Source organism: Trichoplax adhaerens, genomic scaffold (genome assembly GCF_000150275.1).
Source record: "Trichoplax adhaerens TRIADscaffold_5 genomic scaffold, whole genome shotgun sequence".
Taxonomy (NCBI): domain Eukaryota; kingdom Metazoa; phylum Placozoa; class Uniplacotomia; order Trichoplacea; family Trichoplacidae; genus Trichoplax; species Trichoplax adhaerens.
Genome location: NW_002060947.1, coordinates 7,708,964 through 7,776,026, shown reverse-complemented (window position 1 = coordinate 7,776,026; position 67,063 = coordinate 7,708,964). Strand labels below are relative to the sequence as shown.

Here is a 67,063-nt window from a genome sequence, read left to right as displayed (position 1 = left end):
TAAGCTCGTACACTGATCAATAGAATGACATGATTCTCGTAGTACGGTAGGAGCTATGAACAACAGAATCCAAATGGATATGATGTTCTTTTGAAATTCGTTCGATAATGATCATTGGTAATAACTATTAATGTCCTTGCTCGTATTTCATTTGGACGCTAACACGACAGTATCGTATAGAATGATATCATCATCTATATGCACGTATACAATTGTAATGAATGAAATTGTCGCCTTCTGAGCTTTTGAATCAGAAGACGAGCGAGATACGACAGTAGAGTAGGTTCTATAGGATTACAGTATTATTTATCTGTTCTCATAACGAAATTGTCCTTTTGGAATGAGAATGTCTACAATGCAACCCAGATGTACAGTATAGCATAGTTGGATATACTGTTGTAGGGATTACAAATTTAATTATTACTGTACTCGTATGAGCGATTAGATTTAATTGCCTCCTTGGACAGCGATCTAGTTGAATACGAGCAATCTAGCAATGTCTTATGCTGTATTGCCTACATATTATTGTATTAGCATCATAGGCAAGATTAGCTACAGTAAAATTGTGCGTGCTAAAATTATAAATACCGTCGTACCGTAAATGGTAGGCATTTAACATTTATCCCTTTACTTTACTGTACGCGCATTGTAACTCTAGGAGCAGAAGAGATCTGATCTCAGTATTGACTGCACTCCATAATATAAGTACAGTACAGTAGTATTGCAAAGTGTAAATGGTAATTATTGATGCTCTCATCCCGTCGATTTAATTACAATTTTAGGGCAAATTGTTAGATTTGCCTTATTTGCAATAGATGACAAATTAGTAATTAGTAGCGACATGAATGCAGCGATTCTAAATTGTCCCTAATTAAAAATAAAATTATCATATAACATAGCTTATGTCCTGTTAGAATGTTCCCACACTTTTTAGAAATTTATTTTTGAAGCACTGTTGTAGCTTAAAAACTAGATTAATAATCGTATTTATTGCACTGATTATTCCAACCCAGTTAATATTATTAACTTACAGTACATTGCTTTAAAGCTTTTAATACATTACGGTATCGAGATAGAGTTACTTGACTTGAAAGTAATCATTACATAAACATTGCCAAAGTTATGATACCGTGCACTAATGACTTCTCGCTAGATAATATAAAGTGATGTATTGATTGTTTTACTGTGATAATTAATCGTTTAAGCTCTTAATAAATTGCGTAGTGCACTTTGTTTGAATCCATGTAGGTCCTATGTAGCAAATGTAGTTATTTGGAATTAGCTTACTTTTGATAGAATCTTTGATGTAGAAAATTAAAATGAAATACTAACAGCGTTCTGATAGCTTAATAATAGTTTTAACTTCGGCTCCATTATAGGCTTTTCAATCAATTGATAAATATTATGAAAGGCTTGATTTATATCGATCTCGGTGTTGGACGTGTTCCGTTACTGGGAAGAATAAATTAACATACGAAGAGGTGAGGACTCAATATATCTCAGGAATCCTGTTTCTATCGTACTACTACAGTAGTGAGATTTTTTAAAATTTAAAGTTGTAATTACGAAATTGGATAATTCTAGTATGAAATGCGAAAAGCACAAATACCCATACCAAATCTTCTGGTTTTATTTAAAACATATTGAAATATGCTCACGCTCTTTTAAATACTTACCGTATAAGGATATGTGTAGCACTTTCCTTGTTTTGACTACGATAGTGGTAGTCATCCCAAACTACCTTGCAAAAAGAATAATCTGGCAAGGTACAGCTATCGGACTCTCTCTAAGATCACTTCCCTATGATATATACCGACTCTATGATTCATAGCGACCGCTTGTTTGCTTAAGCCCATCGTGTGCCCATATATTTATTATAAGTAGCCTTTATTAATTATATCGTTGACTGCACGCCTCTAGTGCTTACTGCAAGTATGAAAGTCGCATTCTTGCTTCGGTATCTTCATTGCTAGAAAATTTTGTCTTACCGAATCGACAAATATGCACTCTACAAAAATTCCACTATTGGTAGCGGTACTTTAATCATGGTTTAATTCTTAATGCTCGTTGCCGTTTGCAATATGCAAACCTACACTTCAGTAAGGTAATCTGTGAAGGTCATCAAAGATAGGTCGAATTGGTTAAATTTCGAGTATAGGCCTGCGAGCAAACTTAAGCCCACTATTGGTATTCCACGAATTTTTGCTTATTTGAGATCCCGAATAACACATTGTAAGGTTTAATATTTTTTAAAATATTAAGCACAAAACGTGCAATCCGATGTAATTTAGAGCTTCTAATTTTGTAGATAGGTATGATTAAAGCGTCATGTAGCAACAGCGTTGCTTGCTGTTTACCCTATAGTCAAGGACTTTCTAGAACTTTACAATTATGTCTTGATGCAAAAGATTAATATTATTTTGCACAGGCTCACTTCATCTCATGCTCTTAATATAAAATAGTGGCAAAGATATTATGCATAAGATTATTGCATGCTTTGAAAGAGACCTTTCTACTATTAACTCTGGTTATACCTGGCTGCATCGTAACAAAATTTTAATAATCTATGTTCATATAAAGTGAATTTTGTGATGGTGCGATAAACATGTGATATGAAATGATTGAAACAAAAGTTTTAACTGTGATGATTTCGCTAGGCACTTTTATCGGAGAAAATGGGGAAATCACGGGTAGGTTTTTGTTGTAGACGATACGGTGCAACCTACGACTATAGAAATATCTTAATTTTGGTAATATGTCAGTAAGGATGATATTCAATTGCTAAACTGTGAATTTTATACCTTAACTATCGTTTAGAAACGAATATCAAAGCAAACCCCAAAGAAGAAGGTAAGCAATTCCTGTGCATCTGTATTAATTCTTAGATCTTTAAGTAAAGATGATATGTACATAAAAAATATTTTACGTTGTGGTAACAACAATTTCGATCATGATCATAGCGGGAATTAGGAGTCAAGCCATTATCTAGATCTAATTCGCTCAACCTTCCTAAAGAATTTGCTGTACCAGTATTAACTAAAGTTCAATTTAGGTACAAATTTCAAAGCGTTGCTTACCAGTGCAAATGCCGTATTGCTATATATTTGTGACCATTACACTCTTTTGATATTAGCATTTGATATTGTCTATACCTGCCAAAGTACCTCACTTTAATCTTGACTTATACCCATTTCAGTGCATGCTTAAAGTTAATAGTTCTTATTGCAGATTCAGGAATTAAGTGATACTGTAAATCCACAATAATTTCTTGCTTGGATGAAAAAATGACATGGTTCTTACGATGTCATTCATACTCATAATTAATATAATAGGCAAATTTATCTGTCTAGCCATAACGTATCATTAGTAGTTTCTTAGAAGTTTTGCTCTGCTTTTAGCGACTTAGAAGATTAGATAACCTTTACAAAGTAGTAAAGACTGTAATTGTAATTTTTTTTGGCTAATAGCACCAAGAACTTAAAAGAAATTATCGATGATTTAAGAGACTATCTAATAAAGAAAGCAAAGTCTAACAGGTATTTAAAATTCGTATAATCTAACATAAAAGTAAACTGATGGTTGATAATTAGCTCGTATAGTAACCTTAATGAAGCTTCGTGCAATGGCTTTAGTACGTTTTTTACTTGATCAGTTATGGAGTACAACTAAAATACACACCTAATACAAGAGTTTTATTGTACGTTTGTAACGTATGGAGTAAACAAGATCAATAATCATGTTCATGATATATAATAATTGAGAGCAGTTAATTACCAGCGGATTTTTCTTATAAAAAAACTGCATTGCTAATCTTGAATGACTAGAAGATATCTTCCTAAAATGATTATAATCAACTAAGCTGCCGTACTTCAGGCTTTCGCCTTCACAAATAATGTTACTTACGTATGTCTTGATTTGCAGAGTAAATGGATTACCCAGTAAAGCAACGCTAAAGTCATTTATATGTAAAACTACTAAGCGATATCGATATCGCAATAGGTAAATTGTAATATTGTACAGCCTACATGCTATGCTGTATTTAAGATTTTATTACTGACGTCGCGTGCTTTTAGAAATTGTAAAGTAATTTGCTAATGATAGACCTCATCACTCAGACTATAATTTATTTCAGCCCTTTTATAGTTAAGAAGGCATATATTAAGAAATTTAATTTGACTGTGAAGGTAACTTCGGTTGATATTTACTTGATATGCAAATTTCATTGAATACATAAAATGAATTAATCCTATGACGGGATATTGTGAAGGAAATGCCAAAAAAGTTAGTGTCTGCTCATCAAGACTATTTACGAAAGCAAAGAAAATCTATTAACGATTCAGCAAAGGTAAACACCTAGCAAATTCATAATTAGTTAGCCTTTAGTTGACCGATTTACTGGCCGTTTATCAGTTATCTTAAAAATTACTGTATATTTACTTAACTGATCTTTGGCAGCGGTTTCTACTAGTATTCCTAATAAAGTTTTGTTTCAATAGTCGCGAATTATTTGGTAGAACTAAAATCTCTTCATTATTTCTGCTTAGAGAAAAGCTAATTCAGAACCTGGTAAAAAATCTAAAAAGATTAAAACTAAGAATGCCACGAAATCGCGCAGTAAACAAATGTCAGGAAGTAATAAAAACAAGAGGAAAGATGATAAGGCAAAGAAAATAAAACGGTTGAAGTCTGGTAAGGATGACGCAAAAAGTAAAGTCAAAAAAAAAAAGTCCAATGGGAACAAGGAAAAGAAAGAAAAAAATAAAAGAGATAAAAGTAAATCAAAAATTAAAGAGAAGAAAGGTATATCGCTTAATTGGTTATGTTAAGTTGTAAACGCTTTACTGGTAGAAATCATGTCGGAATTAAATGAGTCTATGTGAAGTGCTAAAGGAGGAAATTTTCTCTATAACAGTAGTAATAGTAGATTGGCCGATTCCGTCTAGAGATAGTGATCCATTACCTCAAATACTGGGGGACCTACTGATGTCATGGAAATTTCTGAATACATTTAGGTATTGGCAATTTTTAAGGTAGTTGGGTTATAGTTTACTAATGACACCTCATATATCATAATAGTAAATGTATCAAGTTATACCCATTCCCATTCGATCATCTCCAGTTAGCCTTTGCTCAAACAGGTTAGCAATTAGCAATGACTTTGTAATTTTCTGTAAATTCTTGTGTAGGTGTCATACGGTAAGGTAATTGATGCTAACATTCGTTGTATCAATTTACGTCTTAGATTTAACGAATGGTTCACCTTTGTGCGATTTGATAGTACATTGTAAGTTCATCATTAGAGCTATTATGGAAATGCCTGTAGCACTGAAATTTTTAATGTACTCGTATTCTATGTAGCGTTTAGCTGTCTACTGTCAATTCTTTTCGATGAAGTGCCGGACAATTTTCAATCAAAAGAAGTATGATTTGATCGCTGTTTTCAGGGATAATTCAAACTTAATTTTTATTAAAATTTGATTACAATTGCTTGAAGAATTTAAGAAATTATCGCGTAATAAATAACCATAATTGGGAACGAGCTGTCGTTGTCTATTTACAAGGAATGCGTGAAAGTGGTAATACGTAATATCTGCGAGCCTGTTGTTTTTCATTGATTTAAGTATCTGTAAATCTAAAGTTATAAGAATTACCTTGAAACTTGAAGTGACATCGTTCGTCAATTGATTTTATTAGGCATTACTGTCGATATTCCTGAATCCATTCAATACTTGGTAAATAATAATTGCAATAGATTTTCGTTTTCATTTTCTGCCTTCGAAGCGCGTGTTCAGCTATTGAGGTAACGTGCTCTGCTAATTATTCCCTATTTTCAATATCAAGTTATGGGTCTTGTGCTTACTTCACTAATTTGTAACTTATTAAATTTATATATAACAGAGTATTGATAGACTTAGTTTTGGAATCTGTTACCATTCGTCAATGCTTGGAAGACGCAGTTGGCGATTTGCATGACTTAAAGAGATCGTGGCGAGTAGAAAAAGCTGACGTAATGAAAAAGTAATTAAAGAAAATTTATTGCTTGAGTTGTCAAAAGCCGTTGTTCCACCAAAAATAACAAATCTAAGATTAGTAATAAATATACATCATCTTGAACAGGATAAAGGAGAACAAATCTGTTAACAATCTTGCTGATTCGACTGAAAGTCAAATGAATGAGTCAGTTTCTAAGCTTCAAACCTATTAGTAATCAATCTTGGTGTCGTAGATTTAGTTACCGATGAAATATAACTTTAGCTTTATTCATCTTCACAACTGTAGAAGTAGTACTCCTGAGTCCACCGACGATAAAGAAAATCAGATGACAGAAAATGAGAGTAAGCCTGTTTCGGTAGTGGTACGTACAGTTAATGAATAGCCCGTGAATTTTAATTTTTGAGCATATTTAGGTCGCATGAATTTATTTATAGCATTGAGAAGACTGCTGTTGTTATATCGACTATGTTGTTTTATTAATTTATTTTATAAGGATCGCGCATTTGAAGAACAACAACTGAAAAGAAAAGTGAGTAACTCTTCCATTAATCATAACTTTAATTAACCATCTTGATTAGTAACTAATTTATCACATCCTAGTTTCATACTTGACGCTTAATAGGTGTAATGAACTGATTTTGAAAAATTTATCATCATTGCAGGAAACTCGGTTTCTCAATGCTACATCAATTCAAGTATCTTTTCTTCGTCACCCCTTTATTGGGCGAGACAGCAGTAATAGAAGATACTGGGGTTTTGATGGTAGCTTTCCGATCGGTAAGCTGTATGTCGAAGACGAGAATGGTCAATGGATGTACTACTGCACGCCTAAAGAGGTAAGCTGTAGCGAATGATCGTATTTTACTTAGATTCATTGGTAACCTTACCTTTTACTGGATTGGGCAACTATTTTAGTTGGAAACGTTAATAATGCACCTAAAAAGTAAAGGTCTAAAGAATGAAAATGAAAAGGAATTGTATAATAATTTAATTCGTGATAAAGATAATCTATCAGCAATTATGCAGAAGCAAATTGACGTAAGATTGCTATTTATTTTCAGCTTATATCGTCTAACGTAATATGGATTCTTAGAAATAATAAAATACATGATTTTTATGGATGTCCTTAGGATATCAGAAAGTTAACGGAATGCAGACATAGCGCTCGATTACAATCTATTCTTCGCGAGAAGCCTTACTTGGGCTATGAAAACAAATATGCAAATCAATAAAGACAGATCTATAGATCATACACAAGAACCAGTATTTTTTTTAGCACTTACTTAATTTATAATTATACTGTTAACCAATAGTGTATATTTCCGTTCAGGATTGAGCTTGATTGTGTAAATAACGTAAACTTGTCAGTCATATCTTACAGTCAATTTGAAAATCTAACTCTTTGTACAGTGCACGTATATAAATGATGTGTTATAGAGTATGATATTATTCTGATTTTCTGGAAATATTTCTGTCTTGTTTGTAGTGATTTGTTGGTATTCATGAACGAGCTGAAACTGATAAATCATCAGAAATGAGATGGCTTCGAGAATATTCTCAGCCGTTACGATTTTGATTTGTTAGCGATATGTTTTTGTACGATCATGGAAAATGTGACAATTGGCGAATGGTAGAAAAGAAATTAAAATTTCCATGTGTATATACACTGGTGTACATGATTGATGAGTTATACGTTTGATGTTTTGTGCATGTTATCACAGCGGATGACTTAGTATCTATGAATGTGCATTAAAACCTGATACATGCTAATTTTTTGTCTTTAAATTGAAATTACTATACTCTTCGTCGTAATTGTGTCTATAATTATATGATTGAAGATTCCATGCTATGCTAAGCTATCGAAGGATAAAGACTTAAAAGTGTAGTACATTCTACAGAAAGTTATTGGAAAGTAGGGAATGAGACGTCAATAATACCCAATAGCTTCTTACCAATATCTACATAGCCATATACGAGAACAAAGCTAATGTTCAAGGTGTGTGGTACTCGTATATCAAGGCATCGGTTTAAGAACGAGTTACGCAGTCATTTCCAGCAAGTTTCACTTTATTTTAATGTTAAATAAAGTAACGAACATATAAAGCTATGAGGGAACCGAATATTACATTTCAAATTTGTACAACATTCACAACAATTAGGAAATCCTGCAGATGGCGAACGAATAACTTCATATCTATAGTTTCACAGTTAACAATATTAAATGGACGTTATATCGTAGTCTTCAATTGAACACAGTTGCACATAACAAAGTGGCCATATATTGCTAAATTATAATCGAAATTTTGCTAGTTTCATTCTATAGTTAGATTAATATCAACAAGAGAAATAATTTGTGGATTGTTACCAATCCTTAAGAAATCATTGCAGTTAAATTGATAAATTAGCTAAATATGTACGTCTAAAAATCATAGCGTAAGAGTTCTACTAAGAAGGCTGCAAAGAACATTCACAACAAAACTAATTGCTCTCGAATGGTTAGACTAAATTATTCAGTGCTATCAATTTGAAAGTACAGTAGGAGTATCTACTAAATACGTTGTCACTAGTAACAGTAGCACCAAAGGTTATAAACGTACAGTGTTATATGGTACAAGATCAATAGAACTGCAACTCTATTTCGATTAACCTTGTACATTTAATTCACAATTACTTTACAGATACGCAGTTTCTGACTGTTAAAATTTCTATGATGTGGTACATGGATAAAGTTATCAGCTATAGTTGATTATATCTCTATTCTTTGCAAATAATTACAGATAATTAAACTTGTCATTAATTAGTTGTTAAATAAAGTATGTAAATGAAGGCCAAAACACATCATGTACATATATAATTATATAATATCATCAAGTAATTTACGAAGTTTCAAATATCTTTATACAATGACTTTGAGTTTGAAAGATTCTGTAGCATTAACGTGTATTAAGGATTATCATCAATACTATACAGAAAGCCATAGACAGTTAATTTAGAATAACTTAAAATAATTATTGCAATATCATTTTGACAAATAGAAGAGTTATTTTAATACGTGTAGAAGCTCAAAGATTTATAAATGTCAATTTCTTTTCCGTAATGAAGTCATTAGGAAATTTGTATTATCTTCTATATATAGTAATAAATTCTGTAAGGTTAAAAGCAAGATAAAAGATTGAAGATTTTATACTCAACTCTGGGATGCATATACATTATGTCAGAAAAGTAAGAGAGAAGTATTCGGAAATGATCAATCTACAGTAAACAAGTATACTACAGATTTCATTCGTGGTAAGTCAGCATAGGTGAAAGGTAAAAGTGTAAGCTTTAAATGATACTTTGAATTAAAATAGAATAAATTGTCCTACTTTTGTGTTTTCTAATACCAAAGGGAAAAATAATAATTACATGATTGTTAAATTAGCAGTTATGGTGTATTATTGTCATCTGTCGTTGAACTGTTGTCGTAATACGCTTTATGTCGAAGATGCCAAGCGATGCTGGTGCAAGCTGATACTGTCTTGAATTGATGGATAACGTTGCGAGGTATGAAATAGATATCGTTATCACATAATTGAATACGAGCATATCGAACTCCTTCACGAAGAAGCTGATTTAATTTACCATCTTCAACCCATTGAACGCACTAGAAGAAATGAAAAATATTCAGCTATCAGTTGACGAGAAAATGTGTATACAGATGGGGGTCATTGGTTAAAGGAAAATGTAGTTAATTAGCGGACATGCCATCGTGCAAATACAGAAGTATAGTCCATATTTCAAACATGAACATTTTACGTCAATTAAGCAGATTAAATTATAGTAATTTTGTATTATATAATCAAATAGCCTAACTGTTGATGACGATTGAATATTTACCTGTGAGGCAGGAGGCTCGTACAAATCTAACTGCAATTTTGTGGCAACACTTTCAAAGTCATCTGGATGAAAGGCAACAACATCTTTAACTATCCTATTTGTGGAATAGCTATAAAGGAAAAGTGGAAATAGGATATTTAAAATCGTCTCCAAGGACCTTTGCTACTTTTTACAACTATAAAAGTGTAGACTCAAGCTTTATCCATTAGGAAAAACAGCAGGAAAATTGCAAAGATGGTAATTTTATCCCCATTTATTTTTAATATTGTCGAACTTTACCTAGCACCACAATGAACAGCTTTCAATAATCCTACAGCTGCAGTAGTGTTTCGATCGAGGCCATGTCCAACATGATCCGCATGGCAATAAGTCCTATCTTCGAGTAAACTTTCTCGTGGAGCATTGACACGCGTAAGCGAGTATAAATTGCGAAGTTCATTATTACCCGTCCTAATCAAGTGGAAAGAAAATAGATGAAAATAAATGATTCTGACTGTGTCCTGTTCATAAGCTAGAGCAATTTTATAAATAATTCATGTCTAATGACTAGAAGAGAAGGGCTTGAATCAATATCCTCCTTACTATACTCTCTTAATCCTAATGCCGTATCATGGTCTACCGTATAGATAAAATATAGATATTGTATCTAAATTGAATTGACTAAACATGCCGTTTTTATGATAACAATAATAATACTTATAAAAAAAAAAAGTGGAAATAATCAATATTGCCAGCGATTATCTCTATGCAATCCAGCCTCAGTGTCTAATTACGCGGAAGGTAAAAAAAATGGCTAGGAAGACTAATTTCAAAATCAACTATGGTTCACTGTCCGCCATCAACGAGACGTTTGGTTGTTCAATATATGTTTTCTAGTTACTGAGTGTTGATGCAATCGCGAGTCCAATTGAACTCAAGATGCCCACTGTCATGATGATTGATGGAGAGTGAATAGGTACGCGTTAGTAAATTAACTTTAACCATTTCAATTTATGAAAGGAAAGCATTGCAACTAGTCTATGCGTAAACAGCAGCATAACGTTAGGTAACCTTACTTGCGCTTCTTGTGAGGAGACTTGGCCAGATCGGTAGCGGGAACAATTTGTTCACCAGGACGTACCCATAAAATGGGACCATCATCACTATCACATCTTGAGTTTAACTTTAAATTGGACAACTTTCCCCATGGCATAACAGGCGCTAAAACAGGTGAACGCTGCAATAGATTGAGAAATTCCGGCATATAACCACCAATTTCTTCTTGGACTGTACCCACTAAACTTAATTGTAATAGCGGACCGGCTCGATAAGTACCATTGATATAAGTGTCATGGACTCGTTGATGGAATTGACTAGTCGTAATAGAATCGACATCTTTACGGCCAAATAACTGATATCGAACAGTCATTTGTGGATAATGTTGAGCTAAATAATCAATTGGATCTGGCAAATAAGAGGCTGCATTGTGGATAATACCCATGACATAATGAGTATGGCCGAAGAATAATTCGTTGAAGAAATCTTGCATAAATTCTTCAACAATATCATCACATCGCGTGGGTTGAAATGTATAAGCGTGTAAAACCGATGCTCCTCCATTACTGGAGGTTTCAACATACATTTTATTGGCTTGATACATGGTTGGAGTGGTATCTAATTCGATAAAGGAGATCAATGAGAACCATGATTATATGAGAGAGAGAGAGAAAAAAAAAATCCTGATTCTAAAATTATGATGAAGAGTTTGAGCTGTAATTATAATTAAAAAGCAATCCTATCTTCCACTTTCAATCGGCATGATTAGTCCAAGTTAAAAGAAATGCAAGTAGAACTAATGATACAGATTTAATTTAAATGACTTTATTCTTACAGTAATATTCATAAATCCCTGTAAGAAAAGAATAAAATAAAATTTCGGACAGGATTCTACTGTCATGATGGATAGGATCGATCATTGATAAGAGGATGAAAAGGAAAATCATATAATGTGTATACTATATATCATCCCTCCTCCCCCATGAATGTAAAAGAAAGAAAAAAAAAATTCCAATTGAATCATGCAATACATGGACTCCTTATATAGTATAGTAGGCAAATCCAACAGATGATACTGTTGCAAGAGGTCAAGAATTGAGTCATATCACCAATTTTATCCAATTTAAAGTGGAGAAGAGAGCAGCTCAACTTACAAAGAGGAAGAGAAGACACCGTGGTTGCGCCACCATTTTTAATGCTCGTGTTATGATCTTGTTTGACTGGATGGATATCATTCATGATGGCAATTTCTTAGCTGTCAGTGAATCATCCAAAGTATAGCAGGCAAAAGATGTGGTCGTAGTATGAGTGATTGCTTGGATCGATTGGCTTCAAGAGTCCATCGTCGATTAATTTCCCATCCAATTAGCGTTTTAATCGATATAGTAGTAGGGAAAATCGCCCAGCAATGGAGCTTGTCGAGTAATTAAATTTGAAAAGTGGAGGCAGCGTTAAGTCCACGGCACGTCCGATACAAACAGGCAGTTTCTAAGGGCCCCAAGTTTTCCTACACTATTCTATTGTATGACTTGGTCATGACGCCGCTGCATAGAGTATAGTATGGCGGCCGGTTACGAATGGATAGCTCCACCTCCTGGTTTTGTCCGCTACCGTACGTCTGTACGTCTGTACGCCAGTGCCATACGATGGACTAGTCCTATGCTGTAAAAAAAGAAACTGATGTCACCTAACGTGGATCATAGACGCCTATTGTAGAATGTAATCGAGGCATCATCGGGGTGACATTATTTTTGCACATACTAGGATTGATGAAACAGTGTGCAGTGTCTTAGCAGTACCGTTTGCATACAGTACTGCACACTCTGCTGTACAGTCTTGTACTGTAGTCTATACACTGTACACTCTAGCCGACAGGATCGTCCATGGTTTAATACTAGTACTGCAAGCATAATTCCTAAGTGCAGCCGACATTGCAAAATATCATAACAAGCGATTTCAAAACTAAATAAATAACATTTATTTCAGGAAATAGTCGCAGCATTGCTATATCCAAGCTGCTAGGCTTTAATGAAGCTAAATAACATTGTTAAACTGTTCATGATTGCTCCATGCATTGATACAACATGTGCACCACCACATTCAACTTTGGCAAAATATCACAACAAGCGATTTCAACTATAAATAAATAACATTTATTTCATGAAATAGTCACAGGATTGTTATATCCAAGCTGCTAGGCTTTAATGAAGCTAAATAACATTACTAAAATGTTCATGATTGCTCCATGCATTGATACAACATGTGCACCACCACATTAAACATAGACAAAAATATCACAACAAGCGATTTCAAAAATAAATAAATAATATTTACTTATAAAATAGTCAAAGGATTACTATATCCAGGCTGTAGAAGTTTATATCGATGCAGCGCAGTAAAGTATATTAGGATCTAGGCTGAATGACATTTTTAAAATGTTCATTGTTGCGACATGCATTGATACAACATATACACCACATTAAACATTGGCAAAAATATCACAACAAGCGATTTCAAAAATAAATAAATAATATTTACTTATAAAATAGTCATAGGATTTCTATATCTAGGCTGTAGAAGTGTACATCGATCCAGGACAGTATTAGGTATATTAGGATTAAGGCTGAATGACATTTCTAAAATGTTCATTATTGCGACATGCATTGATACAACATATACACCACGTTAAGCATTGAGAAAAATATCATAACATAAAATAAATAAAAATATATAAGTAGCATTTATTTATAAAGTAGTCACAAGATCGTTATACCTATATTGTATATCGATTCAGGACAGTAAAGTATATTTGGGTTTACTTAGGTTTAGGCTGAATAATATTTCTCAAATGGTCATTATGATGGCTACACGCATTGATGCAATGTGATAAACACATAACATCTTGAAAAAATATCATAAGAGATTTTAAAAATAAAGAAATAATATTTATTTATAAAATAGTCACAGGGTTGTCATATTCATACTGTATATAGATTCAGGACCGTATAAAGTATGTTAGGGTTTAGACTGAATGATATTTCTAAAATACTCATTTTTGCTACATGCGTTGATACAATGTGTAAAACACATTATATGTTAAACAACGTGTAAAACATATTATATGTTGAAATAATATTGCAATAGATTTCAAAATAAATAAATGACATTTATTTATAAAATAGTCACAGGATTGTTATATCCATACTGTATATCGATTCAGCACAGTGAAATGCATTAGGCTTTAAGCTAAATAACATTGCTAAAATGTTCATTATTGCTACGTGCATTGATACAACATGTACATTAATCATTGAAAAACGTCCTACAAGAGATTAATAAGTGACATTTATGAAAAGTTTATTATAATTGTATTCACAGTACACGTATTGACATGCTGTATGCTCATTAAACACAGAATTAAAAATATCCTAACCAGAGATTTTAAAATGACATTTAGAAAATAGCGGTATTGCTAAATAGCAAATACTAATCGAAAACCGTGTCCAGCTTTAAGTTAAACTAGATTTAAAACAGCTTAAAGCCTTGAACTCAAATGGCCGTCGAGTTAACGGTAAAACACTGCACAATACTGTATTATGAAACTGTTTTAGAATACTTTCATCCCTTAAATCATTTGTTCAATGTCACCATTGGCCTGCTTCATCGCAGTCACCAAATGAAAACATAAACTCATGCAATTGAGTAATCTATCCGTCTCTTGATGGTATTTTGTACCGTGGCAATATCACAAGAGTCATGGAAATAAATTGATTAATAGAACACGTTTTCTATATCTTGTTGAACTTCACTTTTTTATTACATAAGCCTAAATCGATACTTTTACCGAGGACTACCCTGTCCTATCTCTCTATTTCTGCCATATATATATTAAGTGCTTCTATTTATACACCGAAAACATTATGGCAAAAAGGCATGCAAGTAAAATACTGCAATATATCTTTTAGACTATATTCATTCATTCATCTTCTAACTAAAACTAATTTTGGGGCTGCTTTACCGTTTGGCATAGCATCGAACTACGGCTGTCGACTGTATTAAGTTGCTTCCGGCATTGCAAATAATAATGTACAACAGTAGTTGGTAGGAATTGACTATAATGTATGGCTTTATAGTGTCGACTAACAGTCGTTGGAGAAATCGCTGATTAAACTACAAGTTATCTTTTCCAATACGCGGTAATGCCTTAAATAATGTAGTGAAAAGTCTAAACTATCATTAAACGTTCTTGTAAGATATACAATACACTCAGTAGTCAACACAGTCATGAACAGCGCTCATCTGTTATTTTCTCAATTGGGCGGTGTAAATTTGGCTTGGAGATGTTGATCACTGAGACTCGTACTATTATATGCCGATCAATCCCTTTCTAAATAAGTCGTAATTCCTTCCATGACTATATTCTCAATGTAGCTCTACCAATTTGATTAACGCAATGCCATAATAGATCCACCTGGACCATTGGAAGCAAATGCTCCACTACTGGAGACTACTGTGGCTTCTTTTCATCATTTTAATATGGAGCTACAAACTATGGCATTATCGTTGCATCCATCTTGAAGTCGTCTGTACCAGTTTATGATCATTAAGGCAGAATAAGGGAGAAAGATTCCCTGATTACTGTAGATCAATGGAACAGCGAGTAGAACAGCAGATCTGATGAATTCCAATTTAATCCCATCTTGAAGTTGAGAACTTTTCATGGTGTTCAAGTCGAATGCAGTAGATATACCCAAACAGTACTGCATACATGAGTATATTATATCAAATAGAGCTAGTCGATCGTGGATCCCATCTCTAGCTTGAAGGTATATCGATTTATTACAACCTGTTGCTTATGAAGCCATACCATACTCATCATTTGGATTTAGAATTCATTTTAACCATCTAGTTAACGATTAGAAAGTAGAGAGAGAGAATAACTTATTCAACCATACAAGCTTACACGATCGATATTGACCGACACCATTGGGTTTTCCAATATCATTGTCAGAGTTTGTATAGCAGACAATCCATAATAACAATCTATGATCTCAAATGAGCAGGCCCTGCCCACCCTATGTTGAGAAATAAACTCGCTACTGTCTGGACTTGTAACAGTAATTTGTATGCGAGCCGAGAGCACCGTTGCCATTGCAACTCTCTACTACGGTCTCATTAACATCACGATTTCAGGAGTAAAGTAATGTTTCTCATCCATGACGGAAGTTGTCTAAAAACTTTTAATTTACTCCTAATAATTAACGTTTGCGTATTATCCAATTTCCAGTAATTGATTGCATACATAAATTGTTGAAGAAATCTTATACGTATGAAGGTTTGAAGATTGATAACTTCTTATAAACGGAACAAATTAAAGACAGGTTGATTTGAAGAATATTGGATTATCATCGTCATGACATTGAAAAATCAACAAGCGATAGGTAACTATAGCCTCCATTAAATAGTAGACTAAGTAGTGGAATGGGATCATCCTTGCTCCAAATTAGATGATTTATAAGCAGTAGACTAACAATAATGAATCAATTATTCACGATTACAATTCGTTAATCCGGTGCTAGAGATAGAGCCATTTCAGAGCCATTTCCCGTACAAGATTAGACTTATCTGCATAAATAATTTAATATAGGCAAATGATGATCAATAAATAAATTGGGCAACATATCATAAATAATAGTATGAATACTTCGTCTGACATGAAAATATATGTATGGTAAAGGAAATGAATTGTTTCTTCATAAGTAGCGAAATACATCAAGATTGATTTATAAGTCTAGCATTACTGTGCGCTACGGTACAGGATTATAAAACATTCCCGCTTGTAGCTATTTCATCTGATAAGATAAAATAAATGGACATTACATTGCTCCAAATGGAATCATACCCTCATAGATACCTATAGCGTAAATCTTAAACCCTTGATGATGGATAAGTTTATGTTTTGTAAAGTACAAGGTCGAGGTAAAATATATTAGGTGACCAGAATCGTTTAAACTCATACGTTTAATCGCTAGTCATCGGTGTCAATTATAGAAGATAAATGAAGCATTATCTAATTTTTATACGATGAACTAAGGTATTTTCGTTTCATTCATTAGCTATTCATCCTTTCGATGGATCTAAAATTTTACATGGAATTAATATCGACATTGGTGATCGCATTATCATCGAATCGGAGTATCAAGGTAAAAGTGTGATGATTACGGTCATACTGATAATGACTAATTATTATGGATAGTTTATATCTGTATTATCAAGTATAAAAATCAGATTAATAACGGCATAAACAGCAAATTAAATCACTTAGTAATTATCTGTTAGAGTAATATGAAACGAAACATCTTATTTCATGTGTATCTTTATTATTGGCAGGATGGATATTTGGTGAGGTAGTCAATCATGATCATATTCGGGTAAGGTCGAAGTAATCAATAGATAATACTTTCGGTAGATACAGCTTAAGGCCATAGCTATAGTCTTCTTTATACTATTTTTTTCTTTTGACTCCATATGAGAATTTTATATCGTAACGAAAATCACACTTAGACGACATAGTAAATTAGGATTTTTGCAGGAAAGCATTACATCCTGTCCAACTACTCTATTTTTCGTAATTTTGTTTAAATTTGTCATATCTCTTGTTCCTATCATATCATCTATCCTATACAGTAATATTCCACATAAAATCATTTTATGACACATTCAATCATCAAAAGAAATACAAAAAACAATATCGAAAGTAATTATTTTTCAATTCTAAATGCCTTAATATAATACTCTCCTAGCATTTAATGAGTCTGTAACAAAATTACAACGAATACATCCAACGTAGCATATAGTATATGGCAATATAATTTTTTGAGGTCGATCGTGAGTTTTCAGCGTAATCCTCAACATCTTGCAGTAGCTTACAAGTTATGTAGGATGAAGACTTGAACTTTTTGTCTTTTTAGTAATGCCTAATGACTATTAAAAAATTTAAAAATATAAAAATTAAAAGAATTTAAGCTAAACCCTGCACAATAAGTGATAATCACTTCAACTGCTTTAAGTCAGACAATCTTAGATAGTGTTATTTTTCGTAATTTCAATTAATTTTACAATGTTAAATCTATCAAACGTAGTTTTTATTAGATATATAAATTTGGAGTAAAGATGACTAAAACTGATTAGTATTGTATGACATTTCATATTTGCTAGGGTATATTTCCTAAATCTCATGTAGAAATAATTGATGAAAGCTTAAACTTGTAAGTGTACGATACATATATATCGGTTGAATTAAATTCATGACCTGTCGAAAATTTACAAATACCAATGTAATACGCTAATTTCGAAAAGTCTTTAAAAACGTTAATGCATTTAATATTATCAAGGCGCTTTAATGGAACTAACACTGTAGCTGATGAAATTGTTGATACTATTCGAGACTGGTCAGATTCATGGGATAGCCGATTTAAGGTATTTCCGATGAATTTTTTGTAAACAGTTTATAATTTGATTCTGTGCCGCTTAAATTACTGTAATCTAGTGCATAGAGTATTATAAACTTGAAATTATTTGGACTGTCATATTTGATTGTTTCAAGAATTGAGGGCCTAATTAATTAATTATTAACTAACGTTTTAATCGCATTATTATTAATGGAATTATAGAATCTTGAAAATCGTTACATTATTCATACTATTGGCCAAAAATCAGATCAACTTATAAAATTACGTGACAAAATTTTGGATTATCGTTATTATTCACAGGTACTTAACCTATTCTAACATTTTATCTAAATCTCTATGTAGCACGATGTTATTATACCCAATTTTATTGCAATTAATTTCATATACTGATAGTATCAAGTGGAAGCTTTGAAGAAAGAAGCTATCCAAATCATTGATGATACCAATAAGTAAGGCTCAATAGTGATATTTCTGTTCGATTTCATCACTTAAAATAATGATAACAGGATTTCAAATATAGCTAAAGCCTAATAGCCATTTCACTGGCAATTAATAGTGATACTATACCTGTACTTATAAACTAAATCGTCTTTTATATTTAACGATGCGATGATGTTTGCCTGTTGTGATTTATAAGATAGTAGACTCAATCATGATTACATTTAGTACTCAAATTTCATCAGTTGACCTTGGTAATATTACAACAATCTAATATGCACAGTCCGAGCTCGATAAATTGCTGTAATTCATTGGTTATAATGAACGTTTTTGTCTAATTGCTTTGATAATTTCACTAAAATTATTTTATAGGAATCTTAATTTTGATGTCATTCCTCGCAAAAATAATTTACCAGTAAAGGCGGACAACTTAAATTTGGCACAATTATATACACTGGTAATTCCACAGATTAGATGATCATCTTAACTTGATATGTGTATGCATAGATTTAGTGATAACGTTACCTCAAATATAAAATTGAATTTTCTCTATTTCTATCATTACAGTACCGTGAAGGTTCCGAAAAGGAAAAGCATGAAAAGGTATGAAACAGCTCAGAAATCGTATTTTATTAATTATGAATTATAAGTGTCAAATGCCATTTCTAGTATTAAATCCAATACCATAAAAGACAGAAACTGAAGATTTACTAGCATAATCGTCCGTATATTTTACCATGCATTCTTCAATTTATAATTATAGAAGGCCTATGTAATGGGAGATTCGCTCCATATACTGATTAAGTTAGAGACTTTCCAGTGGACGTTAAGCGATACATCTGAGGTTATTGTAAGATTATATGATGCCGAGTATAATCGCTTTACTAGGTAAATTTATTTTATATTAAGCAGTTATTAACTATAAAATGTGAAAGATGCGACTTAAGGCGTAAAAATTTGAGTGAGAAACGTTCCGATATTTAATGATTTAGTGATAGCTACGTTATCAGCTTAACGGAAGATGCACAGCCGACAGATCCAACAAAAATTGGTAATATCAAATTCATTTTTACGGTAATTTTAGCATAATTACTATGATTTTAAGCGCTTTAATATACTGTATGTAATCTAAATTTAGTAGCGAATTATAAAATTTATATTTAAATGCTTACAGGAAATCCTTTATGAAGCTTCTGTCAAGAACTTATACGTTGTTTTTCGTGTTATAAAAAAGGGTAAGATCCATCACAGTAACTGAGTAGCTTTGCAAATAACAAGACTTTGACTATTAATTATAATCAGTTGATATAAAACTGCAAATATTGCAAAATATTAAGATACTATCTTTCTTAAAATGTTTATCTCTAATTCAATTTCAGCTCCCATATCTAAAAGCAGTGCACCAACTGTTCGTTCGAAATTTTTATATAGGCAGCCTTATGGCTGCGCAGGTACAACAAAATCGTTAATTCAACAATATATAGCATGATGCGCTACCAAATTCAGTTATATAGCTAGTAGCAAAATCCTGACCTTGATATATATAGTTCAGGATACAATCTTTAAACTAAAAGCAATAATTTTCTTCATGATTTTTAGTCTGTAGTGTTGCTCAGATGGTAGCCAACAACAATTCTGATCAATTGGATTTGACTGGCTACACGTAAGTTGGCAATAATTTATCATCCTCTCATGTTCTTAGTTTTTGTTAAAGGGTTAAATATATGTATTTATGCGTATCGATTGAAATCTTGCCTAATGTGTAGATATGAAAATAAAGATCGCGATCACTTCGCCAATTATCATGAAATGCTTATCGAAAAATTGACCAAAGACAGTTCATTTACAGCAGAAATATTCAGTAGGCAACGTTTAAAACTTAATCTTAATTCACATATAGCTCGACTATTTTCATTTACTATCATGGAAATTTATCTACATCAGTCTGCTGTTTATCATTTAGTTACATTTTGCCATATTTTAACTTATGCTTTCGCCTTTACTTAGAAATAAAAGGAACTAAAATGATTCTGCCAGGAGACTTTCATGAGGTATTATCAAAATAGCTGAAGAGCCTCAAAGATAAATACGTTGCTAATTTGTTTGATATATTGACAAATGAAACATAATACCATGATATTATTGGTGTCTATAATAGCTTAAGAAGCATCATCGTCTCGAGTTTAGTGAAGCAAGCATAATACCAAACGTAGGGTACCTTGATTGGAAAAGGCCAGGTATAGATTACATTTGAAGTTTTAATACAGCTTTGCTTTCGAATTCCTTTGTGCTTGATGGCGTAAAATTAATATTGATCGACGTCTACAAAATTTAGTCAGTATTAATGTAACGATGCTATCCTCACATTTATGCTGTGATTCATAGGATTGCCTGTTAATGAGCTATTTGTTACGGTGATTAAAACTGAAATAGGAAGTAAGCATCGTTTTTTAACTAGTAATCTTTGTTCTATAAGTCATTCAATAAATTTTTATACTCTGAAATTCGTTCATTCGTTCTAAAACGAAAAGGAGATCGATCCAGTGAAAGCAATATTGAAATGATCGTTAGCCTTATTTCTAAAACCACAAAGCGGCCGTTACCAGTAAGTTTTTTATTGTATTATCTATTTGATCAATTCCGAGGAAAAGGATTACTATAGCTTACAATCATAGCCTAAGCGATTTCTTTATTGTGTATATCGTTCAGGGGTGTTTCTCTCAAGGTGCTAATAGTGAACGATTTACATCACTTTCAACTTACGTTATTTATCATGATAACGATCCGCAATGGAAGGAGACTTTTAAGGTAATTTCTACCTTTGTAGTCACTATTATATTACAAATTATTCATCGGTGTTACAATAATGGGATATAAAACTTAGCGAATCGAAAAGTTTTCATGTAATTTATTATATTGCATCCTACTAGATCACAATTCCAAATGAAACCTTAGATAACTATTACCTCAAATTCGAGGTACAGCATCGCTCATCGAGAGGTAATCAATTATTTTTAAAACATAATAAAATCAATCTATTAAATCTAAATTATTTTAATGTCACTTAACTCTAATAATTCCGTCGTTAAGTTATATCAACAATATTTTAAAGTTTCAAAATACTAACAATGACAAAATTAATGCACTTGTACAGTATTAATGTTAAGTTATTTAATTAGGTAGCTATGACTGATTCTATGATGTAAATCTATCTAAATCATACTAGTTCATAGCTTGCCATATTATATCAGACGTCATTGTAAAATTGACGTAGATAAGTATCTAAAATTGCTGAATAGTATTGCTGACGAAATGACACCGAACTAAAATATTTCACACGACCTGATTATTTAAAACTTTTTCATTTCATTGACGTGTAAGAATTAATAATGTACTGTTAGATGTAAACTGCGATCAGGAATAGCGAATTTATTTTATCAATTTGCGTTTATTCCCTTATATAACAGACAGAGATCGGGCAATAGGGATATCTTACTTGAAACTTTTAAAGCCTAATGGAACTGTCTTAAATGACGGCGTCTATATGTTAAAAGTGCACAAGGTAGTTCTATTAATTTTTTAAATACCCTTTTTAAAAAGAACTTTCTATTGCAATTAAGATTGTTAACAAAATTTTTATCACTTATTGTACAAAATTAGGTAAACAACGATTATTTTCTATTTTTTAAATCCTACTTTAAGAATATCAACTACTTTTTAAAGATATTACTATTAATTCGCCGCTATAAACTAATCTTTTGCATAAGTAGCATGAAATTAGTTAAATATCTACCAGTTTCTAGTTTTGCACCCTATTTTAAGAGTATTAATTACCAGCAAGAAGATATAAATCAGCGATATTACCCCAAAAGATGTTGATATCTTTCTATGACAATTAGTATTGGTATTCTAATCTATTGGATTACTTAAACTAGGATAAAGGAGAAATTGTATCAGACGAAGTCACACCAGCTCCTAAGACTCGTCGAGCTTCGTTTGCATCTAAAGATGAGACTATGACGGTATCAATACAATTTCGTTCTACTCAGCTAACGCAAGATGGTAAATATTCTAATTATTTATATCTCAAATTGATGAGATTTAATTGGGAATAGAATTGATTAAGTTGCTTGTGATTTAGCAAGTTTACCTTACCTAAAAAATTTCTGTTGAATATGATAGTCAATTTCTTACGAATATTTAATTGGCGTAATGAAAGTACCGCTTTGGCCATTACTCTTGAAACGTTTAGTAGATTGAAAGAGGGCGATCTCCTAAAGGTATAAGCAAATAGTTGTAGTTGATAATCTTAATTGCTGTTTTCATTACATTGAATGTAATTCGTCGTGCGAACATTGTTCAGTTTGCAACAAGGACCTTGAACTCTCTTCTCGAACTAATAAGTGAAAGTAAGAGCGAGCACTACGCTGCAAAAGCCATGGAATGTTTGGTAATACTATTAAGCAATACTGATGAAGCTGATTTAGATCAAGTTTCAGCAGCTACGCTATCATTTATCATTAGAGACAGTATGCTGTGTTGATAATAGATTGCTGGGTGTAATTTTAACGGTATCATTTCGACATCTTAGATCAGCATCATTCGCGTAATCGAAAAACATGATGCAAACACATCTCCCAAATTTTTGGATACCTATACAAATAGACACATCACTACTAGTAATGTATATAGGTAATTATGCATCGTAGATCTTTTAAGAACTGTAATTGAGTGTTAGTTTTATTTCCAAATATTAACGTACGGACTAGGAATTTTTCTTGAGATATATTGTGTTTTTACATAGCCAACAAAATATCATATTTGGCTTACGGAATTCTTCAGTTTTTTAACAATTTTTTTGTTGGATGCAGGTATATTTTCAACTATATCATGAGACGATTAGATCTGATAGTTGCTGGCGATCTTTCATCAGATAGCAGTAATGATTTCAAGGTACAAACAGTCGTTGTGATGGCATCGCCATAAGTAATTTGATATGACTCCAATACGGTATAGGAAGAGCTGTTAGTCTAATTAGATAGTATAATTAAGACAGTAGCACAATCTATAAATGACCACTAATTTATCCGAGTATAATTTCTTATGATACTGCTATTATATGGCATGCTCGTATACTTGTACAATCACAGTTAATGATATCGATGTTAAGTACATGATAAAGGCAGTTAGAATCTACCTTATATCGCATTTTAGTGGTAGGCTTATATTCTGGGAATAAAATGAGCCTGTAGTTAAATTTAATTGTAATGTCCTAGAACTAACCGCTAATACTAATAAAGAAATAATGAGTACAACTTTTCCCTGAGAGGGCTATTTGATATAACGAGTGTGCCCATCAATCGCGCTTCTAATCCATTCTTAATGAATAATTCAAACTTCTTTACTTTTAACCAATTGCAGATGATTCCATCATTACTCAAAATTATGGTATCGTCCTATTTTAAAATAAATGCTGATCCACTGTAAGTTTTAAATTGATATGTAACGTTTATCTAACGTTCTACTTGAACTTGCACTCTGTTTAATCCAATTTTAAGTCAAGAGTAATAAGAATAATACCTGTCATCTCAGATCTTTGAAAATTATCCACGAATAGATATGCTTATTTGAGTAATTAGAAGAAGTATTTTCACAACTTTATAACATATCTAATACAATTCGTATTAATAGGAAAGTTGAAAAAGCAACCATTAACAAATATTGTTCCGGGATATTAAAAAATTTACTTAAGCTGTACGAAATAGATGGTGATCACCTAAATGATATAAAGGTTAAATGATATAGAAAAGTTATATAGTCATGATTTCAATCTTTTCAGTAGGCTTGCATTGTAATAGTACTTAATATCTTCAGATAACCTTTATCTTAAAATTTCATTCGACCTCTTATTGTACTTATTAGGCTTTCATCTTATCTCACTATATGGAAATTTACCACACTTGTAAAAAAGCCTATGGTGATGAAACTGAGATAATTTCTAGTTTATTAGCTAAGATGCATAATAATAAGCATCGGATTGGTGAAATAACGCAAGAGAAGTTAAACCTGATAGCAGCGATATTAAATGACAAGGAATTATTGAGATATGGTAATTCTATTAACATTTCTAGTAAATACTTCACTTAATACCTAAAGGATGCAAAAAGGTGTAGTTGTCTTAACACAAGTTATACTTAATATTGACTACCTGAACAGTATGTGCAAATTTACTCATATTGTTGAGGAAGTATAAACTGATTAATTTGTACATCAAACAGGCTATGAGACTAGAATTGTTCCTGATTGCCTTGGACTAATTCATGATCATATTCGATTGTCCCTACAAGAAGAAAAGAATGATGTATTGGATATTCCGATTCATCTGCTTGAATTAACATCATTTGTAAGTCCCTTTACGTTTAATTGAACTAGAGCCCAAGTATGGTAATAAAGAGGCTCTGAAGCATGAGTTTACCTAATTTATAGTTTGGATTAAAAATCATTGAGAGAAGCCTTAACTACTGAATATTATTTTGCACTATAATTACCAGATTAATGTACCAAATGAAGGCCACCATTACCACATCTTCAACCAGTTGCAACAATCTATTACTACAGCGGTAATTGCAACGTCTAATTTCGGAACTAAAACTTACGTAAGTTAAATTAGACCCTTTACTTCTATACCCTATAGTGTATTAATGCCCGTAGGAAATGATCATGTACTTAATTAAAATGCATCCATGAAAATTATCGATAGATAATACCATCTTGCAATTTGATACTTAAACAGTTACGCTTCAATTTTTTAGACTAAAGCAATCGTCGTCTTTCTTGGTACTTTGCAGTTGAGTCGCAATGATGATATATTTTTTTATTTAAGCTTCCAAAAACGGGAAGAAATTAAGGTAATATAATTATCTATTTTGTGTCCTAAACCAGTTTATAATCGGAATCAATGGCTAATAGATTACATTATGTCTTGCCAGTTAAAAAGTATATTCATGGATTTAAATTGCTCTAACTGCAATAAAATGAAAGAAATAAAGAATCGATCTTCATTTTATATACTGTACATTTGTATTAAAATAGGAACGGATAGCTTTGATGTTTTTGGTGTTCAAATCAATACTTGAGGACAGAGTTTTTCCTAAGGAATGGTTTTATTTCAAATTGGCAGCATTCCAGTAACGTTAACTAAAATTTATTGTTAGATTGATCGAAAATAGGTTATGCTTGATATCTAATCACACTTTCATCTTTGTGATAATTATTATCAGAGTTATCATTCAAAGCCTTGGTAGCCTTTCTAAAGCAATGACTCAAAATTTCCTACAAAAAAATTACAATCACCAGGTAAGGATCGTAATTAGCTCTCATTATCAATTCGTCCGTATAAAATCAGTTATTTTTTAAGAATAAAATTCTATTGGATTGGCTGTTTTATTATCGTTTTTACCTTGTTATTGCGTATAATAAAGTTTCTTGTTATGCTATCATCTTGCAACTGTAATTTTTTTCGTAAAGAGTTCAACTTTAAAATATTAGATAATTTATCGATTATAAGTAGATGATACATTCTAAGGATAAATTACATGGAATGGAGTTATTTTAATAAATAATCCCATTTTTCAGTGCAATATAGTTCGAATTTTTTACAACTAATTAATCTTTTATTCTTTCTTTCAAAAATTAGATTTGGGACTCTTACTTTTTTATTGCCAGTAGCTTAATACTGGCTAATACTCTTCAATTGGAGTCTTTTTCGACTAACAAAAGAAACAAAATATTAGAGACGTACATCCTAATTAATTTAAAATTTTCTTTCTGATTATAGCTGTGTGTAGTGTATTCTGATTTTAAGGAATGAAAGCTTTGCTGATTGTCGTAAATAATATTAAACCAATGGTTCAATTAGATACGGTGATTTAAGAATTGAAGTTGCCAAACAGATTGCTGTAATGTGGGAGCTATTAGGTAAACAGAATTTAGCCGGCAGAGCATTGGACAAAATTATGTAATCAATTATAATTTCCAACTTCTCTTATAGTAATCCTAGCAATTTTGTAAATAATACATATTTTGCTGTATGATAGATTAAATTTCATATATGATTTTATAAAGCATATGATAGGAAAGAACATATACCGGCTATTATTGGAACCATCCTGGAATTATCTATGGTTCCTGTAAAAGGTTATAATACAACACGGAAACAATCTATATTTGCTTAAAATGTGTCATAGCAGTTATAAGCAATGATTGTAATGGATATTAATTTATATGTATCAAACTCTCCAGTATATGAAAGTCATATTTGAAGGGCAGATATTATCCTACTACATGGTTACTGACTGTATCTATTTGCTTTGTAGAAATACGTAAAATTATGATGACCGTAATATTTGACATTGTACTATTCCAATTTACAATAAATCACGATATCAGACAAGTGAGACTCAAATACTTATCTAATTATTTACGGATTTAGGCATTTTCCCGAGTATGTTTTCATTAATGTTGTTGCTTGATCCTAAGGTGGAAATTGAAGCTCTCGATAAAACTCATGAGTTAATTAATTCCGGTAAAGGCGACTACGAATATCGAGAGATTTTCTATGACACGTAAGTATCGTAGAAAATAATTAGCAAACCCTAAACTGCTATACTTAAATTTTAAGTTTAGAACTTATGCACTTGTCATACTATTAATAATCCTGAAAAAATCGTCCAGTTATGTCTAATTAATTATCTTTGTAGAGTTACCAATATATTCCTGAACGCTAATTGAGATCTTATATGTAAACTATCGCACTGTTATCTTTGCTTCTATAACCAAGTGCCCAATTTAAATAACCTATTATGACTAGAATTTTATTATATTTTTATTCTATTATTGATGACAAATACAATGTTTTATTATCTTCCTTACCTTGCTTTTATGATGCTCAATTCTAATGGATATTGGGATAGAATCTCTGTAGTTATTGTTACCGTTAATGCTAAGTAGATCATCTTGTTATTTTTATAGCTTTACCAATATGTTACTCAATTCGAAGTATCTGGATGAACATGGTCGCGTGTTTGTTAATAACATGACCGATCTAATTGATAAATTACTTGACTATAGGTAAGGTTAAATTAAAATTAATACAATGATTAGTATAGAGTGAAACTATCAATACTTAATTACTATGTAACGCGGGCAAAAAAAATCTTACCACTCCTTAATGTATTACACATTGCAATCACTGTATATCGGCTTTAGCCAATAATCAGACGCAGTTATGTACCTGCGCTAATTTATCTAGCTTCTATATAATATAGCCACGTAGCCTAAAGCAACTAGCCGGCTACAAAATCTTCTTCATTCAATTTATAATTTAATCATAAATAATCATAACACTCCACTTATGGTATCAAATACTAACTTTAAAACTGAATTCATTCCTTTATCTGGCGGATTGATTATAGAAATTTTCATGTCGAGAATCAAGATGTAAAGTTGCGATGCCTTAGAAACCTCATTGTAAGCTGTCAATCATTAACGAACATGTTTGATTGTAAATTCTTTCGCTATCTTAAGATAAGATTTTACTGTAATTATATTGATACTCATAAAATCGATAAATGATAACCGGAGATAATGGAAAAGTTAGGTGAACTATTATATAGCTTTAGTAAATAACGATTTACGTCTACGAATATTGGTAAAATTTTGTATTCTTTCCACTAAATTATGGCTTAATTGAAGCAAATTTTATACGTTCAACAACAATTTCTAATGATTATCTGTAATAATTGCCACCTTTATAGGACTTTTATTACAGCATTAATTATCAGAGTCTATATATCAGGTATGCTGGAAGGCAGTTATTCATGTTTCTAAATAATATTTTCCTCAATGAACTCTAAACATGTACTGGATTTTTAGCTGCAATATTCTAGTATAAAAGTGTTCACATTTCTTAAAAATTGCTGCGGCTACATTTAAAATTCACAAATATTTCAAAAAATACGCTCATAGTAACATGCATGGAGAGTTTATAGCATTTCTTGAATGCGACTATTTAATATTTTATTAGATACTTAAACAAGTTCTATCAAGAGCAGTTAAAATTAGGAAATTTTGTTGAAGCAGGATATACCCTATTGCACTATTCGAATAAATTGACGGTAAATTGCTTTCATTTTTATTCTCGCTACATTTCGGACAAAGTCATTCCTTCATGTTAGTTAATTACAGTATATTTACAATACGTAAATGATCTAATGTGTCATTTTTTTGTTGTTAGTGGTCCAATGATTATCTACCCGATGTTGCTCATACTAATTATAAAGCCGAGACGGAAGAACAACGAAAAGAGAAATTAAATAAAATGGCTGTGGATCTATTTATACAAGGAGAGGTATGATATGCTGTAAGAAATGTTAGATAGTTAGATATTGGATAAACTTATCCTACTTTGAGCTTGTTGTAATTAATTTGATTTAACGTCAAAATTCTGCATTGAGTACATTTAATTTATCCATTGCGATTACTTCAATTACTTATCGGCTTAAAAACAAAATCAATGAGATAGAATGTTTGTTTGCTTATGCGTATATTAGTCGTGGGAAAGTGCTATGTCTATTTGCCGAGACCTGGTGCTCAGGTACCAAAATGAACTGGATCTAAGGAAACTTAGCGGTATGCTGGTACGTAATATCTAACTAGGTGCTGCAAATCGTATGATCACGCACATGTATATTTAATGTTTCTAGCTAAGTGTAATTTAGGAGTTTATTAAATGGTAAATCTTTCTTGCTATAATTTTACATCTAGTTGTGCTAAAAGAAAATTTATGTTGATTATATCGAATATTGCTGCAATAATGTTAATATCATACATATTCTCACCTCAAGTATTGTGGCAAATATGTAGTTACCTGTTGCCTGATGGCGCTAATTTTACTCGTTATTAGTCCGTTGCGGTTTGATTTAAAGTTGTGTAATACCTAACTCATTTTGTCCTAGAAAAAATACGCGAATATCGTGGATAAAATGTTAGATTCCAGAGTTGTCCTTCCTTATTTTTACCATGTTGGATTTTACGGGCTTCGCTTTCCAAAGCTGATCCAGGTACGTACTAATATGAAATATTGCATTGAAAGTAAATCGAAATTATATGATCGTATAGTGTTTAATATTTAGAATTAGCAACTATAGTCAATTTTCATAGTGTGCATACTTTATGATACTTAGAATAATGTTCGATTCTAGAATCTTTGCAAAACATAGCTCTTTTCTTACAATTTTTATTGCATGCTGTGATTGCTATCCTTAACTAACTTATTAAAATATTTACATCCTCTTTTAGAATAAAACCTATATCTACAGTTCATCGCAAGCTATTACTGATTTTTGCAGTACGCTGCAAATCTACTTTCCAGAAGCCCAATTACTCCAAGCTAGAAGCGACCCTACAAAATACTATCGCGATGAAGTTCAATGTACATGCTTAAATAAATAAATATCTTTCTCTATTAACGGTCCTAAATGGTAACTACTAATGTTAATTAACAAATATAATTAATGTTCAAGATATTCAAATCATGCCAGCAAAGCCAGTTATAGAATCTAAAGATTATATATCATCAGCTAAAGTTGAAGAAACTGTCAAAAGGTAAGATATAAATTACAATAAGGATAAACGATACCCTAATGGAACTATCGCCTTTAGACTATCAATAATCTCCGTCATCAAATTCTTGATTTGCTACTTAAAATTTCCACTTATTATGCACAGATGCTTTAAAAGAAGCGGAATTGATACTTTTGAAAAATCAGTTGCGGTACAAATTGGCAAAACAGATTCCAATAATGTTTTCAAAGTAAGAATGATTGAAGTAGTCAGTTATACTATGCTTACAATATAGGTATTACCTTTGTAAAAGTTCTAGCACGTTTACAACATAAAAATACAGTTTGTTTAGCTCTACATGTTTCTGGTTGTCTGAGTTCGCTTTATTACTAAAATCTGTGCCATAATTTTCTTTTCAATTCAAGTCAGAAACCCAACAATAGCACTAACTATTATTACTAATGTTATCATGAGATTTACTAATTGCAGTCGACGGTTGAAACATATGTATATGAAAAGCTAAAATCCTATATATATACGAGATTCTAGTAATTTTAGAGTACCTAATGCTTCAATAACGGGTTCGATAGAAAGCTTCTATAAGTACAGGATAAATTAATTCCATTTTTATATCTGTAAAAGATAATGATTCTGTGCATTTTATCAGTCTCTAGGATTAATTCAATATCGGTTAAAAATAGAGAAACCACTTCCTGGCCTGCAACTATGGTTCGAAGTTATTGATGTTGAAAAGGTTAGTGTTGATACAGACTTTATTTCTAACAAGTATTACGGTTATATCATTAAAACTCTATGGCAAGATCGAGAAATATTGCATGCTTGTTATGTTAGGTGGTTTAATAGTACTGTGTCATATCATGCACATATAAAGCAATGTAACAACCTGGAATTGTGCATTTTAATTAGAAAGTATTGCAGCCTCTTGAGCATGCAGTAGTTTCACTACAAGAAAAGTTGGAAGCTTTGGAAGAACAAATTTTAGGGCTGGAGAATTCTGTTAACGTAAAAATCGAAGCTCTAACACTAGCGTTGCAGGGTACGATTATAGCGCCTGTTAATGGTGGTTTGGGAAAATATCAGGAAGTAAGATAATCATGCTATGATTTGACGGTTGTTAAATGATGATGTTTCCTATTTTATTGAAATTTGCTCACTGTTTGATGCGTGCTTGCTAATTCAAATCTCTTCCTCAATTTAGGCTTTCATTTGCCAAGAGTACCTTGCTAGCCATATTAATGATATTGAACTCGTTGTTGAGCTTTATGTTACACTTTTAAAATTGGTAATTATAACTGGAATTTTTAGTTGCGAAAATATTCAATAGAACTGTTGATTCATATACAATGCTGATAAATTTAGTTATTCATTTGATCATTTGTCCAAGTTTTAAATTTATCCTTTATTTCAATGTAATTAAAGTTGGTAGTTTTAGAAAATGGCCTTATAGTTCAAGAACGTTTAATAACTAATCAAATGAAGCCTTTGCATGATAAAATGTGGGAAGCTTTTCAACGTTTACGGCAAGACCTAGAGAAAAAGGTGCTTTACTTTACCGAATAGGTTGATGTAACTGACGTTGATTATCTCATTATTTCCAAGTTTATGTTTATTTTTAAGAATCAATTTGAGTAATGATTAGAATTTAAAATTTCTGTATGCACGTATAATAAGCCTATAACGTTTATATTTATAGGGAGAGTTTTTGGCGGGTGTACCCGGTAGCAGTACCATTCTACAACATCATGAACAGTGGTTAAAAAGGTCAGCAACACGCCGTAAATCGAGTTTCAATCAAGTTGCAAAAGGAAAAATTTCTACTACTCTTTAGTTAAGTTTCGACATTTCAGTCTTGTTCACTTTTATCGTCAATTCGCCATATCCATATACACGTATCAGCTATTGGGCAAGTTGCATATGCTTGCAAAATATCTAAAAATTTTCTGTGTTTTGATTGTTATACTTTTTAATTGGTGTCATACTCGTAAAAGGTAAATTATTATTCTATGGAGCTGCTTTTAATGATACGACGTTCATTATGTTTATTACGATATTTTGGTATAAAAATCTTTTATATATAATCGTTATCATTCCATATAACATATTGTTTGTTCAATGGCGGTGTTGCTCCTAAATTTGTGCGTATGGTAAATTGTCCTATCAGCATGTAAGATACGAATTTGTGACTACGCTTATTCTGATGTAAATCATTGTTAGAACGAATTGGCGTCATTGTCACCCAATTCACTCTTGCGATATTAATCGTTGTTATAAACGTCATCATTAGAAACGTTATGTATGCTGTTTTAATTAACCCGTTAATACGCGTATGATAAATTTATACTTAATTAATACATAATATATGATATTACCAGCGTTGAGAAAAGAAACCTGGGAGTTATGTGAAACACTAATATCTTGAGATTTCAGTTATCAAATCATGGATAGGTGGAATAACTAATTGTAAGTTATTTCATTTCGCTTTCGAATTTTGATCATTGTGTAACGACTATGGTAAACATAGGAATTGGCGCTGTTAATAATACGTATATCTATGGTTACTATTTAAGCTCATTTCTTCTGTATTACCTATCGGATGGTCGAACATGTTCTGATGTGAGCAACTGATGAAAAATAAATCTAATTTTTGTCGTAAGATTTTACTTCGCCAATAAATGTGCCAAGTATCACGAGCACCTGTTTCAATCAACAATTATGTAATATAATTTACTGTCATTCATCCAGTAATCCATGATCGTGGAGTGCGGTATAGATGGTTCAATGAATGTCGCTACTACAGTATGGTTGCATGAGATAATTTACCTTGTAACTTTTGTGATCATTAAGTCGCACAATATAAAACTCAGAGTTTCGATTGTGAAGGGGTAAAGGTAGGTTAAGGTTAGGTGGCAATTAATTTGAGATTGAGGACAATTCGAATGCATAAATCTTGATGATAGGAAAATATGTGGATTTTATTGCTTTACATATTTGGCCTGAATCTGTCAGTATCGATTGAAGATGTCCATTCAATTTTGAATTTTACATATATAATTCAATTACTCTAACATGGGAAGCCTTATGATATACTTTGAATGGATTCGAATGTTAAAATAGACTCGTCTATACAGTACCACTAATTCAGTAATATATTGTAATACTGTCTATGGTAACATTATTTTATTTCAATTTCAATTCGTTCCAAGATATCAATCCAAAGGCATCTTTCTTTCGCTATAGCAGGCAGTTCTCTTCCTGCTTTTCGGACCGATCAGAAGATTGAGTTTCCATATTACAGTAATTACTATAGAAATTACGGGTCCACAGTACAGTACCGTACCGTGACGTCATTGAAGAGCCCAGTAAGCGTCACTCCCATAACTTGCATCCCGTATACGCAGGCGTAACGAAAATGCTGTACTGTACGCTCGGACGGCTCGGTAACATGACTGGTCACGTGTGTAGGATTGTACACACAGTACTGTACTGTACTGTACAATGTACTGTACACGTACTGTGCATGCTCTGTCAGTGTAAAACTATCTTTTACAGTAGATTCCTGACAGTCACTTACCGATCCGAACCGTGGACCCTTTTTCATTTCGACAGTGCGCACTTCCAACGATCGCCGCTTCCTTATTCTTTCTTTCAAAGCATTGAAATGATAATATTTTTTTTACTGGCAGCGAAAAATGACACCAGGGTGCATTAACGGCTAATGATAAACTACCACCCATTCTGTCTGTGGTGAAGTTACGCATTTTTGATTGCAGCAGCATTTCATCATGAACGAAGACGGCAAAACTTGCACTGTTGTGTTACTCGATGGAAGGAGGTTGCATACCCATATACAGGTTTGCGATAATTATAATAATGATTGAGGAGACATACTCTGTAAATAGTGGACGTACAGGAATACAGTACTTGAGTGACGTCGTCGTCACCCAGAGAGTAAATTATTCTGCAGTGAATTAGAAATACAGAATGCCAATTTCTTGAATTCGACATCAATGAATCCATTTCTACTTTAGCAAGCTTGTTCCTCAAGTTAACCGGCTTGTAGACAGTACTATCGTATCCAATCTTATCATTGACACATCACTAGACTTGAACAGGAGTATAGGTTCGACACCGTCCACTCTCGATGTTACTATACTCCAATGAATATGCTGTAAAGTGCTAGTGTCATCGGCGATCATTGCTTTATGTTGTGACAATACGATGTAGCCTTCTGTTGAAGAGGTTGAATCTGAAATGCCATCTAGTGACTGGATTGATCGACTATGACTGGAAATGCTTAAAACACTTTCGCTTACTCAGTAGGTACATGCTACATGAAGTATAATTATGCAATGTTCAAGTTTATCACCGCATTATAATGACCTAGAGTATTTCCTTGTGCTCTTTCCGAATTCATTACTTTACATACTGTACTCGTATCCTGGGTACTTTCTTACTTGTGGAACATTTTCAAAGCCAAAGCTAGTTGTCGACTGCAGCTACGCCAAATTGAGTGCTGTATTGCAGTAGTGTTGCTAATCCGTAATCATTGATCAATCCATAAGATCCATTCTTTATTTCGATGGTACTCACCTAGACCGAGATACAGTATGTCTTATCAAACGAGATATTACTGAATGAAATCGTTCCCACTTTTATTGACAAAGTTTGTCTCTGCCCTTTGAGTCAAAGAATTTGGGGGGGGGAATTAATTAATTCACAACTTCAATTTTGCAACTGCAGTGACTGACTTGAACTGTGTCAAACACTCATTGTGTGAGTGAAAAATGATTTGTGTTCGATCGGCATTTGAGGACGTACGCACCCAGTGTTTGACGTCCGAGACGGTTGACGCTAGAAAATGAGTTGAAACTAATGCAGTCACTGTCGGCGACAGTTTCCTCAAGGCGGAAAGGGAAAAGAGCAAACTTGGAGACCAAGATAGAAACATACTCAAACAACAGTACACCATACTATCGATAGTATGATTCTACTTTAGCTTTGGCGTTGCTACTCCAGCTAGAATGGACTACCCCTCCATATTTTGCGGTTGGCAATGAATTTTCTTTTCCATTTAATTTTATTAACTATTTTCAGTGTCAAAATTGACGAATTACTTTTCAGTGTCATAATTTACCCTTTACGTCGACTTTGAAAGAGTTACTTGCAACTTTTAACGTCTCAAAATTACTTCTTCTCAAATTGTTGGCAATGCAGACGCCTGGCCGATAGTATGAAAGATCTTTTCACTATGTTGATTTTATCCCCGACGTTAGAAAAACATTTTTATGGTCCATTGAAATAATCAAATCATATCGTCATTGAAAGCTAGCTAGACGTTGTCTGGATACTCTAATTTTAGGCTGGAATTTTCTCTTACAAATGATATTGAAAGAATGTCTCTTATTCAAGACCAGATTCCATTCTGGAAGATTGATTGCTGCATAATACTTACTATTTATGGATATGAATAATAATTTTGAATGGGGTTCAATTATTTTTTGTTCATAGGAAAAACTATTAGCCAGAGAACTACTTGATAGAATTTGCGCTGAGATCCATTTAGCTGAACGAGAATACTTTGGGCTAATCTTCAGAAATGAAATGTAAGTTGGACTGGATATTGGACTAAAAAATAGCGACCCGAATTATTAAAACACGGAATAAAGGGACATTACAATCTAATTTCCAATGTAAAAATTAAAATCATTTTATCCTAAAATTAAAATGCTTTGTAGTTTTCTTACTATATTGCCAGCTACTCAATCGCCTGCAAAAATTACAAATAGAAATCGATATTATTAAATTGATAATTATTTTCTATAACTACCAATGGTCTAACGCAAACGAGATTAATTGGTTAGCATAAATAAATGATTCGATAGTACTGATGTAGATGATTATGAATTACAGTAACGCCAAATAATTCTGTCTGCTACTGTACGCCATTTCATTGACCATCGTAACAGTCCAACGTACCTTATGGTTTGATCATATTAAATACTGAACAACAATATGCAAGAAAGAATTGACTAGTACCGTCTGGTTCATGTCATGGACGAAGGTTCTTGTACTGTATAGTTCAAATATCCTATAATGACAATACAACTAATATAAGCTTGATTCGCTTGCAGATTAGATTAGAAATTCCAATATCGTTGTTTTCCATTCTTTTATACAATAGTGAAGTGTAAATGCTTTTATAATCTCGGAACCTGCAAATACGCGGAGACATAATAATTATCCTAAATTTACTGTACTACTCTTGAAAATCGACTCCTTAAGTTACTGTACAGCCAGTTTTTTTTCACTGTATCAAGTTGGGTCTTGTCATTGATGACTTGGCAACAATCGCTCTTACGCTTTGCCAAAGGAATGATTCGTTTGTTTTTAACTGTATGATCAACAACATTTCTACCGTTAGCAGGGTAGAGAGAGCTACGGAAATACTATATCCTATATCCGATTGCTAAATGTAGATCCAGTGTCCATTCTTCCTATCTTTTCACTGCAGTAATTAATTTATCTTTTTCGTACAGTACCTTATACATCAAAGGTACTCAGTAGTAGAGGAGTATGGAGAGATTAACATGGTCACAGTTTTAAATTTTTAATCTCACTTAGTTTTGAAGGAGACATTTCCATCTACGAATCAATATTAAAAATTGAAGAATGCTTTTTATGTCATGATGGAATAAAAGCAATAGTCCCAATCGCTGTATTGTAACCAATAACGACCTTTACTAGTAACTTATTTCTTCCCTCAAAACCTCAGCTCGATATGTAGTATAGCACATACAAGTATGCCATAATGGTCGTATTTTAATCATTCGGAAACCCTTTGGCTTTTAGAGGCGTATAGTAAAGCAATTCGTTTGATATAAACTTGAAACTTTATCACCCATAACTAGCGGAGAAGAAGTTTGGCTTCAAATGGATAATCCCGTCATGGAGCAAATGCCCCCTCAATCTGTCTTAAGGATGACTCTTAGCGTTCGCCATTACATCGATGATGTCTCGTTGTTACACGATGGCACAACAGTAATCATGTTCTACATGCAAGTTCGTCAACTTATCTCCCAAGGTCGACTTGAGTGCACCTACGATACACTGTGTCGCTTGGCGGCTCTAGTCTTACAGGTCTGGATAAATTTTGAATTTTAAAACCGTTTTGGTACTACATGAGCCGAAAGATGTCTCTTTACTATAGCATAGATCACCAAATACTCTTTTGATTCGGTAGTCCACGACAGTAGTCGTACAACACTTATTTATGTCTTTGATTCTATACTGCGTGATGCATTTGTAAGAAATCGTATTAATTATATTAGTAATGCTACAGTCATATTTTTAATTTTGAACTATCCTGGAACTGCAGTGGCGTACCCTAAACATAGTATGCACGTTAGCAGAACATTTTAACTGCTGCATATCAATTTTTGCTGATTTCATTATTTTACTTTACTTTAATTAAGTTATTTACTCCTTGTTTTTATCGACTACGAATTGGTTCGGTTCCATGTTGCTCTATTTGTGCTCATGAACATCAATTTTATCTTATTTAGGCTTCGAGAGGAAATTTTACGAGGTAAGCTAATAAAAAAGAAAACAAATTATATTAATAAAAATTTTTACTTTCAAAGTGATTTTTCAACCTGATATGGTCAATACCCGTATAACAATGCTAATTGTACTGTAGTACAGTACTTAATTTAACTACATCAAATGTGTTGAATGGAAACAGCGAGCTAGTATTAATGGCATTTTCCAACTTTTATGTCTGGATCTTTTATCAATAACTACGTTGTTATCTCTCTTTTGTGAATCTAATTCTACAGTACAGTACATCAAATTTTAAATGTTTTTAAATTAAAATCCTCATTATGTATTTAATAACACACCAATTAGAATGCCCTATTTAAGGTAATATCTTTTTAGTAAGTCATTCTCATTACTGTACCTTGAGCACCGTACATGAAACAGATATATCTCTGTCGATATAGATAACTAGTTGGTTACGCAAACGTTAAATGTTTGATTTAATTTAAAATGCTATTCTCGTAATTGTAATTTTTTTGTTTTAAAAGCGAGGAGATTGCAATTGAGCAATTAAAACGCACACAATTTCTACCAGCAATTATATATAAAACTGATCCAGCCTTATCATCATTGTAAGTTTAAATTCAATGCACTTATCGTTTTCAGTACATTTTATTAGTGACTTGTATACTAAATAAATGCAGCACTTCAATGTAACGAACTGGAATTGTTCAATCAACTGTTGAACAGAAATAACTTACAGTTGCCTGAGTAATATTTTGAAAGGATTGTAATACTCTTGTTGATTTATCTCTTTTCTTTCATGGAAACGAACAGAAGAGGAAAAATTTGTTCTAACTACTGTCAAATATACGGTTGGAGCCGAGGGGATGCTATCATGAGGTGATTCAACTGTCTCACATGTGCCGAATTTGCTCTTCGTCCATTTTTTTTGTACAATATCTTCTTTCACTACAATATTATCAATGGGCTGATTTAGCTCGTTTTACTATCGAAATCATCTCATTTTAAATACCACATCGGTAATACAATTGTTATTTGCTTGTCATGCACTTATTCCACTTAATTTGAGAGCAGAAGTCGGTAGTTTTTTCTTTTTTATGTTTTTAAAGGAAAAAGCATTTATGCAATTGCAATATAGAAATACTTACTTTGAAATTATAATTATTAATCTATTCATACGCTATTGATGTTGAGCTTGCAATGACTTATATACATTGAAATTACTTATGACTTTAATTAATTCAGATAATATTAGCCAAAAATTAATGCAATGGCCTTAAATTATCCACGTCCTTTGTATACCTTTACGGATAGATTTATGTCGATTGTGCAGGATATCCCAACGTACGGATTGCATTTCTTTAAAATGCAGGTAAATAGCTTCTACGATTTGTAAACTATAAGACCATTTTACTAGTCCTGAAATAATCATAAACTTAAGTTTACCCTATATTTACATTGCACATGGAAAAGCTTGAATCCTTTTCCGTTAAGCTTATCGGTTTCGTATACAGACTTTATTCATTGGTTACTAATGCAGAAATTTTAAATTTAGATACCATATAAAGTAAATGTAGAATACGATTTATTGTTGGTACATTTTGTGTTGTTTTATTCAATTTTCTACACTATAATATGACTAGAATGAAGCTGGGCGACAAATTTATGTGGGGGTTAGTCTTCAAGGAATCGGACAGTTCTGTTATGAAGACAAAGAAATATGTCAGGAGGTGATAAATTATTGATTACTTTCATAAATCTTACTTGAGATATAACTGCATAGTTGTTAGAAAATGTTCATTTACTGACCTTGATAGCTATAATGAAGACTGTGTGTAGCGATGACATAGATGTTTGAACAGTTTATGTTATTTTATAATGTTGCAACTTTAACGTTATTTTACTAATTTAACAGTTTTACGCGTGGAAGCAGCTAGAGAATCTATACTTTAAAGACCGAAAGTTTACTATTGAAGTCAAAGTCGCAAGGTATTTGCAGCTGTACCTTCTATATTTATGATTTTTACCCTGACATATTGTTAAAACAACACATTTATAGCCTTTGCGTAAATATACGCTAATACTAGAAACACTTCAGTATCCAACTACTTCATCATTTAGTGTGATTGATCATTTTATTTTGTAATCATAGGCAAAATTCGGATAAAAACATGCTCGAAAGGAGAGAATTCAAGTAAAAAATAGAGATTTGCTTGATTTCAAGTAGAATGTTATTACACTTGTTTCGAAATTAGATTTATTTAATAGAATTTACTATTACAAACTCAAACATCTACCGTAGCCTAGTTAATACTTAATAGTAGATTGCTTTTCAATAGCTGTTATATCATTACTCAAGTCTGGTATGGCTATTCTGCATCTAATACGCGAAGACTTTGGCTAGAAGCTATAAATCAACATCAGTTCTATCTATCTAGGAGTAAAACGAAAGTATGTTAACAACTATAGTTTGTACCATCTTTTCATTCTATTGTTTGATCCTTACTAAGGCTTCGATGATAATGATTGTAGGTTCCTCTAACTAAGAATCCGAAAGATATGATCGAAGAGATAACGCATACTCATTGCAATTTATCACAAGGATCGTTAACTTCGCTTGACATAGACCAGGACGATAATACAAGAAGTAGCTTTACTAAATCCAGTTAGTAGCACACATTAATTATTGTAATTATTGAATGGCTCAAATAATGTGCTACTTTACAAAATTAAGGTGTAATAATATCCTTCAATTCTAGACACCTGTCCTAATCCTGCTATTAGTTTAGCGTTGGATGGTGTTACAAAAACTTCTGCGAGTAGGAAAGAAGCGCTAGTTGCAAAGTTACAAAATAAAATTGACCAGTTGCGACAATTATGTTTGAAAGAGAAGGTAATACGTTAATGTATAATAAGCTCTAATTATTATTTTTAATATCTGCGAAGAAACCTCTCATAATATTTTTTTACGTCAAATAGGAAATCACTGGTGTTTTACCGGAAGGATCTCCATACAGTTTTGAATGTCTAGAACCTCTCAAAAACAATGATCTTGAGAGCAGCCTTTCACTTCGTCAATTGGAGGTAACAAATCGAAAAGTAAGTATAAGAATGGGGAATAGCTTACGTACAATATGTAGTCTGCAGAAATTGTGCTGGTATTACAAAATGACTGATTATATTATTAACTTTGATAGAATGATATCGTCCTTTTGAAAAAAGATATTTTTCTACAGAGACAACTGATTGAATCAATAATGGTAAACATACTCTACTAATCGTTTGGTATTTACCCTTGCAGTGACAGTTACATGCTTAAAGCAAAATTTATGTATATCCTTGATCATTTTTTGTTAGAAATTGAGAACTACCAGTGGAAATAATAATATTTGGAATCAGGCTTGTGACGCATTCCATAGAAAGAGTGTAGATAAGGTAAATAATTTGGATACCTTTGACGTGGGGAGGTCTACTAAGCGTTTACTCTATTTCTCTATCGACAAGCTTAGTTATTTAAGTTTCAGTATAAAGATTTAGTGTAATAAAAAATTTGTCTAAATAAGACTTTAAAACCTTTCCTGATAATTTAAGCTTATATCACTTGAAGAAAGTCTTCGTGAATTTGAAAAATTGAACATTAATGGTGCAATGACTTATCGCCATGAGGGTAAATTTTCACTTTTGCTTTACCTTACCATAGTATGAGTAAATAGGATTGAAGGATCAAATTTGTAGGACTTTACTAATTACAACGAAATGCGTGAACTGTTTAGATTCTAATATTGAAGGCGGTATCTTTCGGGAGCAACAAGTAGACACCTCTTACTGTAACAATGGAATTAATGGAATTAATGAACATTACGGTATCAGCAATCATGGTCGTGGTGGTAGTGACCTTGCTCTAGCAGATGTTCGATCTGCTCCTGTTGCACCAAAGCGATTTTCTTCTTTAAGTCATACAATTAAAAGACAAGAGACTGAAGGCAGGTCAAGAAATAAATCTTTACCTAATATCTTTGGTCAGATAAGCGAAGAAACTTCACTACTCCCTGAAGCTCCATATCGATCTCCTTCTGTAGCATACTTGAACCGAAAAGGATTTGAGCTTGATAACGGTATGAGATTGAGTGTTTAACAGGATGCTGATAGCACTTCTTTAAAAGGAAATTCAAAGAACCGATTGTGAACGCTTATTGTTAAAAGTATATTAAGTAAATTTGTTAATATTGTACTCGTAGGTAATCATTCACGCAGTCATTTGTCAGGATCTATTGGTGACTTGCTTGGAAGGCAGCGGGAACACGATAACTATCCTAGCAATGAATTTTCGGAACGTTTAGTATTTTCTAACACTAGTTCAGTACCAAGCCAACAAGACAGTTACGATGAGAGCAATATTAGCGAAAGTGGGCGTTCGCCAGGCAGAGATCATCTGAGTGTTAACAATTATGGACCAAGACTACCAGATTTTAGAAAATTGCATGGAACTCATGCGTCACTAGTATGACAACACTTCTACGGTTACTTCAAGAAAAATTTCGCTATAGCATATATATATACGTAATCTGGACCTTGCTAAATAGGAGATATCAAAAAGTAGTTCATGTATTGATAGCCTATTGCAACGTTGTTTTGTAAAAATGATCACTATTCTGATAGGTATTGATAAAATCGTCACCAAATCGGAATCAGATGCATTATCCGATTCTAGGTACATACTATTTAATTATTGTAAGATGTTGCCTATTTACCGATCATTGAAAAGGATTGCTTTAGTGCTTATAACATTTGCCTTGCAATTTGTAAATATCGTTAAAATGTAATATACAATTTAGTGGGCTTCTAAACATTACGAATATCGCAGATCGATATACCATCCTCATAGTTTGTAATATCATTTCTACAGTATTATATCCAGTTAGGTTTATATTCAACAAAGCTTAAATGGTATTTACCAATTTTATAATATGAATACTAAATGTTAGTTCTAAACTGGCGTACGCATACACATATATTCTATAAATGACAGTAATTTTAGGTCATTTTTGACTTTCATTTTATTTCATTTATCGATGTATCATACAATGAAATTAATATCCAATATTGGTAAATATTCGCGTGTTGTAACCCGATGCCACTACATTAATTAATTGATTATTATTTTATTCACTTGCGATGGAATGTATGTAAACAACTTCTGATCAAATTATTTTTGGATGAAAATTCATTTTTTTAATGCCATTAGGAATAAAATCAAACCTTGTGGAATTTATGTGTTTTATACCTATATCCTAATAGATAAAGCATCAGTAAGCTTGCAATATTCCACAGTAGCTCCGAACTAGCCATAAAGGCTTCCGGTTACAGCTTATTTAACTAGGGGTTTTTAAACTTTAGCACATCAAACCATTCCTTTACTCTTACTGCTAGCGTACCATTTCTAGCAAATGCATTCAAAACCGATGAAGTAGTCTGCGATGATCTATTACCAATAGTACCTAATGAGATGACCCATACAATGTCTAATTGGTTTCATATACGTAATTAAGAGTGACGGCAATACTCGTTCGAAAATATAAACATACCATTATAGGAATCATTTGTGCACACTGAGTTTGACAATGAAAGCTAAAATGATTTACAAATAATTAATATTTAAGTTTTTATGTTTTGCCGGTGATAATGCAGAGATACGACAATAATTATGTGTAAAGAAAGAATACCTTTCTGTCTAATTCAAGATGAGAAGCAATGAAATGGGCAGAAACTCCAAGATTCGATGGTACAGTAATGTCGATATTGCCTGTAAAATTCATTCAAATTTATTGTGTATGGCAACTCTAGTTTGACAAAACTATCCATATTGTGTAACCATCAAAAAATAACTGAATTTTGACAATCAGTATTCAACAAGCGTACACATAATATAAAATTACCTTCAGTTGTTTGCAAATCTACATTTCCGATTGCATGGGCATCAACATGAATGGAAATTGAACCATCCCGTGAAGCTATTTCAGCACTACCAGATAGACTATCTATATGAATTCAGGCCTCATTTAATCACTATAAAATGTTCAAATATACCCACAATCGTAAACTAAAAAGAGTAAGATTTTATCAATACCAATATCGATGTTTGCCAATGATGTTGTAACATTCATATGACCTGCAATGTTTAGGGTATCCGTTAGCTAAGATCATATTTATATTTATCTAGTCGTACTCATATATTGTAAGGCCAACAACTAATAACAGAATGAAGGATATCATGGTAACATTTTACAGCTAATAATATGATTTGAGAACACAACTGCTAGAATTTACCATGACAACTGCCTAAACGAATTAAACCCATTTCAGATTTGCAATCCATTGATTTGCAATATACTGATTCAACGGCTACATTACCTGTAATAAATATATTAATATTAGCATTCGTATACAACATGCTACAATGAAAGTTTTCTATAAATTATATTATTATAACTACCGCACTTGTCCAAAGTACACGGAAGGTTGCACACGTTTAGCACAGTACAATAATATTTTATTAAGCCATCACAAGATCACCTTTATCAGTTGTTAGTGATATTGTTGAACCCTGAAGCTTATTTGCAAAAATTGCCTAATAGAAATAAAAAAAAGCTGACGAGAAAAATTGCATGCTATATACTAAATTCGATAATAAGAATAAGAACAGAGCATTAATTTGTATCTACTGTGTCTCTCCTTTTCAGCAAAATATATCGCCTACAAGCTACATGCTACAGATCATTTTAATTCTTGATAATACAGAATTGGAAATATTACCCCAGAAGATCGGCAGATCGCAATGTAATCGCCTAAAACATAGGAGTGATTGGTGATGCTTCCATATTTACATTCAATTTCTAGATTGGTAGACTAATTTATTAAGGTAAATATGGAAATTCAGTTATACCGCAAGTCTCATCACCCGAGCGTAACAATGATAAGAATTATCAAACATATAGTAAGAACACAATTGATCAGTCTATTTGAAACGTAAAGCCTTAATTTATACTGCATCACCTTCAAGGACTTGGTCACACATGAACCATTCAGTAAATTAATTTTAATTGCCCGACTCTCTAGATTTTCAATTTGTACATCTCCATCTTCCAAGTTAATATCCAGATCTACGTATATTGCATTATGCAGAAAGCACAAGTTGCTAAAGTGCGACTAGATCAACTTGAATTACATGGGAGAGGGTTTAGCAATTATCAATTTCTTGGAGTATAAATACCATAACTGAAAATAGCATACCGTAATGCATAGGAACTTGAAGTTCGAACTGCAGCTTGTTGCGTAAGTCTTGCATCAGTTCAGGCTTGCTATTGATTTTGATATCTGAGCGATGATTGGTATTATTCTTTTCGATATCAACTTGCAATACTTGATCTACCTGATAACCATCGTGATCAATTAACCGAACTAACATTTGATCGTCAGACATCATAGGAATAATGCGAGCCAATTTACATGGCATGGAGATATTGATTTTTCCTCGAGGTGCGACCGCGTAACTCGTTAGTAAGCGGATATAAGCAGAAGCTACTGGTCGTAACCTCGATAAGAAGAAGGCCATGGCAATATTAGCTGACCAGCGATGGAGTTAGCTCAGTAAAATAGAGCTACTAGCATTCAAAATGACCCCTAATGACCAACGAATAATATTTGCGATATTGAATAATTTCTATTCCCAGTTTATCTCTTGTTTTAACCCATCAATTCTGCAAAATATAAGAGCTTGCAGCCAGCATCATCTTGCAATTGATTCCGTTGCAAATGCTAGCTGGGATACGAGAGTAGTTGCAAGGATTATAGTATTTCTATCCATCCATCCGACGCACTTTGTACTGTAATTCTCCGCAAGCCATCCACAAACCGTTTCGTCGCCTTAGTCTACGTCGGCTACTCAATGAATTGAAAGAGCACTATGCCTAGATTTACTATCAGGTCGGAGTTACAGTCACAGTACACATAGTACTGTACTTACTGTACTCTGAGTACGGTGTCAATTTCAAGGAAACTCTTTCAAATCGTTATGGCGGGATCGACGTGGGTCCAACGGCTTGAGGTACAACAATTACATTTAAGCTATTTTAACCAAAATATTAACGCAGTATTCCAAGTAAAAGTAAACAGTTACTAACAAGTGAAATGAAATTGATTTCGCATATGGCTGGAGTGATATATGATGATCATGACAGTAGCATTTGTAATCGTTGATGGTGTAGAGTCTCGATTGCCCTTATGTTGAAGATGTCGACGAATCATGGGTGACCGAGTTGATTTTTAAACCGGGAGAAGCTAGAATACGCTTACTGCAATGGCTGTTTGCTAGGTGAGCATCTAAGGATACCGCTATACTATTCCTTTATGGCTTGATGATGAGGAAAATAACTAGATTATCGGCTTATGATATGATCGTAACGATTGATTTTTTTGTCTACTTTTAGATTAGAACCTAGTATTGAAGAAATATTAGATAACCAAACAATACAAGCTTCTGGTCGAGGCGATTCTAGGCTACAAAGTAAGCGTCTCATTAGTTGGTTGTTCTTAGTAAAATAAGGGATATCAGGATATTATTCCATCTCTTCTACTTTATATAGATTGATACTTCTTCAGTCTTAGTCTATCAATTATTATAATATAAATGTACCTTAATGAATTTTGGACGTCGGAAACGATACTTGAAGAGTCCAATTCATTGTTGATGTTGTTTCTCAATTCAAAAAGCATTGCTGTTTATTGCTTCATCTCTGGGCTTATGTGCAACACACGATATAGAGTTGATTAAAGTAAGTCTATGCTTGTGCTATGGTAATTATATTACTCGATATCTGTTATGAATCCTGTCAACGTTGATAGCAAATTGAAAATGTAGAAAACTTTTCCTCACGGTGTAATTCATGATCATGTAGGGGACATGCCCAGCTTCTAAGCAGAAAATCTTTATGAATACTTTAATCGATGTCGTTTGTGCTATTGATCAGAGTCAGAAAATGGGAAGGTATATAAAATTTTGACTTAAGAAATGGAAATCATTGTCAACAAATCACCCGATCTCAAGTAATGTTAAAAATTGCCATTGATAGCGGTCATCTGGAAAAGAAATTCACTAGCAATTGTTTACTTATGGATAAAATATGCCATCAAGAAAATTTACAGCAGGTCTTTCTAACCAATATTAATCTTTTCCCCTATGATCTAACTAATATTACAAGGGGAAGTGAAAGTGCATCAGTAACGGAAAAAGAGTAAGCTATTTTTAGATCAAATCAAATTCTGATACCCCTCCTGACATGAAAAAATTCTTACAATCTTGTATATACAGCCTCATTTCGTATACCTCAACATAATAGTTGTTCCGAATCATCCTATCTCTCTGTATCAATTATAGTTATAAAGATTTGTTGGACTCTGCCAGCAGTATCGCTGATCAACTGGTTGAAAGGCAAAATCAGCTTGCTGATTTGAAAAGCAGCGTACGCAGCAATAGATAGATACAACGAATAACTTTGGCTAGCTAAACTTCAGTGTTAACCTTATGAATAATTAACATGTGCTTATTTTGCTTGCTAGTATTCCCCATGTGAATACGACATGAATAAGATTAGGCCAATTTTGCGCCGGCTTAAGTTAACCTTGTCAACGTTAGCTCAAATTATGGCGGGTTTCTCCCACTGTTATGAAACAGAAATTAAAACTTGGTGCCAAAAGCCCTCGCCAAGATTGTCAGGTAAATGGACTTATATGTCAAATTTTATGCTCGATTCAGATTAGCGTAAGCCTAAAATCATAATCCTTTTCGATGTCATCTTGTGCAGCTCTAGGACTTGTAGTGAAACGTGTCGATAGCTTATTAGCTCACTTCTCTCAAGTAAGCAAAATATTATCCATAAAATATATGTATTTGTCTCATTACTTTAGCTTGGGAGAAAAAATTATTATACTTTCTTGTATGTAACTAGACATTGCAAGGTATTGCTACCATTAAAGGATCTTACGAAAAATTGGGTAACGATTTTATGACGCAAACTGATGAAGCTTTATCAGAAGAACAAATAGCGACTGTTAAAACTTTAGGTATGTAACAAAGTCAATTTTATACTAATTAATCTAAATTTTTTTATCTGATTTGTTCTCTATTCGCGTATTGCAGATGGTGTTAGACGTTCGGTGGATATTTTAGAAAAATCTGTAAGCAGGCTACTTTCTAACTAATAGCAATAGCAGCTAAACTGTATATATTGTAATACACCTATACTGTATTTCATATTCACACTATAAGATACGTGTAATAGTATTCAATCGATTAATATTAACTCTCTATCTATAAACCTTTAATGAACATCAATGGAAGATGTTTGAACCTTAAAAAACTATTAATGCCTTTGCAAAATTTTTAGTTGCCTGATAGTTTTTGCATAATAAAATTGAAGAGATTATCAGGTAAAAATCAGTAATTTTATATATCGAAAGTTTTCTCAAATTAGTGGAACATTTTCATTAGATTTTCAAGAATAAAATTGTATTGTTTGACTCGTTTCCTAAGACATTTGTATAGCTGTTACTTTTTACCTATGAATGTCGCAAGCATTAATAATGTAACAAAGTTACTGTAATGTCTCGGTTCACAATTGCAATCTAGAAACCATTTAAGTATACCCTTCTTGGATTGTATAAGTGATGAAAGAAGACTGTTACAACATGGCATCTATCGTAAAATTAAAGTCTCACTCTCAAATGTTAAGCATACGTTTGGTGTAACATTTAATTCCCGTTCAAATTCTACTAGTAATGTATAATATGAGACTTGTCGTTTTAAAATTAAATAGCATATACTGATCACTACCATATCTAGATAATAATTATATTATACAACTATTTTACTGATGTATCTCGTACGGTGTCATATAGTATACAAATAAGCTTATTTTCAAATAAAGTTAGCTTTTGATCTTATACATTTGAGACAAATTGTCTTTCCTATCCTGTTGTAGTAATTTAGTAATCGTCAGGCCGCAACTGCATTTAAGATACAGGAATACAATACAATTTATTACTCAGTACTAATAGTTGTTAAAAGCATTAATACAGTTTATGGATTAAAATTATTATATAGCCAACTATAAATAATACAAATTTTGTAATTGTATAAATATGGCTAGTAATTAATTAAAGTGTCAAAGTATTGCTAGTAAATGGTATCAAATATAGAATTATGAATTCCCAAGTTACAGGCCAGAACAGTATTCCTCTACTTTTGTTGGCCAAAAGACATAGTTTTATTTTAACTCTAAATTAATGATTAAATCATGTATGATCTGCACTGTAAAAAAATTGATTGAAATATTTAAGAGTATAAAATTTACAAAATCTGTCTACAGGATAAATTTATGACAATATTAAATAAGTTTATGCAATGAAATGGTTGCAAGTTTTTACAAATGGTAGAATAACATGAATATCTTATAAGATTGAATATGAAAATTATGCTATACTGTATCAGCGATACTAAATAGGCGCTGCTGTGGTTAATTTATAAAGAATAAATGATTTCCATTCGGAAGCGATAGCAAAGGTATTGATACAGACATGATAACATTCGATTCGGTTAGTTCATCATCTGCTGTACGAGAATGGCTAATAAAATTGAGATAATATTGATAGAGGCCGATGTTACTGCTTTATTGCATACTTGCGCAGTTGCTAGCGATTCCTATAAATAAGGCAAAAAATGGTAATAAAAGTGAGTGTTTAGTATATTAAAGGTAAAAAAATGTATATCAGATCGCTATTAACGCCTTATTCTTTCAAGACAGTATACCGTAGCAACTTTTGAACAATATGAAGGTTCCTTTCTGAATAAATGTAACTGTTGACAATGATCGAAGAAAAGTGACACTAAGTTAAAGATCATAATCTAATTATATAGTTGTTAGCCCACTGTTTCCAAATTATAGCTAGTGAAACTATCAAAGAATTTTTATGAATCGATATAATTGATATCACCGATAAGCCACATTAGTAATAAAAGGATATTTTGTTTAGATTCCAATGCAATTGGCTGACAATTGCACGTTTCTGTGTCATTAATAACTAACAGGTACAGGTTGCTATCCGGTATTGAGCTGATGACATATGGTCTAGTGTAAATTACATGCAATTTCATTAGTAGAATTTTATTTAAATATAGATCTAATAATATGGGTTTTTTGTGATATACATCAATTAAAGGTCCATATTCCGAAACTATCCTAGCGCAAAACAGTAATGATGATTACTACAATTCCGATATAATGTATACTATTAGACCCTCGGCATTTTTTACTACTTGCACGGTATAGTTTGCAAATCTTAAAATTATATCTAATTTTAAGATATAATGGACATATAAATCATCTGTTGCCAGTTTAAGTATTTACAGTAAGTGAAAATTTGACTAAAAGATTACTAGAGTATAATCTTACCTAGAACATGATGAGCATATGCCAGTGCCTGAAGCAGAAGAATTATAAGTTAAATTAGTCCGTAAAAGCCTACTTATTAGACATTAGTACTGAAACTAACACCCATAACTTACTAACCATTGTGTGTCGTAGTATTTTGATTGATAATATATAGATTATTAAGTAAAGCACAAGTGTAGATGGATGTATTCTTCGATTGTGGAGCATCACAAACACCTAATAATATATAGTGTACAGCAGATGCGCTTCATTGGTCAAAGTTAATAGAAAATTATCCTACTTCTAGGGTAATATAAAATACAACTTACCTGAAGTACTTGAGATCCAGTACTGAAAAACACCAGCCAAATGAATTATGGTCCTAGAGATTTGAATAATAGTTATTTGAAGCTTTGCGAATAACAGATTGTCTTTTTATTCCAATTTATGGAGATTAACTTACGTTGATAGCTGTGCTAGCCATCCCATTAGAATTTTGAACGACAATCGAAATGGCTGTGAATATAATGCATTATATGTCAAAACTTTCAGTGTAGAAATAAAAAACTTGGAAAAATAATTTCTAAAAGGATTAGATGAAACTTACCGTTAGTATTTGACTGGCGCTGCTTGCTATCGTATAAGTATTGACTGGTTTTTGCCCATTACATAGCTGGTTATATGTCACAAATTCCTCTCTAGTTACATAAAGATAAGATTCAGTTATACAGCAGAGATATTAAATGAGGCAAACTTTTTTTATTACGTATAGCTAATGATTCGGGAATTTATCTTGAAAATATTAATTTTCATAGCAATTTTTTTGTCGATATTTCAAATCTCTACAGAAGATATACTAGGAATTATCGTATGCATTATTCTCTTTTTACTGCATGTATACTAATCAACTTTAAGGTTAAAATAAATCTTCAAGTATATTAGTATATGTAACAAACGTTAGATGTTGTTAAATAGTAGATTGGCATAAAATTCATAAAACTAAAAGGTTAAGATACACCCATATTAACAAATGTAGCATATAAGTTCATGTAGCTACCAAATTATTAGACAAGTTAACAAACCTTGTCATTATTTTCTTATCAATCAAACTTGTAACAACTGCTGGTTCATAAACTCCTACAAATTTCCCTTCGCGCACCTAATGATGATTAAGAGCATGATAATGTAGTTCTCGTATTTGCGGTTTATGAATTGTAATGGAGCATACCATGAAATAAATGATAGCAACTACTTAAATATATTATAAACGATCCCAAACATCTCGAAATTAATAACTAAATTAGATTAGCGTCGTAGGTTTGTTTACTTACGGGTATTTGAACTTTATGTGAATGAAATGCCATACGTTTCCGAGCAAACATAACAACGTAGCCATTACGATCCAGGATATAACAGCGTAGACTCTAGAAATCAGAGGTAAAAAAAGGAGAGAGTTGTTAATTTACCGAAATCAGAAGTAGAAATTGATAAGATATGCGTAAATGAAATATACGAGGATAATATTAACAATATAAAACTCTCAAGAAAATATTACAATTGGAAATGAAATCTATATTATTATTCATTCTAATAACATTTATGGGCCATGTAAATGTTTACGTTTACAATTGCTGTTAGCAAATATTCATATTTACTGGTATTGCGCTAAAAATGTGAGTATCTAGTAATAACTTAGATTAAACTTAGACAATAATGAATGCTTTAAAGGATCAACACGATAAGTTATCAATGGTAAAAGTTGAGCTTAATAAAGTAAATAATATAATTCAGCTTACGTTATTGGTAATACATTCCGGAATAACCTCTATTAATATTTGGAATAGCAAGACCGAATTCATTTGAAACCCAACGACTAAAGGAAAAGCAAAATTAAAATTTTCTTAAGCGTCTAAAATAGCGATATTTAAACTATAAGCTCTTTGAAATTAATTAATATCAATTCATCTCTACTTTAGCTAGTTTTACGCACCTCCAACATTTGCATCCTCTTCCAAAGAAATGGCTTTGACTACTTCAATAGATGCAACAGACAGACTACTTCGATCTGTTAAAAAATTAGAAGATATATATTAGATAATGCCGTAGTCGAAAGTATTCACTATCGCTTAAGGCATAAATTTTATTTAAATCACGGAGATTTTTTAAAGCATGTGAAGTAACATTTTAGTAATCGTACATTTTTTTCTGGCATCGTACTTATAGCTAATTCTATTTTCTAAAACCTAGATATATGCATATATACTTTATGTATGTACTTATAAGTCAAGAATTTTATGAAGAAATAAGGATATACTAATCAATCTCAAAATAAAACTATACGAATATAATGTTTGTTTACGGGAAGATAGCACTACTTTTAATTTTTTAATCAATTACAAAAGTTCATTTATTATTGAATAATGCTATTTTTATTTAACAGCTATAGTAAATTTTACCTAAATTGGCCAAATAGACGAATGAATTAGCATTAATTTGAGCTACTGCCAAACGATAATAATCAGCCATAATGGTATTCTTAGGGATACTTGGGACTTCACTAGAAATAAATAGAGCAACGCCTTGATAGTTTGTATGTTATATAATATCCTACTTAATACTAGTGAATATATTGGAATGAACATATTCCTAGGCCAGAAAATATTCATCAGCCGTTAATCAGTCTAATTCGATTGTTTGTATTCTAGATATCAGTAATTTTTATTTTCAAGTAATGAGTTCATTTAAAGCCGAGAAGATTTTTCATTATGCTATTTCTAATTTACCTAATGGCACAATCACCAGATAGGCTCTCCTTGCACTGAAATGATCTGCAGAATTGATTTAATATCGATAAGCACTTCACTTGTTTTATTCATTTATAGTATCTACTCTAGTGCATCCTACGGATTAATGAGAATGTAATGTTGTGAATAGAAAATCTTACCCTCCTTGGTAAAGTTTAGTTAGTCCACTGCTTGAGCCATAAAATGTTCGAAAAATGTAGTTTCTACATCGTAATTAAGATATTAATCATGATGATAAAATTCAGCCGGAATTATGGAATTATGGACTATATATATACAGATTAAATATTGGTATTGCAAGACAATGCAAGGAATAATCGCAACCTTTTAGCATGTTCTCTAGCTATTTTAGTCCAATAATCTTCTAGTTGCTGTAGTATAATTGCATCCAAAACGAGCCGATTTGCAAGATCTTTCGAACCTATACGAGTGCGTAAGCGATAAATTCATTAATGTAATTGACTATTTGAATACAGGTATTCATGCTCGTCTACTTAAGACGGTAAAATAGGTTTCCTATTATAAAAATTACTGTCCATCTTAACAGTGGCCTATTAAATTAATGCTAGTTTCAAATTTGCAATAGACTCGTTAAGACAATTGAACTACTTATGACAGCTATATCCCAAGAAGTATTCATCTTTGTTCTATTTAATTTGTAATCATAATTACATTCATCAAATCCGGCATTATTAGGAGAAAAGACCAGCTCGCTTATTCTATTAATGATGCCGCTAATATTACTAATTTCTAGGGTAGGTCGTTGCACAAACAAAATATCACTTTCATCTTGGCTGTATAAACTACAATAGCGCCTATATAAATGAAGAAATTAATCAGCTTTAAATGAGTGAAAATTAGATCATAGTTAATGGGCTAAAATACTAGTCGTCTCAAAATTTGAAAAAAATTATTGTACCAGATTTGTAGAAAGAGTGGAGACCGCGTCCTGCTATTTAACAAAGCTAAACCTATGTCAAATAAAGGAGAGACAAGGAAGAAAGATAAAAATTGTCCATTAATACACGTTAATTATGCTTTTTTTCCGTGACTATTTGCACAACATATTATTCCAACCTTCTGTTTTCTCTTGATTAGTGAGAGCAGTTTCAAAGTTAAAGCAGCCTTCTTTAGGTAGAACAGTACCGAAACTAGAAGAATACCAGTAATTTAGGTTCATTTTAATTAATATCGCTGAGAAAAAGAAATTAGCGCACTGCCCAGAAGGAATACTTTGCATAGATTAAATGATAGATATCAACTACTGTAATTGGTATTAAGACTAATAAATCTTCTATGCACATTTAAATTTAACTGCTAATGCTAAACAGAATTTGGTCAAAATGATACTTAGGCCCAAACATGCTCAAATAATTGTAGTATTCGCTTATGTTATTTAAACTTATACTTTCGTTTAATTATCTTTCTGTATATGAACTACATATATAAGAATTAGTAGAAAATATACGTATATCAATCATTATTGATACGAATAACTTCCAATGTGTATCCATATATATACAGAATAGAACAATGAATAAACTCTTAACTCGTAACATAGTTGAAAAAAATCTGATCATATTAACGTTCATAATATGAATACAATTTAATGACCCGTTCGCCTTTCTAAATATAATTGCATCAAGTGCATACTGCCAATTCAAGACTTTAATGGCTCAGAAAAAAAATGTGATAATTGTAACTGACATCGAAAATATAAGAATTGCTTAAGCCCATAACATAAGGATGCTAATACCGATTTTAACTACTTCATATTACTTAATTACCGGAGTAAATTTCGTAACACAGCAATATCAGTAACTGAATATCTTTGCTGATAAATTTACCTAAATGAATCATTCAAGACCGGACCATAATGATATTGCCTTTCCATGTACATAACACGTTTCTATTTCAATGTAAATAAAACAAGTAGGCAAATTAATGCCAAAATATATAGCCTATAGCACACTTAATTATTTCACTAGTTTGCTATTTCTTACACTGTTAGATAAGTGGACAGTAGTCGTCACATACATCATACCAGTTAATCTTGAAAGCATATTCTTACGTAGCTATAATGAATAATTTAGTAGTAATGTCGATTAATATTTTATTCTCAACTAATAGTAGAAGTTATTGCTATCTTATTTATAATTTCTGTTTGTAATAATTGCTCGTCTAACCTGTTCGTTATATCGAATTTTAAACTCCACTACTTTACCGCCTGCAGTAACATTCTGGACCTAGTTGGTATTTGAATATTAGAAAAAAGTTAGAAAGTAGATATACGGGAATTTATATCATATCTATGATACCAATTCTTAGACTACACACATTCTATCAATACAAAGCATTAGCTGATTTACCAAAATGTTTCCATGAACAATTTCTAAATCATGCATTTGCAAATCAGGAGGATCGCTTAAGTAGCCTCTCTAATTCGATTTAATTGCATAAATTTTGACAGAGATTAGATGTTTTATATAATTAGTGTACATGAAGAGCTTAAATATCGCAAGCTAACAATGCAATCATTTCCTTTGAGTCTTATTTCAAGAATACTTTACCTGTTCACCAATAATGGGATGAAAGAATATGCGCCCGTTATTATCAACTCCAAAGCAGTAACTATTAGAACCCAGCTAATTTAATATTATAAGTTGAATTATTCATCAAATCTGGTAAATCTATCAAAATAAGCGATACTTTGAGCACTAGTTGAATTAAATATGCGATAATTTACCAAATTATATGGTATAGTAGCATTAACATCACGTAAGGGCACATCGGATCCCATCACTCCGAGTAAGTAATTCTCGGATTGGTTATACTAAATGAGTGGTTAAGAAAATCCGTTAAGCATAGATTATATAGCGTTTAAGGTAAAAACTCTACTATTTACTATCATAGGCTGTGTTATTAAAAGGCTGTGAAGAAGTTTAGGTTTATAGCCTAGACAGTAAATCGATACACTGGCCTATTAAATCAAAATTTAAAAATACCGTTGAGACATTCGGTCGAAAGAAAACAGGAGCTGCTACGGTTGTTAGTAACCCAAGTCCCTATTAGAATAGCATTGACAACAAGTATTAATAATGTAATTAGACCTTTTTGACTGATGAGATATTTATGACTTATAGGAGAAACTATCTCTTTATTAATTGATAATAAACATACAGAAACGTCGGTATAGACAGGACTCCATGTGAAATAATTTTCCTTCGTTAAAGCTGTTGGATTACTTAAAATTGTTAAATATTTCTAAGTTGAAAGTGAATGAAGAGATACAGTCAATATCGATGCAGAAATTAAATAACTACGTACGGAAGGCCAAAAGGGTAATTTTTCTACATCTATATCGATATATAATGTACTAATATCATTTTCTTTTGCAATTATTCAACACTGTATAAGTATTACATGAAAAGTAATAATAATAATGGATAAATAATATAAGCCATTAAAAACCTGAATGTTATCCGGAATAGCTCCAACGTTTGAGATTCGAATGAACTTGCCTGAATAATTATTACGTAATTAGATTGATAGGACATCGAAAGCTGTCACTGACATTATTTTAACCACGTATAAAGGGTAAAAGAGCTATCATATTGAAGAGTTATAACGAATACCTTTGTTATAGCAGGCCATCCAGCGTAAAGCTTCAAAACGTGACGTAACTGTGCCTATTCCATAAGTAATGACACTGATCTAAAGCAGAAAAGAATGTTTTAATCAAAAATGTTTTCAAAGCATTTTATTAGCAAGAATCTTCATTAGACTACTATAGCATATGAGAAAATTAATCGTGCGATCAAAGTAGAAGCTATATACGGCAAATATATTGATTTCATTAATGTACAGTAACCTGTTTATCAGCATTATATTTATCAAATACAGCTTTTGGCCTCTCTTCTGTTCCGTCAGAAAACACCATGATGAGTTGGTGGCATCGTTTTTGTTCCTGTTTTGACCTCGACTGCAGTATAAAGATTATGAACGGAAATTTTTAAAGATATTTTTATGACAACATTTGAATTGCTCTAGAATTAATACAATAACCACTATTTCAGTGAAATGCTTTCCATATGACAAATAAGACATTAAGCTACGTGATGTTAACTGTAACTAATCACACTCTGCAAAAGCAACTAATAAGTAAAATAATTAGCAATCATAATATGATATTGGAATAAAATAGAATCATAAATAAAGTACAAAGCTGAGAAGGTACAGATTCCCAATTTTTGTAATAATAAGTCAGTTATAAGCTCTAATTGCAGAGTACACTTATTATACATACAACTCAGCCGTGATTAAATATCTTACTGCAGAAGTTAAATTACCCTTTGTAACATTTGAAAAGCATAGTCATATGCTTTACTAAAATCAGCTATGCCACCGTCTAGAATATTTGCTGCCAATGCTCTACCGAAAACCTAATTGGATTAAGGATAAATTACTTTCTCAAATAGAGTTAGAATTCAAAAACTTCTAAATGATCAGGTGATATGTATCAAGTTATAGCGGGTATTATAACAGCTCTGATGGCGGCCAAGAAAATTGTAATGAGAGTGTTTCATAGCGAAATAGTTATTCTGCAAATGTAAGTCTTTATTGACGACGTAGATTCATTTCGCTTGTCGGCTTTAAATGTAAACTCATTCTCGGTATATTTTTGCTATCATTGATATCGATTACATAGGCAATACTAGCATCTTATTTTAGCATCATCGCTGACTTTCAAGTATAAACTTACGTATTTGTGAGATTCAGAAGTTTGCACAACATCTTTAAAGCACGGAATGGACAAATTAATGTCTTTGTTAAACTGTAAAATATCGGAAAAGAGACAAGGCTACTTGTTACAAGAAATTTGAGAAAGGAAGCATAAATATGTATATTTTCCAATATTCTGCGGGATTGGTGATCCGATCGAATAAAAGTGGTAATATATAATTCTCAGAAAGGAGATATAATTAATTATGTACAGTATATTTTCTCATAAAATAAATCCGGTGGACTATGAATAATGCTAATCTGTTCTATGATGAAAGAATTTTTTTAAGCCATAGCTACAGCATAATTTAAAAAAGCAACCAGTAAATTATTTTACTTAATGATTAAACGCATTCGATTAAGCTAAAATCACATCAATTTATAATCCTCTTTAATACTATTACATTTACCGCTTGTCCGAAATATGCAGCCTTTATAATTAGCGATTAATACTCCAAAATCAGAATCAAAAACTTGATCCAATTTGACACTTGCGTAAACATCAAATTTTAATTCTATAATTCAACTTACGAAGACAATGTTTAAGAAATCATTTTCTCCAAACGTTCGAATTAAGCTCTGTATGCTTATTTTAGCAATATCCAACGGCATTCCGTGCATACTGCCACTCCTATATTACGGCATATAATCCCACACAGTCATTCCGATAACAATCATTTTAGTTTCTGTGTTAATTAGTTTTACAATAGTACAGTATATATAAATCAGTAATTTGCTGTCCTACTTACACATCTAGTAAAATGACTACGTCTTTTGCCGTGCTTGAGCTGCTAATGTACCTATTAAAAAAAAATGTTTTATAGCTTGAAATTTAGTATTAAAATTGAACTTCAGATCATCCATCTGATATTGGTAATTTGAGCGTAAGTGATATAACAATAGTAGATTAATTAACAATATTTCCTTATGGCTCAGATTAGAGTGTTCATTTTGAAATCAGAAAGCTATAGCTTACCATGGCCTTTTCCGGCAATCGTATAAGTCTTGTCCGTTGGAGTTATAATCTCTCCAAATGGCTCCTATAGCATAATGATGGTTTAAACGTGATATCAATTTCTTTCAAAACGGAAATTAGTACGCCAAACTAGATGGATGCTGACCTGGGTGCAATCGAAAGAAACCAGTAGCACTACCAAAGTATTGCCACTTGATTGTTTTATCCGAGTAATAATTTTTATTAAACTGTGCATCAACAGCGTTTGACCATTCGATTGCATTTAATACGTTCACGCCTAGACATCATTTATTTAAGTGAATACGACATTAACATGTTGCCATTCATCATATCAAAGTGCACTTGATCGAATGATTTCTTGAAACAACATCAATATCTTAATTGAGAGCTTTGTTAAGCTATGCGACAAGAAGTACAGTAATTCTGGTATATAAAATACTACAAAATGTACTATTTACGCTTACACTACTCTTAAAACTGTTATTATGTTAGTGAATTGCTTACCGCCGTCGTAGACATTGGTTGGAACTTGGATTGCACTAATGTTGGCATTAACGCTACGTTGGAAACGATCATTGCATATAAATACAGGATCAGTGCTATTAAGCTGAATTTTCTTGGCATTATACCACTATAATCGGATGGAAACATAATCAGATGGGGAAAAAAATTAAAGCTTATATGGGTTTAAAATTTTTATGCAAGTATGATGGCTACATGGACAGAATGAACATTTAGATTTCTGCGTTAAGAATACTTATTGATGCGAATTTTATATCAGTTTAATTTTTGGTCTAGTAACACACCGTTTTAAATTTGAAAATTCTACTGAATTGTAATTTTTTAGTGAGTTTATTTAAACAGCTAGTCTACAATAAATTTGAAGGTTACATCAGCGCCTTTTAATTATTTGACTGCATAATAGGCAAGGGTAGTAGAGTATTATATCATAGATAATTTTAGATAAGTAATCAGAATTATTTGCGTAGGTAAAAGAAAGTATTGCCGTAATTACCTGTACATCTCCCGGTTTCAATGAATCATTGTATTTGTAATCACTATATGCTTTTTCGGCTACATTAATTAATTCCTAAAGTTATGTTATATCGAAAAGTAAAATTTAGCTGATTAGGAAATCATACTAAAATGATAAATTGTACTAAGATGAATTAAAAAAAATTGATTCAATAATCTTAAGATAAGACATAAAAACGAATAGGAATAACTTGACAATGAGATTGACTTGAAATTATTTCTAAACTTCTAAGCTTATGAAATATTAGTAGTGTGACAGCTAGCGATTAGTTAGATATAGAATTACAAGTTAAAACCCATTTTCTTGATAGCTGTTAATTATATATCATTATTTCTTTATTATTTACTAATGAATAACTTACGTCTAACGCATCCACTTTATTGCTTAATAAGCCACCTAAACGTTGTCGAAATTGAGATGCAATATCACTGGCATTCAAAGAAACAGCGCTGACGTTCCTTGCCTCATAAGCCTAGTGCAATTCAAAGTCAAAATCGTTAACTAATTCATGTTCATATTTTCTGTAAGTGAAAAATTTCTACAAAATTAAACTTTTCCTTATAAATTATCAATACTTATGAAAATGGAAGGCTTGTATAATATATTTTATTCTCTGTTACTTAGTAACACTTGCAGATTTTAAATAATTTTGCTCGAATACTGAACTCCATCATTAGATATTATTATCTCTGGCGATGGATGACTGTAATTATTTATTGCATCTAACACGAAGTTAGGATTAGGTAGTATCATTGTTGCCTTTGCATATAACACTATAGCAGCTAATCATTCTATTAGTTAGTTAGTACCGATGTAGTTAAGAAAATTGAAACAAAAGCCAAAGAAATTAGTGTATAGAGCTGTATTAAATCGTTCATCAATGGAAATAGAAATCAAAAATGCTCAAGAACTGAATAGGTAAAGCATATACTTTTTACAGTATATATGCAGACAGGATAGATACATTTCTCCTAAACTTGCACTATTTATTCCTTCATTATCTTAGTTATGCACAATCATACTGAAGATATTTGTTTCAGAATCCGTCTTACCATGTAAATAAATTTTAATTTAATGATAACCCAATAACATATATCTAGACACCGCCTTCCCTTTTTGAATAGTGAGAGAATTCCATTAATTCTATTCAGCTACTGTAATTTATTTTCTTAGAAATAGATTATGCAAAATCTACAAATACAGCAGTCTTTTTGATATCTATTCTAAGACTGTACTAATTCTACCAATTGGGTAACGTGAGATGGTATCCTGCTATATCATTTGCAATGTCGATATTCGCTCCCTAATTTTTTTACACAGAGTAAAAATGTTTTAATTGCACCTGCTGTCGAATTGGATTTTTAAAATGTTAGAGTCATCGGAAAACTGCAATAGGCTGTCTCTATAAGTGCTTACATCTTTTGCTAATGTTTTAAATGTTTTCAAAAGATTCTAAAATAATTATAGACTTCACGTAGAGTTAGGGTTCCTTAGGCTACTTGCTTTATTTACAGAATCGTAATACCTCTCAATGCTGCAACTTAATTTATTTAATCCTGCTATCTAATTTGGAATATCTTATTGAAATATGTCCAAGTTTTACACTAATAACTGCTGCCGAATTGGACTATTAAAATTTTTATGTTATCAAGAAACTGTAATAGGTTGTCTCTAAAAATGACTAACTCTTTGACTAATATATTAAACGTGTTAAAAAAAATCCTAAAGTGATAGATTGATTTTACGTAAAGTTATGATACTTTAAACTATCTACTTTCTTTCCAAAATATTGATACCTTATGATATTTAGAATTTTATTCATGCAATAGCTATCAATTGATATCTAATGTCAATTTTTATTTAAAAATCATAATTTATTTGCATACCTGGACGATATTTTCAACCGTTGTTAGGGACTCAGAAAGGGTGTATAATTCTGTACTTAATTTTAAAGCCCAAATTTCGACCCTTTCGTTGAGAAATAAAGGCAAAAGATAGGTTACAAATTGATCTCTAAGGTATTTGTATCGTGAGCTAATTTTGAAATTGCAGAAATTAAGAGATTTTGTTAATTTATATCAGAGAAAAGAAAAATGAAATATTTAAAGAAAATTTACTATCACTGTTTTAGCTATCATTGACTGGAGCAAGAAGTATTTGCAGCATGTATTTAATACGAAAAATGTATCCTTTAATTTTTTAGTATAAATAATCCGTATTTAATCTTTCTTCTAACTGAAATTAACATGAGAAGACAGAAGCTTCACAATTACTGTATCTTGAAGTACTGTGAAATTTGCAAATTGCGATAGTATTTTTAGTACTTCATTCTCCAGTCTTGGTGTGGTACCGTACTGCACTAAACTATTTTTAAATCTTTCTACAGGAAAAATTTCTACTGTAGCCAAATAATACCATAGTTATTCAGAGAAGATTAGGAATAGAGCATATAATAATATAGCCTTCAACTTTATTAACAAACAGCCATTAAAGGCAGCGGATCTAATTTTGAGGATTTAAAAAAGATTCTATGTTACAGATAAGTAATCGTCTACCTGTCGTTTGTCAACCACTGGCCTTGGCCAAGTGTTGAAAATATAAATAATATCAATGTAGCAGTTAATAGTTGCATTATAGTCTCTGGATATTTAGTTAGCTTCCATAGTCAACATTAACACCAATCGCTAAGTCTAGCGGGTCCTAAAGGTCAGGTACTAAATATAAAGGAAAAATATCATCAATATTTGACATCAAAGCAAAATTATCGATATTACCTTGTCTATTACTGAAACAGAGATAATTTATACGAGTATTCTTAAGGAGTTTAATCTAACCTTTCTTAACGATGCTCAAATTAACACAGAAAAATCATCGCAGCTAGAAGTACAAACACTTAATAACTGTAACTATCATCTTTACTTCTGATTAGCTTATAAAGTAGTCAAGCAAGTCCACTACTCGTATTTAGGAGTTCCTAATAACGGTGTAGATTGAAATTTAAAACTTTCATAATATACAACGTTTTTATTGTCTTTCAAAAGTAGGCCTTTGTCAAAGGAATTGTAGTAAGACGATATGATCGTTAAACTGGTTAAGAAAAACAGTTGTATTAGTCCCTCGGTAGAATCCATGAGTAGCATAAAGTAATTTTAATTTGGTTGGTGGTCAAATCTTTTTCATGAAATGCAACAATGTCAGGATTTTATTAACAGCGAAACTTTACCACAAAATTGATGAAGTTCTAAGAGTGGAATGCATGGATTATCATGTTTAAGAGTAAGGGGTATCATTTAATAGCAATTTGACAAAAAGCTTCATTTAATAGTAATGTTGGCCAGTTAATGAAGATGAAATAGGATAACATAATTTGTGGAATAAGATGCAATATAACGATGATTTCTCTAATAGTAACGATGAGTAATGACAGTAAAACTGGGAGAAAGATGGATCGATAGTATCCTTATTGCCTTAACTAATAATTATTTTCCAACAAGGACGACCGTTGTTACTAGGATCTGGAGTAAAAATATTTCTCGTTATTTTTAAAGACGAATAAATAAATATCATTACCAACGAAAAATTTATGATCCCTATAGATGACAAGAATCTAAAATTGCCACAAGTATCTTTCTATTTATTTTTCATCTTTCGAACTATAGAACTTTTTTGTCTCTATTGGAATCTAATATCAATTAGCTAACTTGAAAATAAATTATTTACCAACTTATTTGTTCACTACGTCATAAATCATTCTTTGTCGAAGCTTCTACCGGATATGTATATTTCATTATGTGAAAGAAAATGTCCAACTTTTTAAAATTTCATACATAATCGATATCAAACCTTTTTGAATACTTTTAATATGACAACTTTTACTACATAAAACTATTAAGCCAATATCTGCTTATCTATATACTTTTCTTGATCATTTAAAATCGAGTACTAAAATCGATGTTTTACTGTGCCTAATACATTCTTTATTAAGGTAGATTAGTTTATCCTGCTGCTACAGCTAATTTTAACGCTTTCAAAGGAATTTATAGTGAATGTACTATAAATTGTCAATAACTTCCTATAATTAAAAGGATGTTCTTTCGACAGTCAGTTTTATTCTGTCATTTTATTTTAAAATATGTTAGCTGCTGTAGGGATTAAGAACTTACTATTAGTGACACTTAGGTATTAATTGAACAATGATTTAAATAGTATTCGATATCGATGACATTTCGATACGATTAGTAGACATTAAAAAAGTAAAATAGATTGACAAGTCTAGTTTTCATTGACCTGATATTCAATGAAATGGCAAAGTAAAGATAAAATATTGTTAGAAATTTTGTGATTTATTCCAATTCCCTGTTACTAATAGTACAGCCATCACCATAATTGAACCTTTGTAGAGAATATTAAATAAATTTGACAGGTTTCTACTACGATCGACGATGTAATCAACTCGGTAGTTGTGATTAATTTTGACAGTAAAAGCTAACTTTAAAATTAGAGTGCCCAGAATATCATTTTTCCATTTCAGTTATTGAAAATGAACATTTCGAATGAGCAGTAGCCTCAAGATTATAAACTATAAAATTAATATTATTAAACCTTCGCTTTCTATGTAAACTTTCCGTCGAAAGAAAGGTATCTGCCATTACGTAAGCTAGGAGTGACTGGGCTTTTAAAGTGAGAAACGAAATACATCGAGTCCTATTAGGGCTATTAGTAACGTTGGCATGAAATAAAGCTCATCACTTTAAAGAACTTTTCCGGTCTTTATCGTTGCTACAGCTATCATAAAAGGTTTCCCATGACAAAACAACTATCGTTTACACTATAATCAATAAATATGGCTTACTCTACTACCTCTATAGATCGGATTTCATGCACTCAACTAGTAACATTTTACAGAAATTATAAAGATAACTTTGAAAAGTTAAGTCTAATAACCAATTGGCGATGACTGTAACATTACAAATTTTAGTATCAATGTAACATGTTTCAGATAAAAGAATGTTAAATAAATACTTATACATGGCTTCAATATTAAAGTGTGGATAAATATAGCTAGAGATGATACAATATAAAATCTGATTTCAATTTCGATCGATACTATCTATATTATCTTACTAACTATTTATTCATATTCTATTATCGATTACACTAATTTTACCTGTGTAAAATTTTAACTAGATTGTTAAGAAGATAACAGTAAAAAATGCCTTTTCTTCAAAATGTCCAAATGTAGTCCAACGATGGAAAGTAACGGGTGATTTGAATCGATTAGCTTGGATAAGACGAATTAAAGTTGATGGTTGCACGTCAAATGGCTATAACAAACCTATTCGCGTAAGAAGGTAGCCGTTTATAGTATACGAGTATCTAAACCAAGTTCTAAAAGAACTAGATACGCATCTAATTTTAGGGCAGTCGATTAGATTACTTGATCGCTCGAGTATCCCCTTATAATGATCTTAATCATCAATAATTCAATAACTAACAAAAATCAACATTTTGTTGATTGAAATCACTCCTGATTGCCAGCTTGATCCTATCAGCGACTATATCTATTGGAGTTATTGATATAAACGGTGAAGGAAAAGAGTAAAATTATCCGAATAAATAATAGACTAATGTAATAGTGATTACAATGCTAGTAATAAAACGCTGCGTTACTCTTTTTCTTTTATCTCTCTATTTCATAGACTCCTATTCTATACTTCATCAAGATAAAATATGTTCTATCGTAGTTCTTATCCAATTCGTCGGCTAATGATGTCAACAATACAGTCGAACAACAAATAATTTAACCTTATTGTTATCTTGAATAAAGAAATTACTATTGAAAATAAATTAATATCCATAACAATCGTTGTCTATTGACGATGTCTAGTTAACACAACAGAAAAATAGGAATTAATACATTGTCGTTATCTAGTTATTGATTTGGATGATGACAATAGCCTAACATGAAGAGTTGCTAACAACTCTCATTAGCCATCAATAGGGTAAAGTAGCACGGATTGGTATAAGATTAGTATACTCTTGGCTATAAATAGACTGTTATAAAACACCCTTAGTAGACTTAGCAAGATTAGCCAGCTTATTAAATATTTCTACTGTGATCCATGCAATGATAATAGATTGACATTGAAAGCTATCATCGGATAAATACTCGCTTTTCTATCCAATATTCAAACCAAGCGTCTGGATAAGAGTCACTAATTGGATGTTTAGGCTATAAATCGAATTTAAGTTATATGACAACTGCTGCTTCAACTTAATACTTGCATTCAATGCACTATATTAGACCTGCTAATGATACGCATTTTGCAGTACATGTAGGCTTCTGCTTTAGCAATCATGACTTCATATTTGCTAGTTGTGGTTTAAGTGAGTATTTTACACCGTACTGCTGATGTAATTTAATACTTGCATCTAGTACACAATATTAAACCTGCATACGATACACATTTTTCGGTGCATGTAGACCTTATGCTTTAGCTTCCATAGTTTCATATTTGCTAGTTGCGGCTTTAGTGGATATTTTGTTCCGTAAGTACACTAGCCCAGACTGCCTGGCTACTAAAAATTTTCCCCTTCCATTAAATAGATAACGGCTAATGTTGCCAGTTTAAAAGATTTACTATCTCACTTTTATGTACTATTTATGCCAAGCACCTGCGTAATGACTTTAATTTGATGTTTACACATGAATTCATATTTAATCTCTATAATCACCACTTTTTATATTTGCCATCAACACGTAGTACTGCACCTGCACATACTGTAGTACAGGATTTTTTCATTGCATGTAGGCGTTTGCTTCTGAACTTATAGTCTTCAAATAGCTAATTACAGATTTTAAAAGACTTTTCAGCGTGTTAGATGCATTGGCTATGGCGGTTTGGCTTATAAAATATTTCAACTTTTGTAAAGTGAATACGGCAACTGTTAATGATAAAAGT

General features: G+C 31.9%; 7 protein-coding genes across 7 annotated transcripts; 4 read left to right on the top strand and 3 right to left on the bottom strand.

The window, feature by feature from the left end:
• Positions 1-2,675: 2,675 nt before the first annotated feature.
• On the top strand, positions 2,676-7,226 carry TRIADDRAFT_56923 (uncharacterized protein; the record flags this gene model as incomplete). The annotated part of the gene is made up of 17 exons (XM_002113065.1): positions 2,676-2,690; positions 2,818-2,850; positions 2,961-3,052; positions 3,468-3,536; positions 3,922-3,999; positions 4,133-4,184; positions 4,268-4,345; positions 4,545-4,800; positions 5,243-5,284; positions 5,695-5,800; positions 5,899-6,018; positions 6,118-6,177; positions 6,280-6,355; positions 6,488-6,523; positions 6,657-6,830; positions 6,910-7,032; positions 7,125-7,226. 17 exons carry the CDS (start codon positions 2,676-2,678, stop codon positions 7,224-7,226), a joined length of 1,512 nt encoding a protein of 503 aa, XP_002113101.1.
• Positions 7,227-9,418: 2,192 nt separating this feature from the next.
• On the bottom strand, positions 9,419-11,491 carry TRIADDRAFT_24851 (uncharacterized protein; the record flags this gene model as incomplete). Its single annotated transcript, XM_002112627.1, has 4 exons — positions 9,419-9,637; positions 9,871-9,979; positions 10,150-10,320; positions 10,926-11,491. The coding sequence occupies 4 exons, from the start codon at positions 11,489-11,491 to the stop codon at positions 9,419-9,421; spliced, it is 1,065 nt and encodes a 354-aa protein (XP_002112663.1).
• A 5,356-nt stretch (positions 11,492-16,847) lies between these two features.
• On the top strand, positions 16,848-32,861 carry TRIADDRAFT_56921 (uncharacterized protein; the record flags this gene model as incomplete). The annotated part of the gene is made up of 49 exons (XM_002113064.1): positions 16,848-16,884; positions 17,022-17,108; positions 17,296-17,336; positions 18,124-18,173; positions 18,300-18,384; positions 18,579-18,677; positions 18,771-18,826; positions 19,188-19,272; positions 19,383-19,418; positions 19,579-19,703; positions 19,808-19,889; positions 19,990-20,050; positions 20,195-20,266; positions 20,415-20,478; positions 20,582-20,676; positions 20,823-20,866; positions 20,974-21,052; positions 21,201-21,251; positions 21,347-21,420; positions 21,525-21,623; positions 21,746-21,815; positions 22,283-22,377; positions 22,751-22,877; positions 22,998-23,095; positions 23,407-23,507; positions 23,687-23,768; positions 24,237-24,298; positions 24,507-24,606; positions 24,738-24,924; positions 25,094-25,218; positions 25,367-25,471; positions 25,628-25,723; positions 26,653-26,654; positions 26,734-26,792; positions 27,307-27,439; positions 27,846-27,944; positions 28,900-28,990; positions 29,110-29,223; positions 29,426-29,512; positions 29,831-29,935; positions 30,174-30,306; positions 30,398-30,479; positions 30,603-30,687; positions 31,105-31,191; positions 31,365-31,541; positions 31,657-31,740; positions 31,878-31,997; positions 32,152-32,219; positions 32,831-32,861. The coding sequence occupies 49 exons, from the start codon at positions 16,848-16,850 to the stop codon at positions 32,859-32,861; spliced, it is 4,227 nt and encodes a 1,408-aa protein (XP_002113100.1).
• Positions 32,862-37,403: 4,542 nt separating this feature from the next.
• Positions 37,404-42,525, top strand: TRIADDRAFT_56920 (uncharacterized protein; the record flags this gene model as incomplete). Its single annotated transcript, XM_002113063.1, has 15 exons — positions 37,404-37,595; positions 38,021-38,043; positions 38,543-38,626; positions 39,333-39,390; positions 39,662-39,748; positions 39,934-40,007; positions 40,171-40,212; positions 40,358-40,469; positions 40,551-40,683; positions 40,778-40,911; positions 40,998-41,117; positions 41,376-41,453; positions 41,610-41,685; positions 41,792-42,133; positions 42,257-42,525. The coding sequence occupies 15 exons, from the start codon at positions 37,404-37,406 to the stop codon at positions 42,523-42,525; spliced, it is 1,824 nt and encodes a 607-aa protein (XP_002113099.1).
• Positions 42,526-43,095: 570 nt separating this feature from the next.
• TRIADDRAFT_56919 (uncharacterized protein) lies at positions 43,096-45,630 on the bottom strand (the record flags this gene model as incomplete). The annotated part of the gene is made up of 9 exons (XM_002112626.1): positions 43,096-43,155; positions 43,443-43,516; positions 43,604-43,646; positions 43,742-43,821; positions 43,955-44,056; positions 44,346-44,429; positions 44,592-44,646; positions 45,072-45,178; positions 45,309-45,630. 9 exons carry the CDS (start codon positions 45,628-45,630, stop codon positions 43,096-43,098), a joined length of 927 nt encoding a protein of 308 aa, XP_002112662.1.
• A 459-nt stretch (positions 45,631-46,089) lies between these two features.
• On the top strand, positions 46,090-48,275 carry TRIADDRAFT_56918 (uncharacterized protein; the record flags this gene model as incomplete). The annotated part of the gene is made up of 11 exons (XM_002113062.1): positions 46,090-46,122; positions 46,283-46,389; positions 46,505-46,581; positions 46,788-46,849; positions 46,973-47,061; positions 47,147-47,308; positions 47,452-47,536; positions 47,634-47,790; positions 47,879-47,931; positions 48,023-48,137; positions 48,214-48,275. The coding sequence occupies 11 exons, from the start codon at positions 46,090-46,092 to the stop codon at positions 48,273-48,275; spliced, it is 1,002 nt and encodes a 333-aa protein (XP_002113098.1).
• A 1,488-nt stretch (positions 48,276-49,763) lies between these two features.
• Positions 49,764-62,733, bottom strand: TRIADDRAFT_56917 (uncharacterized protein; the record flags this gene model as incomplete). The annotated part of the gene is made up of 39 exons (XM_002112625.1): positions 49,764-49,773; positions 50,525-50,552; positions 50,642-50,740; positions 50,833-50,885; positions 50,967-51,019; positions 51,111-51,201; positions 51,586-51,662; positions 51,835-51,927; positions 52,300-52,376; positions 52,494-52,568; positions 52,960-53,060; positions 53,287-53,331; positions 53,448-53,510; positions 53,632-53,728; positions 53,980-54,122; positions 54,227-54,278; positions 54,385-54,458; positions 55,155-55,216; positions 55,311-55,382; positions 55,494-55,553; positions 55,677-55,745; positions 55,878-55,952; positions 56,054-56,140; positions 56,313-56,372; positions 56,488-56,571; positions 56,779-56,828; positions 56,943-57,021; positions 57,179-57,289; positions 57,657-57,749; positions 58,070-58,141; positions 58,621-58,720; positions 58,839-58,889; positions 59,066-59,129; positions 59,211-59,342; positions 59,570-59,696; positions 60,081-60,155; positions 60,463-60,573; positions 61,988-62,069; positions 62,657-62,733. 39 exons carry the CDS (start codon positions 62,731-62,733, stop codon positions 49,764-49,766), a joined length of 3,024 nt encoding a protein of 1,007 aa, XP_002112661.1.
• Between the last annotated feature and the right edge of the window lie 4,330 nt (positions 62,734-67,063).